Raw genomic sequence first — 72,089 nt, 5'->3', positions numbered from 1 at the left:
ACAAAACAATATTTATTAAAGTAGTTTTCGATTTAATTTATTTTTTTACATTTAAGCCCTTTGGCTGAAACTCGGTTTTGCAATTAATAAAAAACTTCATTTTTATCGCTTTAAACTTTATGTAAACTGAGAACTATAATTATTTATTTTAAAACCAAAAGCTTCATGCAAATGGTATAGGTTAAAAAAATTCTTTGCTAAAGAATTTTAACTAAGTTTTCTTGTGTGCTAATAGTTTTATTATTAAGTTTTTAGGCCTACTGAGTTAGTTTATATTTTTGTTAGAAGTGTTTAAAAGTAGCAGTAATCTGAAGAATCATACTAAAAAGTTATTTCTAAAGATATATATGGGTTTACCTTAATTTTTACAAGTTATCTTGTTTGTCAAATATAATAAGTATTCGATAGTTTTAATAGTTAAGAAGTTTTTTTTTAGTGTACAGATTTAAAATCTATGATTAAAGTTATTTTTTTTAAGTTGTAATCAAAAAATGTTTCTTAAAAATATCTTTTTTTTATATATTTAAAGAAATCCCCTTTTTTTGACTGTTTACTCTTAACTAATTATTGATTCATTAAAAGTTTTTTTTATTATTTTAAACAAAAATTGTTGTGTTCGTAATTATTCTTTCTATTTTTTAGGTTTTACAATGGTTTGCAGAAAGAGTGGATATGATTATTTTGCTCTTTGATGCGCACAAGCTAGACATTTCTGATGAATTTCAAGAAGCAATTATGGCTTGCAAACGATATGAGTCAAAAATTAGAGTAGTTTTAAATAAAGCTGACCAAATCAACAATGAACAACTAATGAAAGTTTATGGTGCGCTTATGTGGTCCATGGGAAAGGCATGCATTTTTTAATTTATTTGATGTAACTATATCATGTTGAAACTTTTACTTGTATATACAGGGTGACCACTAAACCTAGAATACCTTGAGTTTGACAATTTAGGCTAAAAAACCCTGGAATTTGAGAAATTAAAAAAAAATAACTGGTGTTTTGAACAAAAATCACTGAAAACCCTGGAATTTTAAACACTTTTTACATGTTAAGTTGTGAAATTTCTGTATGACACAAAAAGTCTATTATATTTTAACTATGTTTGATGTTTTGTTTATGTTTATTTTTTGTTGAATATAAATGTTTTTATTTTCATTTTTTCCATTGTGTGTCCTGGCTCAGGTTTTGATGCCTGAGTCCAACATTGCACAATAAACAGTATAATAGTAATACTAATAAACGTAAGTTTTGGTCATCATCAAACGTTTTTTATTAAAAAACACATTTAAAGTAGCTTTACAGTATTTTTTCAATGTTGTTATACTAATTAACACAGTTTTTTACCTTAAACTTAATTTTTAACTAAAAATAGACCCAAAAACAAGTACTTTTGAAAATCTGGAGGAAATTTCTCAAAAATATTCAGCCACTCTGATAACAGTTATAATGTATTGTTTAAGTAGTTTAAATCTATCAAAAAGGCTTTTTTAACTTAAGATTAGTTTACTACTAAAAATGGTCAAAAAATATGTACTTTCAAAAACCTGAAAGAAGTTTTGAAGACTTGGAGAAAATTTGCCAAAAATGAGTGGCCACCCTGTATATACCAAAATAGGAATTGAAATGAGTTTATTTGTAAATAATTAAAGTTCCTGTATAAAAGGGAATAATTTTGTATAATAATATGATTTAAACTATTTCCAAAAATGTTGTTTTGTAAGAGTTTTTAGAATAAAACTTATATGTTAAGTTTTATGACTTTAACTTTATAGGTAGTATGAAAAGCCTTATATTTTTTAATTAAGAAAATATCAGCGAAAGTCTACAGAGCTTAAGCATGGACTTTCGTAGGCCGTGAGACAAGCTCAAGTTAACCTCAAGGTTTGATCATACCAGTTTAATCATCAGGCTACAGCCTCAGTCTACTTACGGTCTGATAATCGAATTGGTATGATCAAACTTTCATTTCTTTATTTACAAAGAAATTATCTATAAAAAGTAAAAAATTAGTTTGACTATCAACACTTTTAGAACTCAAACTAAAAATAGTTAATGTTTGGTTAAAAAATAGTTATGGTTTATTTTATTATAATTAAGTTTAAATTAATAATTTAAGTTTATTAAAGATATTTTTATCTACTAAAACTTTTCTTTTAACTCATAGTAGAAAGCATTATATTTAACTTCACAATTTAAAGAACTAAAAATAACCTGTAATCTACCAGATATTATCAACACCTGAAGTCATAAGGGTGTACATCGGTTCATTTTGGGAGCAACCTTTGAGACATGACGAAATGAGATCTTTCTTTGAACGAGAGCGAAACGCTTTATTTCAAGATATTTCGTCTCTGCCCAAGCAATCTGCCATTAGAAAACTAAATGACATGATCAAGCGTGCAAAGTTGGCAAAGGTTAATTTAAGAAGTTTTTTTTCTGATATGTAAAGTTAAACTGTACTTCGATATTAGTAAGGTAGTGTAGAACGATAGAATATAGTTTTTTGGTTGGTATTTGATTATTTTTAAATATGCACATTTATATACACGTACGTTATTTACGTGTGGCTTTCAGCTGGTTAAAATCTAGAAACTATGATGGAAAATATAAACACAGAAGATATATATTCGCTTATTTTATAAAAAGTATTCGTAATAAAAAGTTTAACTTGACAAATTAAACAAAAGTATTCCAAAAAATACTAATGGAAATGACTATAAAAATGACTCAATAAAAAATCTAAATGTTGTTTTTAAAGGTACACGCGTGTATTATATCGTATCTACGTAAACAACTACCTCTGCTTGCAAGGGGTAGAGCTAAAGAAAGTATGATAGAAAGATTAGGAGAGATTTTTAAAAGAGTAGCTGCAAAGCATAAAATATCTATCAGTAAGTTTACAACATTTAAAATGGTTCCAACGCCCTAATTTAGAATATAATTAAGTTTTATTGCATTGAAATAGTTAGATAGAGTGTATTTTAAAGTTTTTGTAAATTAGAAAGTTGTTTTATCAGTAGAATTTTTACTTTTAATTTTATAGTGTTAATATTAAAATAAAAATTAAAACTTAGTTTTTATGTTGACATTGGAAGCATCAAAACTTGAAAATGTTTTATTTTTAAGTACAGTGCTTATTCACTTATCCGGACAGTTTAAGTCGATAAAAAAATTCTCACTAATTTGTTAGGTATTATATATTTTATTTTTAATTATACTTTATAATTAATCAAATTTTTTTGTTTTTCTTTATGTTTGTTTTACTTTTTGTTTGTTTAAAAAAGCTTTTTTTTTCATTTAGAGAGAAAGGTAAACAATTTTTTGATTAATTTTTTTGGATTTTAAAGATAAATCTTATTTCTTCTCTTAAACAAAAATTCATCTTTTTTTTTAAATTAAAAGTTATAGCAGTTGGAATTACAAATGAGGAATTTTAGTTTCTTTACCCTCAAAAAACGTATAAAGTTGCAGAGAGTTAATAAGTCTGATATTTTTCTGCCTTAGAAAAAAAAATTAAATAAATTTACTTAAAGTTAGCTTTTATTATTCATCATTTTATTATCTACTACTCATAATTACTTTTTTTTTTACTATGATGCTTTTATTATTTATTATGCATCGCATAATATAAAGCAGTTATATATTATTTATTTTTAAAATTCTTTTTTGTACTTATCCGGACATGTTTACAGAAAAATATTGCCCAACATCTCCGGATAAGTGAACAAGCACTGTATTATTAAGTAATATCCGTACTACTAGTAAATAAAATTTTACAATAGGCTTGTTCAATTATGAGTCCTACACAAAGAATTTAAAGTTTTATAAATTATTTTTACCAGTACTTAAAGTTTCTGAAAGCTTTATAACTACTTATAAAGTTTTAAAGTTTAAAGTAATTAATAATTCGGTCAACTAAAAGTTTATCTGTTTTTTAGGTGATTTTCCGAACTTAAATGACATGAAGCAAAACCTTAGAGAGGCGGACTTCAGCAAATTTAAAAAACTCAACGGAGATCTTTTAATCAAAGTAACTAAACAATTTATTAAATTAATTCTGAAAAATAAACAATAAGTTTAAGAAAATATTTAATTTCGTACGCATTACTTATAAATTTTAAGAAAGTATTAACTGTTTATGTTTTAATAAACATTGAACTTCACCGCAAGATCAACAACAACAGCATCCGAGACAATCCTACGACCGGTTTCGTCCTTATTAGGACTCATCAGGCAGGAATAGTCGCGAGAAACCGCTATTGTGATCTTAAACAAGCGGGCTTAAGTACGAAGTACTGAAGCGATCACTGTTGTTGATCTTGCGGTGAAGTTCATTGTTTATCATCGATTGCATAAAACATCTCAACTTCGTTGATGATGGCCGAAATAAATACTGGCTATTTATGTTTTGAAATGATTTATGGAGTACACATTTTTACATAGTTTAGTAGTAAAGTGTTTGAAGTAGTTTTTTGATAAATCCTATGTTTTTTAAAGACTATCAACTAGCTAAATCCATTAAATAGTCATAAGATTTTTGTTTCGTTTGGAAACTAGTTTTTTTCTTATAGATATAAATTGTTTTAAATAGAAAAATGCATAGTTTATTTCGAAATTAGTTAGATTAAATTTTGTTTCGACTCTGTAGTATGTCGTTCAGATTTTTTTTTATTACTATACTACTGTAAAATGTTATTCAATAATTGTTTTATCAACTTATAGAAAAAAAATATTCGTTTTATATCTTTAGAATATTATTTTTTTATAACTATAGTTTTTCACATCAAAAGGTTAACTCACTATTATTAATTACTTTGTGTACAGATCATTAAATGTTATGGTTTAAAAGATAACGTACTCTACTGTGTGGTTTAAAATTTTTATTTCCACGTTTAGTTTTAATATTCAAATAAATATATTATAAACTAAGGCCATTGAGATGAAAAGTTTTTTTATATTTGAAACAAAGTTACCAGTTACTTTTTACTGATCTTTAAAATTTAATCTAAGTTTTGAGATATAAGCGATCAAAGTTTGAGAATCCAACATATGGAAGCAATAGTACTTAAAGATGTAAATGTTTTTCATTAAAAATGTATTTCATAATACAGTCTTTAAGCATCGTTTAACCTAGGTGGTTTAAGAATTGACCACGTCAACTATTTTATCGTTTCTTTGTTGACTGATATTTCATATATCTATGTTCTTGTTAATTTTTCTATTCAGTTTGAAACAATTTTAGCGATTATTTTTCGTCATTGTATCAGGCTAGTTTCCGCAAAATTTTAATATTAAAGAATATTTAATTTTAATAAACCTAAGTTACACAATCATTAAAGTAACTTCATGTATTGCTGTTTAAACTCTAGTAATTGGTAGGTGTCAAATTTGCACGACCGGACTAAATTGCACGAGGGGACTAAGTTGTACGTTGACTTTTTTTTTTACTATCACTATAAACCCTTACCCTCGGTCAGTTACTTTTTTGTTTTTTTACTAATTTATCTTTTAGTTTTTTTTTCACTTTCGTGCAAAATTGACCCTTAGTGCATAATTGTCTTCGTATAATTTCGTTCCTTCGTGCAATGTTGTTCCTCCGCGCAAATTTTTCTTCGTGCTATTTTGATCCGTTCCCCCAGTAATATATACATGAGTTAGGACAAATAATTCGTAATTTACCGTTTTAACTTGCATACATTTTTTACTTTTTAGTATTTTAGTCTCACAAAAGCATCGGTTTGAAACTGTAAAGTATTTTAGTTCATGTCAACTGTTTTTATTTTGTTTAACTCAAAGGTGGACGATATGATTGACGAGGACATTGGTCAGTTGCTGGGCGCGATAAAGAGAGATGACGCTAAAGCTGTTGAAACTGCCGGCAGTGCGAGCGGCGTTATGATGAAAGGTTTTGTTTTATTCACTCACCTTTGTATTTTGTTGAATTTTTCTAATTTATTTTTGTTTAAGGTGGAGTTTTCAACAACGTCAGTTATAACAGAAGTGAGAATTTTTTTGATGTATGTAAATTAAGAACTTTAATATGGTTACCATAATTTGTTTTGTTTTTGTACAAAACTATTAAAATTAATCAATAACTTGCACTTTAACATGTTAGAAATCTTTAAAATTGATAGTGAATGTACTGTTTTTAGCAAAGCTAGAAGTAATTTTTGCTGAATATGTAGACAAGTTTTGTGTGGGTTCGACAGTCTTTTATATTATCGGAAGGATTTAGTAAATATTATGATATAAACAGGGTTGCCACTCGGTCAGGAAAAGTCAGGAAATCAGGAAAAGTCAGGAAAAATTTGAAAAAATTACAAAAGTCAGGAAAAAATGGGGGTTTTGAAAAAAAGTCAGGAAAAGTCAGGAAATTTGATAAAATTAAAAACAAAAGTCATATTTTGTCAGCTTAACTTTTCAAAATTCCTTGTTTTCCAAAGCCTTTAAGTGGTAAAAATTAATTAAAAGTCCTTTAAAGTCAGAAAAAATTCCAAATTTTCCTAGAAATTTACAAAAATATTTAATTTTATTTCCAATGCCTTCAAGCAGGTATAAATTAGTAAAATATCCTTTATTAAACTGCAAAAAATTTCTATTAACATATTGAACAAGTACCCTACTTGGACAAGCAGATTTTGTAAGCTTTTTAGTTTTAATGATCTGTAGCAAGGACACTTCCATAGTGAAACTGTGATATATACACAAAAGTTTATCTAGCATAATTTTATCAACAAAATCGGCGAAAGTCTGCAGAACAAGTCCGGACTTTCGTTTGCCGTGAGACAAGCTCAAATTTAACAAAAGGGTTGATCATGCCAATTCGATCATCAGACCACAAGTTTCGGTAGACTGAGACCGGTTTCGTCCTTCAGGTCCAAAGGACGAAACCGGTCTCAGTCTACCGAAACTTGTGGTCTGATGATCGAATTGGCATGATCAACCCTTTTGTTAGCATAATTTTAGAATCAAAGAGTTTTATGATTAAGTAAACAATTGAGTTCTTTATAACTAAGCAGTTAGTTTAGTATTTTATGTAATAAGTTAGTGTGTATACTTTACCTCTTTATAATTTTTCCAAATTTGTTTAAATTTATAAAATAAGTTATAAGAGAGGTATATGCAAAGATTAGGTTTACTTATTATTTGTATTTTTTGTAGAGTAACTCAAGTTTTTAAAGTAAATAAGAGTATATCTATTTGTTAAAAATTTTATACTAATTTAGTATTAGATGAAGAGGTTGAAGTGCTAATAAAAAAACTAAGAACATAAATTTTAGTACATACATTTAAAAAAAACAGTATTTGATTAAGTTCTTTATTGTTTTTCTGTTTTAACTGTAAAAGTTCGTTATTGTTTAAAGGTTTGAGTTGTAAAAAGTTCCTTATTGATATAAGGTTTTAATTGTAAAAGTTCCTTATATGTCGTTTCGTTTATTTAGGTACATTTATACTAGGAAATTGTAAAAAATTGTGTTCTTTATTGTTTCAAGGTTTCAACTGTAAAAATTTGTTATTGTTTTAAGATTTTAATTGTGCAAGTTCGTTATTAATTCAAGGTTTTAATTGTAAAAGCTCCTTTTATGTCGTTTGTTTATCTAGATTATTTATGCTAGGGTTTGCTAAAAAATTGTTTCTTTTTTCAGACAAGCTGTGTTTATAAGGTAATAATTTAAGTATTTTGCTGATAGAGCTGTTTATTACAAACATCAATCATACACAGATGGTTCAAGTGATGTACTGGAAGTTTGATGATAGAATTCAGCAAAAAACTGTTGTTTTTAACCTGTATAAAAATTAGATTGGAAGCTTTATATTGTTTAAAGTGTTAGATTATGTATTTTAGAATAAGTTTAATTTAAGAGTTTGATTTAGAAAAGTCAGGAAAATGTTGGTAAAAAGTCAGGAAAAGTCAGGAAATTTTTCTCAGCTTGATGAGTGGCAACCATGTATAAATATTTAGTAAATAGCCACCGTGTTTTGTAAATTTATTTTGAACAGTTAAGCTATAATTACAAGTAATAAAGGAATCAGTATCATAGCTTGTTCACAGGTAAAACCAACAGAAAATCTGTAAGTTTCATCAAACTTTATTTTAATTTAAGTAATTTTAAGAAAAATGATTGCTTAAAAAGTAAGTCACGGGCCTATTTTCTTTTTGACGAAATTTGCCATCCCTTTATTTCTTTAAGTTATGATATCTAATTATAAATCTGCTGCACTAATAAATTCTTCTAGTAAGTAGATAAAATTTTAAATTATAGTTAAGCTCAGAACGTTTGTAGATAATAGAAAAGTTTGTTGTTGATAGCTTATAGTATAAGATAAGCTGTTGTCTATATTTAATCATTTAATTAGTATACATAGAAAAAGAAAAAATAGTTCTAATGAAAGTACTTTTTGTACAACTTTCAGTTACTATATTATGTTATATATATACATAACTTCTTAGAAAGAAAACATGTTAGGTAATCTTACATTTTGCTGACTAAAATATTTGTTGGTTAAAATAAAAATAAAATATTATTAAAAATCTAAATTTAAGTACAATCTGTGTATGTTTATGCTTCGTTTAAAAAGATAAAACAACATGTAAAACAAATATTCAAGGTTTTCTAAAAACTAGACTTAGTTAGTTTGTTTTAAATTTGTTCCAACAAGCAAGTTAGTTAGAACTTATAAATGAATATGTTATATAACAAACGTATTAAAACTTTGTACCTTCAAAAACTAAAATTACTGTACTTCCATTTAGTTTTATAGTTTAGCTTTGACTTTTGCAGTTTTTATTTATCTTTTTTTTCATGAAAAAATAAAACTATCGATATACTTTATTTGAGCTGTGCTTTTTACTTGGAAGTTGCTCTGTATACTTTTTGATATGAACTCTTTAAATGTTAGCTTTCTAAATTTATATCAAATGAAAAATATGGAAAAACTTCCTTAATTTGGAATAATGCAAATTTTATAGCAGTATCACTGAACAGTTTAATTAGTTAAGACAAAATACAAATATAAACAACAACAACAAAATATTGCGGTTTAGTGCAAAATTTTTATGTAAATTTCTAATGCTAAGGAATAGTGTATTTAAACATGACAAAAAAGCCTTAAATAACACGCTTAAAACAAATCACATTTTTATCTCATCAAACTTGCTTTTTTAAAGTGTTTTGATGCTTTATATGTAGAAAGTATTTTGTTCATAAACTTAAAAAGGCTCGTTTTATAAAAACTCTTATATGACTTCTTGTTTTTTGAAATGAAACCAAATGACAATAAGGTTGTCTAATTCGTTAAACTTTATAAAGTTTTTGAGCAAATTTGTTATACAAAAACTATCTAGTATTTTCTAACAGTTTATTACTAACAATATTATGTACTTAATACTTCAAAGATGACAATTAAAGTTCTCAACTTAAACAAAAGGAGAATGATCAACTATAAATTTTAATAACAATACAATGTTTCACTCGCTTGAAACTAGTCAAACGAGATCTTCAGTTGTTTAAAATATTATTCTATTTGAATAATATTTTAAACAACTGAAGATCTCGTTTGACTAGTTTCAAGCGAGTGAAACATTGCATTGTTAACAACATTTACATCTAACGGTATCATACAAAAATTATGCAAATCGTATAATAATTTTAATGAAAATATTCATTCTATAATTTGTTGTTACGTCATATTATAAATTTGGAATTTTTTATAGTTCGTTCTCTCGCTATAAACAAAAAAATACTTTTAACTCTGTTTGATTTTCAAAATATTTTTGTTATTTGTACCCGTCCGTAAAACTGCAATATCATGGGCAAGAAGAAAGTTTGCCTCGCATCTGCTGGTCAGTGGCAGAAGCCGTACGATATCCTAATTAAGGAGGGAATCCGAAAGTGCCAGAAATGTCGTGAAAACAAAAGCAATCACGACGGAGCATCACGCAAAGACATTTTCAACTACATCAGGAGTAAGTACCATAACATGAAGTACTTTAGCACTCAGCAAGGACTTGCGCGAGCCCTAAGACGCATGACGAGATCGGGACATGTGGCGCAGAAGAAATCCGGATATTTCCACTTAACTAAGAAGGGCCAGAAGTTGCAATGGGAGTACGGTAAGAAATTTGACCGCACCATTTGTGGACAAAAAGCGCTCTACCACGAAATGCAGTCGCGAAGAAAGAAAAACCGCTTGCGCGGAATCTGTCACAAGTCAAAGTTGAAGGCGAAAAGGAAAAGAGTTTTCAGACAACCCTGCCGTCTCCGAAAAGTACCAAACCGTCACATTACTTTTGGTATCATACCCAACGATAGAGTCGCGCCTTTCAGAATGTGTTCCAAGGCAATGATGGACAAAACCAACCCGAATCTCAAAGTCATAAAGAGAACAAGAAGAAGACTACACGATAGGCATATCAAGAAAAATTTGCACGTTGTAAGAAAAATTAAAAACAAAAGTAAGTTCAGCAAAAAGAGGGTATGCAGAAAGATAAAAAGAAAGCATCACCATATAAATAAATGAATTATATTTGTTATTCGTAAAACGAATTATTTTTAAACCATGATTGGTCGAAATAAATTAATTTCAATTTGATTGGTTTTTGTCTTAACTTTTATAATTGCTTTTAATATAAGTAAACGTAATTACGAAGAAAGTACATTCTTGGTTAAATACTCTAGTGGTAATTCAAATTTTATGCTTAAGAAATATATTATTATTTAGACATAGAAATGTGCTTAAATTTTTTATTTAACAAAACTAAAAATTATCTGCTCTTTAAATGACATATATTTTTCTACATTTAAGGCTTATGTAAATCATAATTCTTCAAATAGGAGTTTGTTATTCAGATAAATAAAAAGTTAGAGAACACAGTTGTTTTTTTCAATATTTTTATATAAAAATTAAATTAAAACAGTTTGCACAGCTGTTACACATTAAGAATTTTTTTTGTGCTGAAATACTTATTTAAACTTAAAACACTAAAAAACTTTTTCGAAATTTTACTGTTATACAATGTCGTTCGTAATTATATCGTAGTGATATAATAATAGGGCTCTTCAGCTATAAATTATGTCTTGAAGATACATATAAAACAAATAAATGAAACATATATTAATTTAGAGCAAAACAATTGACTAAAAATTACTATTTTATGCAGTAAAAAAATGAAAATAAAAAAACTTCCTTTTTATATTTTTTAACACAGACTTAGTTATCATATTGTTATATATCCTAAATTAATATATATTTTTATCTAACAACAAACGTATAAGTTATATAATATTTTAAACATTACATATTGTTGTTTGATTAAGGCTAAAAATTTTTAAAAACTTGAATTTTGTAACTATTTTAATGCAACGATATGTTTTTGATAAAACTGTTAATTAAAACCAAATCAATTTTTTAAGTTAATTAATATCTAACGAACACGAGCTTTGAAAAGTCAAATAAATTTACTACAGTTTTTATAATCATTAACATTTTCTCTTTTTTTTTACTTAGGGCCTGGCAACTTTTTTAGGCACGCCAGAAATTGTTTAGGCTAGAAAAAATTATTCAGCTTGTTAAAAAATCTATACTAGCCGATTTTTTACAATATTTAAATATAAAAAGTTCTAATAAAACAATGATTTATTTAATAAACACTAAAAGCTAACTTTAAAAAAGTAAAGCACATTTAAAAATATTTGTTTAAAGAAAAACTCTTTGTTTAGCACAAGTTTTTTTTTCAAGCTAAAAAATACGTCGCGGGTGAAAATTTCTGTATACGTTGACCACCTTAGATTTTTATAATTTTAGTAGGTCTATCATTGAATTATAAAAGAGGCGTTCTTAGTGTATCATATCTATTTCTAGCATATTATACTGCTCTATACCAATTTAGCTACTTAAATAAACTTATCTAAAACTTTTATTAAGTGATTTAAAGTACTCTGAGATTTATAAACTAAAAACACAGATTTGAAAATTAAATTGAAAAGGAAGTCAGTAATTAATAAATTCAAGTAAGTTAAGAAGATAAATTTTAAAAAAACTTTACGCATCTTAATGCATAGTGCGTTGCAATCAAACTTGACTGTGATTCAGAGTAAATTGCACGATAAAAGTTATTATGATAGACCTACTAAAATTATAAAAATCTAAGGTGGTCAACGTATACAGAAATTTTCACCCGCGACGTATTTTTTAGCTTGAAAAAAAAAAAACTTGTGCTATACAAAGAAAAGTTAATTAGTGCGTTGAAATCAAACTTGACTGTGATTCAGAGTAAATTGCACGATGAAATTTATTATGTACATTAAAAAAAAAAAAAAAGAATTACTTGTTATGATACTTATGAAGATCATTTTCAAGACGTTTTTTTCTTGTTAATTAGGTTATTAGTTTGCATCTAAAAATTTCTTTTATTCTAAGAAATTTTTTAGATGCTATGATTAACCTTTTGTAATTAAAAGTATGTTAGGTTGCTTTATGGAGTTTAAAATTTCTTATTTTCAGGGTTGCCAAAAAACTTGGAAACCTGGAAAAACCTGAATTTGACAATTTAGGCTAATAAACCTGGAATTTGAGAAATTTTGAAAAAAATCCTGGAATTTTAAACAATCTTTACCTGTTAAGTACAAAAGTTTTGATTTGACACAAAAAATCTACCATATAGATAAAAAAATTGTCATAATCTAATATTGTTTTTATTAAAAAACACATGAAGTAGCTTTACAGCATCTTTTCAATATTTTTATACTATTTAACACATTTTTTTACCTTAAACTTAACTTTGAATTAAAAATAGACCCAAAAATATGTATGTACTTTTAAAAACCTGAAGGAAATTTTGAAAACCTGGAGAAAATTTTCCATAAACATTTAGCCACCCTGTATTTTTGAAAGAGTTATTGATACTTTGAGTTATGTTTTTCAATTTTTTTAGTTTAATTATATTTTAAAAATTGTAAATAATACTTAAATATAAACAACACTACAAATTTCACTTCTATGTACTAAATAAGTTTTTGTTTATACAGCAGACAATTATGTTCTGACAAATTAGTTTAGTTTACGATAATTTTATATTTTAAACTTTACATTAGTTAGTAAACATTAGTTTTCCTTGTTTGTTTATTTTACAGGGTTGACACACACTTAGGATATTGTGAAAGTCTAGAAAATCTCAAGATTTTTTGACTTTTTTATAACTCAGGATGACTCAGAACAGTTTTGATTTTTTTTTTATCTCTGGATAGCTTAAGAACTTTGAAAAATCAGGACAATTTTTTTAATAGATCAAGAATGAGATTTAGTTGATTCAGTTTCAATATTTTGTTATTTTATGTAACCAATTTTATTCAAGAATATGATTTTTATTGATTTAGAAATGCTTATTAAAAAAATGTTTAGCTTTGCGGCTAGTTCTTCACTATTCTTTGAAATAACATTGTAGTTTTTGATTTAAGCCTAATATTAAAATTTATCATGATTTAAGTTTATATTAAACTGTTTAATTAAAATTGAAGTTAATAAATATGCATTTAAGTGAGTACTTTATGTGGATTAAAGTTTGTCAAAAAAAGAATCAAATTATTTTCTATTATATATAAATTTTACTAACATGGTTACATAAGATCGTCCACAAGTTTTGTTTTTTAATCTCAATTGATTTAAACTTTTAACTTTGAATTTTCGAAAACAGTATTTAACACCAATTTTAAAAAATTTAAATATTCTTTTTATAAAAAAAAAATTTAGGTGTTTTTTTAATATATGATAGTACATTTCAAACACAAAGTTTTGATATAGGCTTTAACTTTAAACGCATTTAAAGCTTGTTTACTTTTAGTTTAGCTTTTTTTCGGTTTTAGACTTTTGAAATTATAATACAATAAATAAGTATAAAAAATAATCATGCAAAATAAAGCTTTGCGATAAAAAGTCGCACCATGCAAAAGAAAACACTTTGTGCGAAGTTAACACTAAATGCTAAAGTGTCGCTCCGTGCAAAAATTTTTCTCTGTGCAAAAGTGACGCCTTTCCCGGTCAAGAGATTTTTATAAGAAACTTGTCAATTTACTAGAAAGAGCTGCTGGTCGTTATAATTTTGAAAATATAATGATAAATAAATGTTTCAAGTCATACTTATTATAAGTTGGTAATTAGATTAGCACTTTACTTGTTAAAACGTAATTATTCTTTTGTACATTTTTACTATACAAAAATTTTTAACGCATATTTAAAAAAAAAAAATATTTGGTTTCATTGTCAGAATATTTCTGCATGACAGACTGAGTTCATCCAGCGGGTCCTAGTTTTCTGACCCCTGGTTTTCTTAAGAAATAACAAACACATTTTTGTAGTGTTTATTGCAAAAATATTTAGCTGCGACGGCTTCTTCAAACCCGTTCTTTGAAAGATACGGTGAAGGGATTATGCTGGGAGCAGATTACGGAGCTTCCGCGGAAAACTCGTTCGATTGGATTGTCAACGAGAAGAAGTCAGAGTATGATGCCGTGTTCAAAACTCTCAATCCGAGTGAAAGCGGTAAAGTGTATGGCACCAAAGCTAAAAAAGTTTGTTTAGTTGTGAATCAAAAAGTTCTTTAAAATTTAAACAACTGAAAAATCAATATTTTAATCAAAATGTTCTGTAAAGAATAATAATAACCTCATTGAGTCTTTTAAACTATTTAATTTTTATCGTACTAAAATAAGAAAATGTTGGAAGTTGGATAACTAAACAATATTTATGTATACTTTTCATAATGCTTGTAGAAAAAACTTTGTAAATTTTCACAGACTTTGAAAAATAAAAACAGTGTAGTGTTTTTTGACAAATAATTGATAATAATATCAAAGGTGTTCGTCAAGTCGAAGCTGCCAAACACGGAGCTTGCCAAAATATGGAGGTTGGCCGATCACGACCACGATGGGAGGTTGTGCGATGAGGAGTTTGCGCTCATGATGCATCTCATAGATATCCGCTCACAGGGCCACGAACTTCCGGACAAACTTCCTAAACACCTCGTCCCACCGTCGCAAAGAGGTTTTTGATTTTTTCAAGCATTGAAATAAAGTCGTCATACAGACCAGTTGTTACCAAATAAATTTTCACTTGATTGGTTTAGAAAGATTACAAAAAAAAATTACTTCTAGTTCTAAAGGAAATAACCTTGATTGAGTGTATTGAGATAAAAATAATATATTTTTTAAACTCCTTTATGATTTTTTAACTTAGATGTCCTAAGCTTTTGATATTAAACTAATGCCATTATTTCAAAATGAATTCAATGGTTTTTTTTAATAAGTAATTGCTTTAATAGACTTGTTTAATATTTAAATAGAATTTTTTTTATTTTATTTATTATTTGTTTAATAGAAATATTTTTACTAAATTAAGGCCATATGTAGTCAAGGTTTTTTTTAAGTATTGTTGGCTATTAAAAGGGTTGATCATGCCAATTCGATCATCAGACCACAAGTTTCGGTAGACTGAGACCGGTAAATTTGAGCTTGTCTCACGGCAAACGAAAGTCCGGACTTGTTCTGCAGACTTTCGCCGATTTTGTTGATTGTTGGCTATTAAATGAAAGCTTGAAGTATGAACCAATGTCAGTTTTTTGTTGAAGATAAAAACTTCAATTAACTTTTGAGATGTAGTCTATTTTTAAGTTTTTGACACAAACCTTTCAACTGCAATTTTTTTATACTCAATTTTCTCTGAAATTTAAAACTCGCTAAAAGCTTATCTACTTTTTTTTTTGAGCTAGAGACTTCAAATTTTCAGGAAACACTTCTAGAAAAGTTATAAAAAATAATTAGTTAGAACTTTTTCATTAACTAAGAATAAAATTTTAGATAAAAAAACAGTTATATTTTCGAAATAAAATAATTTTATTCGCGGGAATTATTTTAATGTTGGTGACGGACTAACTGTAAAAGTAAGTAATGATTAAAAACTTAACAAAAAAATTGTGAATTTTTTTTTTGCGCCTTCGATACTGAACCTATAAAGTTGTTGTAGTGTTAACTAGCATATATTTATATCCTACTAATTTTAAAACTGTCAAGTTTACAATCAAAGAATTTGAAAATACATTGATTTTTCTAAAATTTCTGCGATTTTTTTTTCTGTATTTACCCTGATATCTATCCTTTAGTACAGTGCTTCTGAAATAGGGTTCCGCGGAACCCTAGGGTTCCGCGGAACCCTAGGGTTCCGCGACGTCTCTCAGGGGTTCCGCGAAGCCTTTCGAAATTTAAAAAAGAAATTTGAAAAAAAAAACATAAATCATAAAACTTCAAAAAAAATGGAGCACATAAAATGGAAAACATATATAATTATAGCATTTATTGATCTGCTTAGTGTGTATCAAGCGGTAGGACTTTAAATGGGTATTCATTATTAATAGGTGTCCTGGTTACGCAAACTTTTGAATTTCTATTTTTAGTGAAGTCATGAAAATACTGGTATTATCACTAAAGCAAACAATGTAGGAGCAATGAACTTACGCATGCAAGGGAAGCAAAATTTCATTTTTGTCATGACAGACAAGATTGAGTTGTTTAAAAATAGAATTAACTTTAATAGAAAAGAAAAAGGTTAGCAATGGTAATTTTGCGATGTTTCACCGGTTTGATGAGGCCCATGAAAAATGCATAGAGTTCATCTTCTCTGACGAAATATACAACCACTTTGATCTTTGGTCTATAAAGTTTCAACATTATTTTCCTGAAGATGTTCGCATCGGAAATTTATGGATTTTGAATCCTTTTATGTTTGATATTACTTCAGAAGAAGTGAATCTTCCTACAGATACAAAAGACGAATTGCTGCAACTATCTGAAGATAGCAATTTAAAATTGAGTTTCAAAGGGAAGGAGCTTTTAGATTTTTGGATATGTGCAATTTCAGAGTACCCCGTTTTAGCAAAGCGCGCAGTAAAATTTATTTTACCATTCACCACCACTTATCTTTGCGAGTCCGGCTTTTCGCATGTAACAAACATTAAAACGAAGCAAAAGAACTGTATGCTGACTCCAACCTTATCTACCTGTCTCCGTCTCAGTCTATCCAAAATCCAGTCGCGCATTGACATGCTTGTTGCTAAGAGACAAGTTCAAGTTTCGCACTAAATGTTTTTTATTTAATTTTCGTTAGGCATTTTACCTGTTTATTACAGTAATCTGTGAATTCGATTAGGTTCATGTTTATTTCGTTATTGTTTGTAGCTCTCATTTTGTTTTTATTATGCAAGGAATGATTTTTATGACGTTGCGATTAATCATGTTTGCTTTCGTTTATTTATTATAGAATCATAAAATACCTATTGCCTCTGGCGCACTTTGAGTTTGACTCGACTTAATACTATTACAATTGGTATAATTTCTGACAATGATATAGTTTTGCTAAAAAATTAGTTTTTCACTGAAATTCTTTTGGTTTTGAGTAAATATTATATTAAACATTTATGTAAAATTAAATTAGGGGTTCCGCGGAAAAGTTGAAATTAGGAAAAGGGTTCCGCCACTAGAAAAAGGTTCAGAAGCACTGCTTTAGTATTCTTACTTTTTTTGTTTCGCTTTTCTTAACCTTTTTTTTTTAATTTTGTGCTAACTCTTTATTATTTCAGGTTTGCTCTACTTAGTAGCTCTATGTTAGAAAGTACTTCTAATCTTATGTATAACTTTTATTTATAAAAAAAATCAAGGTATCTTCAATTTATTTGAATTTGTTTTCTTAAAAAGACTTATTAATCATGCAAGCTGTAATTTATTATCTAATTATCCTACTTAATCGCACTAACCGCTTTTTTTTTGTAGATATTATATTATTATCTTTAGGTAAGAAAAGTAGTAGTGGAAAGATTGTAGAAGTTATTTATTGAGTACATAGTATTAAGTTAAGATAATATGGATACCTTTTTCTTATTACTTAAGCTTTTATTTGTATAGGTGCACGACTATATAAATTTGGACAATTCAAGTTCCGACAAAATTGAAAGGGTCACAACTAAAAAAGTAATGTATATTTGTCAAATATAAAAAAATTATATGTAGGTCCTATTAATATCTTAAAGACGTTTTTTTAATTTTGCAAAACACTGAATATTTTTTGAGATATGGCTTAGATAAAGTAAAAAACATAGTTATTTTTAGTAATTTTAAGATAACTTAAAAAATATTTAAGATTTTGCAAAGAACAGAAAGTGGCTTGTAGATTGTAATAAGATCTACATATGTATTTTTTATTTTTTTAAATTTTATAATACTTTTTGAGATATAGTGTTTTAAATGATTTTTTAAGAATTTGAATTGTCCGAATTTGAATTGTCATGTAACCCTTGGACGAAACCGGTCGTAGGATTGTCTCGGATGCTGTTGTTGTTGATCTTGCGGTAAAGTTCATTGTTTATTATCGATTGCATAAAACATCTCAACTTCGTTGATGATGGCCGAAATAAATACTGGCTATATTCTTTTTACAAATTAATAAGTTTTAAATTATTTTAAGATTGTTATTTAACTTGAACTACTTATAACAGTATTTCAAGTCAATCAACTGATTAAATCAAAAACAAGCTCTGTGTCTATAAGGACAAGCTCACAAAATATTGTCAACAAAAATCAATCAGAAAGTTATATGGAAGTTTCGCAAGAATGAAAAATGCATCAAACAGATGAATAAGCTTTTGTTTTACTTATGCTAAGTTTTATTTGTATTGAACTTGAATGCAAAACCGCTTTATATAAAAAAGGTCATTGACGACAAGTTTTGTAGCTTCACGACACCTTGATTAAGTAAAGTTTTGAATTTTAAAATAGATATTTTAAAATATCAAAAAAGTGCGGAATACCGAATTTTTATAAATTTTTCTACCTTTATTTAGGTGGTCAATCATCTTAAATTTTTTTTTAACTGTACATGTTCTTTCCTTGAAAACTTATTATAATTTTAACTATCATAAAAAGTCATATATTTAAGAAGTTCTAAGTCTTAATGTTAAAAAAAAGCTCTAAAATTTTTTAGTAATTTTATGGAACTATAACACCCTTAAAAAATAACACAATATGGTTTTTTTAAACAGTTTTATTAAGTTTTAATTTTTCGTTGTTTTCAAACTTGTTGAAATTTTAAATATTTATTGACATATGATTGATTGCAAAACACATGAACTTTGCATTATTTTTTAAAACTATTAGTAGGCACTTATGTGATTTTTGAAAATATATATGTCTTTTAATTGATTAATTTAAAAACAAATAAATTTGTCACCAAAGTTTTTTTTGTACTTAAAAACACCTTATGGAAATAAAATGTCAGAAGTTATAAAAGCATCAGCTCCAAGTTTTAAAATGAGATCAATTTCTAAATGAGTTCAATATTACCACACCTAAAAAAAAATCTAAACATTAGTTGTTTTTCGAAAATGTATATATAAACTATATCAGCCTGAAGAATAACAAAATTGTAGTTCAAAGAGATGTAAACGAATCAGTTTTCAAATTATTCTTTCTTTGATCTCTGTGCTTTTATATTCTAAAACGGTATATGTTTTGAATATAATTAAAACGAACTTTAACTTTCTTTTAAAGGCTACTCTTTGCATACTGTTTTCTAAAGTACAAACCCCATTATATACGTTTATCTACAACTGTTACTTAAATCAAAACAGCCTATTTAGTAGTTCTATTATAAATGTAAAGACATACTATTATTTAGTAAAAATTTTAGTTACAATAAAATGTTTCAGTTTTTTAAAAACTTTTGGCAGTATTAAATTGCTAACATACTTAAGTATAAAACTTAAGTGCTTTTTATTTGTTGGTTAAAAAGAAAAGTTTTATTTGTTATTTTTTTTTAAAATAATTAATTTTTATTTAAGTTACCAAAAAGTTCAATAAGTTGTTTTTATCTGTTATAATGTAAACATGCGATGGTTTTGGATTTCTTTCTGAATTAAGATAACAAATTTATAAAATATGACTAATAGAAAAAATCATGATATAAATAAATATTTCTTTTTTTAATGTCTGCAGATGGTTAGAACAGAATTAACACTTTATAAAACACTATAGCTAATCCAATTTAGAGGTATAATTAGTTTACATTAATAATTTACAACTGTTTTAGTGAAGTTTAAGCCAATTCAAAATATAATTTGTTTGAAAATGAATTAACTACTTACATATAACTTATACATTTTTAGATTTGAATTAAAGTAGTATTTTATTTTTTACATGGATCAACACACACCTGACTAAGTTTAATATATATTTTTAGGTGAAAACGGCTTATACTATTCAATTTTATCAAAAATACCATTTGTTTTTGAACTTTCTTGCTTACTATTTGTTTGTAAAACTTAGTTTAAACACAAAACTATTTAAGTATTTTTTTATTTAAAGCGATGAAAAAAAAACAGTTTAGATTGAAACAATGAGAGTTAAGTTCTGTTAAAAAAGTGTTTTTTATGATTAGTAAAAAGTATGAAAAGAAAAACGAAATCAACTGAAAAAGTCTATTCCAAGTCCCGGTCAAACATGTACAATCCAACCTTATCTCCAACTCTTTTAAGCTTTGTGATCTTGCAATTGAGCATATGAAGAGCTTCTACTTGCTCATCCAAAAAGTTTGAAGTTAAGTAGTCCTGGAGCTGTAAAAATAAATGTGTTCTAAATTTAAATTAAGTATCATTTTGCCAGTCTTTTTCAATATTTAGTTAGACAGTAGTAAAACTCTAAATAGTATTTTTTCTGTTTACATTACAGATGTTCAAAAAATTTTGCTAGAACCATTTTAAACTACAATTTTTGGTGTATGCAAACTTTGAGTTGTTCAAATATCTCATATCCATTTTCCACAGCTGTAATTTATTTTTTATTTTAGTAGGTACTGACTAAGTATGTTAGTTTACGTAGTGAAATGACTTAGCTAGTTGTATAGTCTAACATACACTACATTTAAACCATTCGAAATTAATTAACTGTTTGTAGTCCATATAAAATCTATTAATATCGGTCACTAGAAACTACAAATTCGAAGTACTCCGTAAGTAATAACCTTTTAATCTTTTTTTTCAAATAAAAAGTATAATTTTGTTTTAGTTATGTTATTCTGGTGTACGACGACTGAAATGTTCTTTCGAACACCAAGTCCTTAGACCAAACTTTTTTATGCTTTTTTACCTTTCAGTTATAATTAGTGTAAGAAATGGTTGTTAAAAAGAATATTTTCTGCGTTAAATTTGAATTAGACCAGTTTTTTTTTTAACATTATTTATGATACAAATAAACATAAAAAATAAATCTTTAAATATTTTACTTTATGTAAGATTTATCTCTTATAAAAACTAACATGAGGGTCGTTTTCTCCGCAGTCGTGTAATTCAATAAGCAATTTTTGTACTTTTTCTTCCCATTCCAAAGCTTTTTTGAAAGCACATTCAGCTGATATGCCATCGTTTGGCACGTTATAAGCCTGTAAGTGTTTTTGTATTGAATATATTTTATTTAATTTTGTGTATACTTCAAAACAGTCCTACAAAAAAAAATATTCTTCCAGAATATACTTTTTTTAATATTTATTTAAGAGTGTATAAACAAATTTCAAAATTATATCTGATTTTAACAATTTTGTTTAAACACGACGACTAAAAATTTTAAAAGAGTTTAGTTGATAGGTTATATGGATGTTAAATTTTAAAAAGCTATTTGTTTTGCTTGGAAGTTGTGGGAGCACAATATCTTTTTACGATGTGTCTGTTTTAAAAAATCAGTACTAACCTTGATATTTGTAAACACGCAAGTTCCTCCTCTTTTATTTTGATACTCGATGAAATTTTTAGCATGTTGCATCTCCTCGTCTGAACTTTTTTCAAAAAACTTTGCAATGTTCGGTAAAGCAACATCGCTTCTGCTGAAATATTGACTCTGTAGAAATATATATTAGCTATTTAGAGCATATGAAAAACTGACTTTTTGTAAAAAATTATTTAGTTAAGAAAATTATAATCAAAAGACTTATTTTTTGTAAAAGTTTAATGCTTAGAAAAATTTCTACAAACAAAATTAATTGAAGCATATTTATAAATAGGTATACTTATAAAAATAAACTTTAATTGCTTACTAAGAAAATAGTTTGAACTTCTATTAAACTTAAATAAATAAAAAGAATACAGTATAAAAAATTGTTTTAAATTTTAATAAAATAAGTTACCAAATTATTTATTTTTACCCTGTTTTTTTTAACAGCCTTATGTACACTTAATTAAAGTTCATTAAAAACTGATAAAAATGCTAAACTTAGTTTCAAATTTAAAAAATATTTCAAGGCCAACTAACCAATGCAAGGTAAGAATACCCTGCCTCGAGTTCCGCATTTATTTGTGAGTTAAGTTTGTCTTCACAGGACTTGCTTAGTGCCATTGTACTTTTTAATTTTTACTTACTGTAAGAACTAAAACTTAATTAACTGTTAATAATAAATAATTTAGACTTTACAAATTAAAACAATAAGATAATATAGTTACTTTTCAAGTCTAATTTAATGCAAAAAATTAGACGCTCAAACTAACTAAATGTTTGTTAATCGTAACAAACACTCCTAAACGTTTGACTGAAAATTCGACAGTTGTACGAAATGCTGAAATACGCTGTTGGTTCTCGCCTACTACCTCTTATATACTCTTGAAATAATGCTGAGTCATTCTCCTCTTCACTATCGACTGAAAAATGCAACGTGGCATTAGTGAGCAAAATTTCACATTGCTCAGTCATAAGTTTTTATCTTTTCCTCCTTGCTCTTTTATCGTCATGAGGCGACCTGAAGCTATAAAATTGCAGTTTATTGGTTGAATTAAAACCACGCAACCGAAAGTAGCGGTTTTTGCTCCAAAAGGAAGCAATAAAAACTGTTATCATAATATTTAAAAAACATCATATGATGTTTGAACTTTGCGACTTTTAGTTTCAAAAAAAAATATTTTTAAAGATTACATAACGACTTATTGTTGTTTATATTAAGATATAAATATAAAAAACGGGTGTAAAAGTATATTGGGTTTATAATTTTTTACGTTTTTACTCGATACTTTTTTGAAATCATAATTTCAGAACTTAGAAAGAAGACTACTTAAATAAGTTGAATATGTCTCTTATGACATCGTTATGATATTCTACATAAAAAAAATATGTTCAATAACTTTATACATATAAATCGTAAACTATTTGGATTTGAATTAAAATTTATTCATATATGTATTTGTAATTATACTTCTGTTTAACAACAGTGTTTGTAGCATGTTTTAGTGTTTAACAGCTATATTATTCATTTTGAAAAAAAATCTAAAGTAAAAAAAAAAAGATGTTTTGTATTTATCAAAAAATGTTTGCAAATATTAATTTACTTTTATTGTATAAAATTTTAGTTATTCTTTTTAATTGTATAGAACTCATAACTAAATTTTAAACTTTTGTTTACAGCTTCATAAGTACAAAATATGTTTTCAAAAATTTTTATTTGATAACTTAAATAGTTTTTTTTTTTTTTAATGATCTGAAAAAATAAAGGAGTTCATTGTGTAGAAAGGTTTAAACTTATTCAAATATTACAGTGTTTTGATAAATACTTATTTTTAAAATCATACATTATAAGTCAGCAGTTTTTTTGTCCAGTAATAAAAATCCTTTCACTATAGCGCCAAAAAGAGTGATAATGAGAAGTTTTGCTCACTGTCGACAATAACGCAGCAAACCGAAATCTATTGATTAAGGATAACTTTTTTATGTAAAATTTAAACAAAAGCTTACACTGAGCTTAGAATTTTTTGTTTATGTAAATATTATATTGTAATTTGTTTTAAATCAAACAATTCAAAGTATTCGACTTAATTAGCTTTAAGGAGATTTTTATTTATTTTTACAGTTTATTATCAATAAAAACATATTTCACTCCTATATCCCAATATAGGAGTGAAACATTGCTTTGTTGATAAAAAAACAGGAAAATTATACTAAAAATATTGTTTTAATTTAAAAATTAAAAACTTTGATTTCAAACTTGTTTTTTAGTTTTTAAAGATTGATTTGGATGTATTCTATATTTTTAGCACTAATGTTAGAATTACTTTGTGAAAAATCGTGGTTAGATAGTTTAATGTATCAACTAAAATTTAATAAAGCAAGATCAATTTTAACATTTATACTACAAAAGACAACTTTTATTCTTTAAACTTATCGTTTTCTAAGAACAGTATTAAAAAAGTTTAAGGTATTTTTAACTAAATCCGATCAATAGAAAAATAAATTTATTTTTAAACTTTTTACTTCGATCTTTATTCAGTTGTGATTCTTTAAATTGTTACTGCAGAATTTTTTTTAAACATTTTAACAGCAAGCACTATGTTGCGAACTACTTTGAAAAAAAAAAACATAAAAATAAAACTTAAAAAACAGTAGCTTTCAAAACTTAAAATCATAATTAACATCTAAACAAAAACTATATATTTAGTTATATATGTATTTCTTTAATTAGATGACATGTTGCAATATTTAAATCTGGTTTAAAGTGTTCGACTCAATGTTTTATAAATATAGTAGAGCAAAACATTATTAGAACAAAACAAAGCATAAATATCAAATCTGAAACACATGTAAAATCAGTGTCTGTATAATTCTAATAAAATATGTGAGATTAATATGTTTCAAATTAAAGACTTAATAAAAGAAATACGATAATACTTTAAGATGGAAGGTTTTGGAGTTTCCGTTTTTTTCTTAAGTAATTTAATAAAAGAAAGTAATGATTTTAATTTCTCATAATATCTTTATAAAGGAGTTAAAACGATATGTAGGTAATAAATTGTAGTTTTAAAAATAGTTAATTTTTATTAAGTGTTTTGATTATTTTTACCTAAACTTTATAGTTAATAAATTAGAATTATTTATTTCCAATAAAAATACTAATAATTGTAGAATAAGTGTTAGGATTAATTTTTTAGTTTTATTTTTGTAATGTTATATGTACAAGTAATTTTGCACAAACAAATTTTAAATCAAGTACATATACATATACCTATATTTTTGTAAAGCTATCATGTTTTACGACTTGAACAAAATAATAGAAGCATTAAGTAATAACTTAGAGTTTAATAATTTACTGCATTGCGTTCGTTTTTTTTTTTATTTATCTTAATTATTAAAAGCAGCACATACAAAATTTATTTAAAATCGTTTTATGCTTATAAACTAAAGGAACATAAACAAAAATAAATTTGTTATCTTTGAAACAACTCAGTTTTTTCTAATCAACGGCATCAAACTACTATCTCAATTCAAACATTAAATAGTATATAAGTTTAAGTAGTATAACTTAATTTAACTTTTAAATAATCAATTACTTATTAAGTTTTTACATAACCTAGAAATTGGTTTCTTCTAGCGCTTTAAAGAAGTTCTATGCTAGTGAAGGATATGTTTAAATAGTAAGTTTTTTACAAACTTACAATTTGAATTAAACTATAAACACTATTATTATTATATAGTGTTTATTTATAATAACATATTTTGAGTAGTTAAACTTATTCTAAAAAATTATATAATATAACTTGACATTTTGTTCAAACTTTTTGACAAAGTCAAAATATATTAAAGTATTGGACAAGGTATTAAACTGTACACGTGGAGTCTAACTCAATAATCGGAAAGGTTTCTTGTACGTCAGGTTCTTAGAACAAACTCTTGAGCGCTTTTTCTTATTATTCAATAAACTATTTCAATAATTAATATGCGTACTTTTTAAAACCTAAAGTTAGAGTCGACTTTTTAGTTGATATAAAGTTAACTTTTTACCTTCATCATTTAAGCATTTATACTTTTTACGTCATCATTAACCAAAAAGAAACCAAAATCTATTGATTTATTTATTACCAGACTCGTTTAAAAACTTTTAGTTTTTTTTAATCCTAGCCTGAGGTTTCAAAAAAAAATGTTTATCAAAAAATAAAGTTTTTTCTCGACAAAAAAATAAAAAATAACTTAGAAACATTTTATAAGATATATTAGTTTAAATTTTTTGAGATTTTAGATACAAAATAAAACTTTTGTAGTAATTTCACTCGTTTTTAAGTACAACGTAAACTTCTGTTTAGCAAAAAGTACAAAACACAATATTATTTCGAAATAATTTCTTTTGTCATATAATTTTGATAGATTTATGCTGTGTTTTATAAAAAAAAATCTAATTTATATGTAAAGCTATGAGCTTAGTTCTACTACATGTATTTATTTACTCGATGAAAATAATACAATATACACTTTTACAGTACAACAGTGTCAATTAGTAGTCAACTTTAGGTTATTATTGTATTACAATCAGCTAATTTTATTTTATATAATAAAACTACTCATAAAAATAAAGTTGAACCATTTTTGGTTTTCTTAAGAAATATGAAGTCCCTCAGTTGTGTTGATGGAGTCTTACAGTTTCATGCGCCTTTAATATACTACAACTCCCTAGTATCGAGTCCAACATTTTTGTTTTTTTGTAGCTTTACTATTAAATTCGCGTGTGTTTTAATTATCTCATATAAGATACTCTTAATATGAGAAAGTAAATAAGTTGTTATCAACCAGTTATAGCATATTTCAATGAGAATAAATTTTGTTTGGTAAAAAGTTTGTACATTATTTTAGTCAAAATTTTTGAAACATTTATTTATTTATTTTTTTTATTTGTTTTTAATGGGAACGGGTCTAAATTGCACGAGGTAATAAAATTGCACGGAGACAAATAGCATCATGGGTCAACTTTGCAAGAGTTACAATTTTGCACGAGAGTAAAAAAAAACGAAAAAAAAACTTAAAGATAAGCTAATAAAAAAAATAAAAGTTACTGACCGAGGGTAAGGGTTAGAGGTAACAGTGATAGTAAAAATAAAAATAAGAAAATAACTAATAAAAATTATAATCAAAAAATATTAATTTTAATAAAATCAATTAATTAAAAAAAAAAAGTTATCGACCGAGGGTAAGGGTTAGTTGTAACAGTGATAGTAGAAAGAAAAATGTAAAAAAAAATTTCAACCCGAGCAAAAATGTCTCCGTTTATAATTGTCTGCTCGTGCAAAACTATCTACGTGCAACTTTATTTTCGTGGAATTTTATCCCCTTGTGCAAAAGTGTCTACGTACAAAAGTATCTTCGTGCAATTATGTGACCTCGTACAAATTTGTCCCCTCGTGTAATTTTGTACGCTCGAGCAAATTTGATATATAACCGTTTTTAATACACTATAAATAGAGTAATCATAACCTGCTCTTGAACATAAATCACCTAAAGTGTTTTTTTTTTTCAATCTGAAATCTATTAAAACTGCGAAGTTTATAAGTGGTAAATGTTTTTTTGGGAACCGGTCAGTTCCAACCCGCGCTCAATTCCTACAGGTTAATTACCACCCGATCGCTTCCCACCCGAATCAATTCTCATCCAATCAGTTTTGCACGTCTATTTTACACAGCATAACTTTTGCACGGATTATTTTTGCACAGGTGTCACTCTTCCACGAATTATCACTTTTTTATGATCACAAAGCGTTTTGTTTGCATGACATCAACTTTTTACTGGTATTTTACCATATTTTAAACTTAGCTTGAATTCATGTTTTTAAGATTACTACTTGCTAAAATATTTCAAAAAAAGGAATATATACAAGTTTAGATAGTTTAAGCCTATCATTTCAAATGTTTTTTTATATGTTTAAGTATAATAATTTAAAAATTGTATCGACATTCTTATAAAACAAAACTAAAACTAAAAGGCACATTAGAACAAGAATCAGTACATACATTTTACAACAAATAACTTATAAGTTTTACGGTAGATTGAGCTTGTAAGACATAAAGTTATTATAATAAAAATCTTGATAAAAACTATGTTTTAAAATAGTAATCTATTTGGTCAATTCCGTAAACTGCACTTACACACGATACGGGGCAAACAGTTATAAACTAAAATACTTTAAACTATTATTTTAACTAAACTTTACTTTTATGTTAAATACTAACATACACTGATAGTTTTAGACTAAGTCAAAAAAAGTTGTAAAGAGGATTAACATCAAGTTTAAGCAATTTTTTAAGCTGTAATAATAACTTAAACATTATATGTTTTGGTTTTAAGAAAAAAAATAAAGAGATCTCAACTACTATAAAGAGATAATGAATTTACTCTTTCAAGAATTTATTTTACAAACTAAGTTTCGGTCAAAGACCTCGTCAATGCTAAAATAAATCTAAATAGATGTCTAAAAGTCATGGAAGATAGCATTCAAACAATTAAATAAAAGTACTATTAGCTTGGTATACTTAGTACTATTAGCTACATTTTTACTTAAGCAATGTTTACTTTGAAAATTAACTATAAGAAAAAAGAAAGCTACATACAGCTTTTATCATTATTCTTGTTGTTGTATTGATTTTAAAACTTAATTAAAATTTAAAATTTACCATAAAAATTCAACCTTCATATCAAAATTTAACATGTTTAGTTTTTAAGTAAAAATTTTGAGTAAACATCTGTTTTTATTTTATTTTTTTTAATTCTATCTTCCATGACTTTTACATATCTTTTTCAGATTTATTTAAGTACTGACGAGGTCTTTGACCGAGACTTGGTTTGTAAAATAAATTATTGAAAGATGAATTCATAAATTAAACATTAAAAAAAAGAGTACTAAAAGTACTATACTGTTAAACTAGCTAAAAATAAGTAAAACTATCAAACTGTTGTTTTACTTCAAAAAAAAAGTTTTCAATTTAAAATCATTGTCTAAAATACTAGTTTGTGTGTCTATGTATTTTTGAGTTTAAACCAAGTTAAAGCCATCCTTAAATCGATTTTATTAGAAAAATTAGACAAGTAAAGATTTTTTGATTTATTTTTTATTTTTTAAACACTTTTCTTAAAAATAAATTTTTATCACCAATAAAAAAAAATTTAAGTTAATTTTGATTTTGATATATTTTGTACTTAATAAATTAAAGTTTTTTTATAATATAAATTGAAATATAGTTTAAGATTTATTTGATTTTTTTAAGGTTCATGAAATTTAAATTCAACTTAGTTTAATTCATTATAATATAGTTTTATATTGATAAAGTTTTAAACTGTGCAAAAATTTCATCTGTGCAAAATTTGCGCCTTGTTCAAATTTTTACGGTTTATGAAATTTAAATTCAACTTAGTTTAATTCATTATATATATAGTTTTATATTGATAAAGTTTTAAACTGTGCAAAAATTTCATCTGTGCAAAATTTGCGCCTTGTTCAAAAGAGATGTCATGCAAAAGTGGATACTCGTTCAAAAGTGACGCTTCAAGCAAAAATGAAACCCGCATAAAATTACACCGTGCAAAAAAAAAAAGATCCTTGCAAAAGTAACAAACAACTTCGGGGGGAATTAATCGAGTGGGAATGGATTCAGATAGGAATTAATCAAGTGGGAACTGATCGGATAGGATTTAATTCAGTTGGGAATCGATTGGGCGGGATTTGGGTTAGGTGAGACTTGAGTTGGGTGGAAATTGATCAAGTGGGAGTTGATTCGGGTAAGAATTGGTTCAGGTGGGAATTGATCACGTGAGAATTAATCGGGTGAAAATGTTAGTATACTATTTTTTTATATACAATAGAACTTCAATTATGTCCAATGATGTACTCCGAACTACTGGGGTCTATAGCTTTATGTGAAACCGCCTCTGTAACAAGTTCGACAGTTTCGACAGGAGCCAGGCTGGCAATAGCTTCGGGCCATCTTTATCTTTAGGTGATACCTCGGTCTACGACCAAGTGCGAGAGGGTTTAAGAGCTAATACCCTATACATTGAAAATATAAGATTAGTTTAAATATCGACTAACAAGTATCTATATGCTTTATTATACAATATAATAAAAGATACAATAAGGTTGGTTACGAAAGGTTTACTACTTTAAAAAGGCTTCTTGTAGTTCACGATTCTAGTTGTGCTGTAACAAATGGTTGCTCGTACAGTTTACTGGTTCAGAACGTAGGGACTTATACTTCCTCTTTGACACCGGATGTAGAGCGCGCGAGATAAAATTTTACGATCTTGAAATGAATAAATAAATGAAAGGTAATAGTAATAAGTTTATGCCACCGAATGAGTTCACTGTATGTTCAAATTGACCCATACTGGAAGTTATTGCTGGTGGACAGCTTGAATGCTACAGCATGCGTGGGCTTGTAAGTATGGCACGCTAAAAACTCAGATCGAGTACTGCCCTACGATGCTTGTAAAATACAAGCTGTGTGGCACTATAACACCTCACATCGAGTTGTACGCCCTGTCGATGTTGCTAAGGTAGGTATACAAAATGTATATAGAACAATATATAAAAACTACGAAGTTATGAAGTAAAGTACCAAGTAAATGTTTTAGACAAACAAACAAATACTTCAATAAGAAGGTTTTGGAGGAGATCATCTAGCTTTTCCAAGATGGCGGCTTACGCTCAAAGCGACAAGTGACGTATAGCTGCTTTCATTTTGACATGAAGTCGGTAAGACTTTCTCTTTAATTCGCTTGGCTGCTTATATGTTTTTATACATCTAGATTGCATAAAAATTCCGCCTAATCAAGTTATGATTTATGATCATTACATGCTGATTGAAGCATGTTACCCGGCGTGATTGGTAATTAATTGTACTGGCATTAAGCAAAGTGCGTCAACTAGCGGTTGTTTGATATTTTTTCGAAACAATGTTTTTAAAAACCAAAGTGTTTTTATCATTTAAGAGTTATTAATAAAAGAAAACTATTTTAAAAAATCAATTATGTAGAAACTTGACATTTGGACTATCGAAACGAAAATAGTAAAATTTTTACGTCGATTAACCAATACCAACACTACGTATTTACGTCACAACTTAAATTTGTTATTGAATACAGTTGTTTATAAATAAAAATATAAATCACTTAGAATTTAAAAACTAATGTAAATAAAATATTATTTTTGTAAAACATTCTCGAAAACAAGCTAAATTTTATTATAAAAATTTCAGCATATACTCACTTTTACTTTTACTTAATCATCTACTAGAATAATGAATGTAGACGAGAACTATTATCGATACTTAAAACAAAAAATAACAATTTAACAATATATTTCAAATACTTAATTTAAAATGTAGAATTTTTTAAAAGTATCATGTCCGTGTGTTTTGTTTTTAAATATACAAGCTACAGCTTTATTTTTTTAGCTGTTTAATATTCAACTAAATTGTAAATTATTCTTTTCCAAAAAACAAGAAACAAAACAACTATATAAGTTAATACTTTAACTTAAGCATATAAACTGTTGTAATACAGTTTTTTTTAAACTTTAAAAACAGTTTTAGAGTCAAAATACCTATTTCAAGAGACGTATAATAACTTACGAAACTCTTGCTAAACTAATTATTGTTAGCATATAAAGATTTTTAACAGACTAAAAAAGATGTATTTTGTTATATTTAGATACTATTTAAATGTATTTTTAATTTTTATCTATTCTAAGAAATAAGGATCGTAATTAAAGTCAAAAGGATAAAAAGTTAGGGGTAACTGGTTATTAGCGAAGAATCAAGAAGTAGAAAGAAAAGTTTGACGATTATTTATTATAATTTATAGTTTAAAATTTAGCCGTAGAAGTATGGTTTAAGTTAACATAGCAAAACTACTACTTGCTACTAAAGATAACCTTACAAAATATCCAATAGTAAAAGTTTTACAAAATGTACAAAATAAAACTAAAGCTAGTATTAATACTTTTCGTTTCAAAGCTACTTATTTTTTTGTTAAAAATTACTTGCTTGTTCAAAACTCGAGAATTTGTTTTTTTATAATATGTTTTTTATAAAGCACGATTTTTTTTCTTATAGATATTTTTGTGTAATTTTTTGTTCTTAATGCAATAATTTTTTATTTTACTTCATCTTAATTGTTTTCTTTTTTTTAGGTTTAAAGAATATATACTCCTTAATCCAATAAAAACAAGAGATGGTTTGCATTTTTTATTAAAAAAATTGTATATAAACTCTTTCTGGTATACAAGTTGTCTTTTCAACCCTTACAACTAAAATAAGTTAGTTTTAGTTTTTTTATTGATTAGTACGTAAAAACAAAGTATATTTCATTCATGCTTTGTTTGACAAATATAAATTTTTATACTATATTGATTATAAAAAACTAGACACAAATATATTATATACATTTTTTAATTTTCAACGTTTTATAAACAAAATATCATTGCGTTAAGAACCCTTTTTCTAGACGACCATAATTTTTTTATTAGACAGCTTGGCGGCCTGCAAAACGAAAATCTACTGCCCATGATGTACTTTCAGATGTTTTTTTTAAGAGTTAAAATAGTAAAAGCTCACAATTAGAATTTTAACTTTGTAATCAGTAATTGATGTTACTTTATTTTTGCATACTTGATCACACTATTGGTTTAAAGCTGTATTTTTACTGATTACAATTTTTATTTTAATTAACTGCAGCCCCTTTTACATTTTTTTATGTAATTCGGTTAGCACAAATTTTTTTTTTTAATTCATTCATGTTCTACAATCTAAATTGTTATTTATATAATAACAGGAAATTATTTTGAAATAACTTAAAATATTTTTTGGTGTGTTTTTTAATTATACTTATATCTATTAGCTTTAACGTAAACCATGTTTAATACATACTAGAGTTAAGTTGAAATTTTTTGTTAAGTATAGATAAAAAGTTACCACAATGATTTTTTTTTTTTTTTTTGATTGGATAATAAAATTTCAAACTGTTTAGGTAAACTAAAGGCAGAGATCGGCAGTCTTTTATAAATTGCATGCAAAATTTTTTCACAAAAAGCAGCTGTTTAAAATAACTGTAGTAATGATATAAAAATCTTACTTTGTACTAAAAATCTGATAAAATAAGCTAAAACAGCGCACTAGTAATATTTTATCATTAAAGTAAAAAATTATTTCTAAATTTTTACGCTAGAATGTTTTCTGTTTTAAAAAAGTTTATTTACAGTTTAAAAGTATCTCGTCGGCCGCATATTTTGTTTTGGGAAAACCTAGTATTTCAGATTGCGATCGCTGGTATATTGCTAAAATATATATTACACTAAAAGACCTATTCATGCTAAAATTGTTTTCAATTAACTGGTTTAATTTATTGATTTTTTTTTTTCAAAAACGTTTTACAAAAGTCAGTTTTAAGAATAATAAAAATAAATAAAATCTATGTAATCTATGTAATCTGTAACTAATATTTAAACTGAAATTCGATTTAATTAAAGTTCTAAATTAAAACGACAACTAAAACAAAAGAAATCTATGAAATCTTTTGTAGTGTAAATTTTTGGTGATTTGGTTTAATTACTTAAAAAAGATTTTACAAGTACATTAGAATTTATTCAGCCAGTAAAACTTTAATCTTTTAAATTATTACTTAAATAAAAAGTTAAAAAGTAATAACTTCTAACTTATGTCGTACTTTCTAAACTTAAGAACACTTGATGACGTATATTAAACAAAAGAAAGTAAGTTTTTTTCTTTAAATACTGATTTTGAGTTTAAAACCACATTTTTTAAGTATTAAATCGTTATGTTAATCAGTTTTAGTAGGAAATAAATAAAATTTATATTTTTTAATCTTTGTCTTGTATTTATTTGCTAAACACTTTACGCACCTTTAGCTGCTTAGATTTGTTCTTTTTTTAATGTTTGCTTTTTTTAAAAGAGCAGGTGATAGCTCTAAGTAAGTTATTTCAATTAAGTTTTAGAATAAGGTATAACTTTTTTTTTTACTATGTTTAGAAATAACCATTAGTTATAGTTATGCTATGATACAAATTTTATTAAGCTCAAGTTCAAGTATCTTACAAGTTTTGTAATAAATATTTTTGGGTTAAGTTTTTTTTTCGATTTGTATAACTCATTTTCTTATGCTGCTTGTTTAAGTATATACTTTATTAAATATTCTCTTTGATTAATATGTTAGTATGTGAAATTTAATCAAAAATTAATTCAATTCAAAGATTATGGATTGTTATTTTAAAAACTGTTTAAAACTTGTTTTATTAAAAAGTATTTAAATTAAAATTTTAGTATTATGTTTCTAAAATATCTTACTACACTTTTTTTGTTTGATTTATTTTTATATAAATAAAGTTTAAAAATACTTATGTTTTTAGTTATCAAAGCTTTTTTTCAACAAAACTAAGTAATGAACCAAAACAAAAATGTTCATCATAATCGATCTTTTCTGAAAAATAATCACGAAATAAAAAGACATCGAGCAAACGTTGAGCAAATAGAAACAGAACTAAACAGAAAAATGCATTTAATAAGAAACAATATTTCTGATACTAAAATCTGGCTAGATGATGTTATGAAAAATTCTGGACACCACATTTACAAACCTGAAAAAAAAATTCAAAGTCATGAAAGTTGTAACAAAGTTAGTCTGAGTCTATACTGAATTTAAGTCTGTCTAAGCTAGACTAAAATTAAAAAATTTCCTGTTTTTTTATGGTTTCAATTAAAAAGTGTTTTATTAAGTTTAATTTAACTGATTTAATTACTACCTAATCTTTAGTTTTTCTATTTTTATAAATAAACGTATTTAATTTTTTTTATTGTTATATATAAATTAAGTTTGAAACGGTTCTTTATTTTAAATTCCAGTACAAAGTCATTATAAAACTTGTAAAAACACCTTTTTTTAATGTTTTATTCTAAAATACTTGATTTAAATTGACAAAAAAAAAAAAAAAAAGATCCTAATAAAATGATATAGCAATTTTTTTTTTGTCAAAAATCATTAATAAACTAAAATTTGTGAGATTCTAGCACATATACGATATATAAATTTTATGTAAAACTGTCTGATTACTTTTATAAACAAAAAACAAAACTTTTTTTTTTGCACCAATAATATCTTAGCTTTAGTACATCAAGTTTGAATTACTGTCAAACTTTTTTTTAATAGCTATTTATAAACAAATTTTATGTTTAATAAGGAAGCTGTACTTATCAAACAATACAACTTAAAATATTTCATAAAAATATGTTTTGAATTTTGATTTGTATTTTTTTTGTCTTAATCGACTAAAAAGTTGAAAATAATGAGTCCATTGTTTTCCTTCATAATTTTAATTTGCTAGCAGCTAGCTTGAATTAAAATAAAAAACTAGTTAAAAACATCTGGTTTTACTCATTAAACTTTTGTATTTAGTTATTTTGATGTTGTTATAACTTACACTAGTTGCGATTTTTATAGGATCAGCAATTGAATGGAACAGAAAAAGTTAAAAATATCAAAACCAATTGGTACCTAATTTTTTATTACATTTTTAATTATAAACTAGTTTTTCGAAAGATAAACTTTTTTAATTTCTGTAACATTAAGTTCTTTGGCACGTTTTTGTATACAATTTAATTAGACATAGAAAGACATCGGTAATAATTAAATGTTTTATATTACTTTCTCAAGTCAACGTTGTTTACTAAGCTTTAAAACTTAAATTTTAAAAACCCAGATTTCTTGGTTTTGCATAAAAATCAAAAGTTGGAACAAAGTTAAATACCAAAGTTATGTTTGAAACACTTGTACTTAATGAAATTTATTTTGTTAAGAAAACACATAAAGCCAAAGTTTTAAAATAATTTTGTTTTTTTTTTTTACTACAGCGTCAATGATAAACAATCGTACAGTGATGATGATCAGCTAATTTCAACTAAAGAGTCAGAAATCCAAAAAGAAATGGACGAAATTCGCAAATTATTTTCTAAAAGTTGTACAAAAAAGTATTAATTTATGAAGACAACTCTTATAAAGAATATTTAATATACTATTATCTGCTTCTTTTTTAAGTTTTTTTTAATAAAAAAAAAGTATAGTATCTAAGCTTTTTCAAATTTAAATGTATTAAATTTTATATTTTGTTTGTAATAAAAAAGGTTGTAGTTTTATAAGTGCTTATTGATCAGCTGTCCTACTTTTAAACTATAAAAAATACAATAGGATCGAATTCATCATCCTTAACTACATACCAAAGAAAAAAACGGTTGCAGCAAATGACCTCACAAAATTATTTAAATCCACAGGAAGTAAAAATGCATCAGATTAAAGAAAAAAGAAAAGAATTGAAAAAAAGAATGACTTTATATTTAGACAAGCTGAAAACTTTAAAGGAACAAAACTGAAACATGACTCAAGATACCGTTTTTTAGATAAAAATCACTAAATGAACCTTAGCCTCACTATAAAAAAAAGAAAAAATAAGTGTCTTTGTTGTTGTTAAAGTTAAATTAATTTTTAAAGTAGTTTTGTACATTTTAAATAACAACTATATTTAACAACTTATTATTTTATTAATGCCAAGTACGGTATTAAACTATTAGATTAACACTTTAAATACCAAAACTACTTTTTTATTCTGAAATAAGATCTTTTAAACTTTCTGCTATAAAATGTTATAACTAATAAAACTAATGTGCGTAAACTTTTACAACTCTTTTAAGTGTATCTAAATACTTGTGGTAAAGGTTTTTTTACAGATTATTTTTTATAGATTTTCTACTCGTTATTTTTTTCAATTTTTAAACTTTAAAATAGTTATTTAGATAAAAAGGTTATAGATTATAAGAGTTCAGTAGGCTCTTAATGGAAAAAATTAAATACAAGTCGAAATCATTTTATACTTTAAGCATCCAAATAATAGTTAGTACCAGTTAAAATAAAAATAAAAAGGGCTAACCTGATTACAAATACTTTTTTATTATCTGTTATAAGCACTATCATTCTTAAATGTGAAGTATTGTAGAAAAAAATGTTAATACAGTTGGTTTACTTAATTTACTTGGCTACAGTTCCAACAAACTTTACGTATGTAAAAACTTTAAAGTCTTTTTCAACTATTTTTAATTTAGATCCACTGTATGGTTTTAAAAGTAAGTTTTGTCAAAATAACTACGTCTTTTAAAAGCGCATAGACAACTTTAATGATAATCAAATCTTTTTTGTGGTTATTTAAATAGCAAAATATTTATTTAAAACAAGTTAGTGAATTAACCAGGATCAGCAAATTTACTCACCAAACATCCACCCTTTGTAAACATTTGATAATTTAATATACAAATTAAGTTAGAATCACGTGTAAACTTAACATAATTCTTTCGATCTTTATTTTAAGATTCTGCTCTAATTTTTTACAAAAGGGTGGCTTGTCATAATAGAAGTATTGCATTTGTTACAGCATTTTAGTAACTTTCTTAGGATTCCACTTTAATTATTCTTTTATAGTAATTAAGACTTACAACAATTACTTTTAGATTTTTATTTATATTGTACTAAACTGAGCCGCAATATTATTAACAGTCTATCAATCAGAACTTATTCTCATTCATCGATGTAAAATAGTTTTGATTAACTGTTGCATCAATCTAATACTCAATTACTTTTGTAATGAAGTTTTTATTTGTGGGTAGATCGTGTAATTTTACGCTTATAATTTTTTATTTTACTTTGTGAGTTCAATGTGAGATTTAAGTTAATAATCGTTTTGACTATTATCAAGTAGCTTAGTAGTAATATTTTTCGCTATCATTTGTTAATCCAATATGGTTTTTTCTCCGTCAGAACTAGCATTAAAAACATACGACCATCAACAACAATTCGTGCTAAATTATGTGTCTTGTCAAACTATTTTTTAAAAGCATTAAGTGAAAATAACGTGTCATGAACTTTAACTACAAATAAATCATAAACATGTCTAAAAAAATTTAACGTAATATAAAAAGTATTTAGTATAAAAAATACTAAGGGTTAGTGAGAAATAAATTTTTTAATAAACTAAAAAATACAAAAATAAAAAGAATAAAACTTCATAAATTTTGTAAACTTTTACGATGTGTACATTTAAGTGCTGTGCTGAAATATTAAAACGTAACTATTAGTTAATCTAAGACAAAATTTATTAATTAGCTACTTTTTCTTTGTGGAAACTGATCATTTCCCATCTGAGGTAAACTTCCATCTGATAACTTTTCATCTAATATCAGGTAGTATTAAAAAAGTTTGCATATGTATACATTAAGGATTTTTTGTAGGGTTTTTTGGCAGTTTTACAATTGAACTTAACATAGTATGTATAGCCTTTAAATCTCCGAGGTATTATTACAATTACTATGTTTAAAAAACTTATAAACTGAGTACTGAGCAAAAATTTAGTGTTTGTGCTAAACTTTTTTCATAGTTTGTTAAATATTTTGAAATGTATAATAAAGTAAAACTGACAAAAAAACAAAACAAGTATGATGTTAAACCAATTTGCATTTGATAACTGAGGCTCCTACGTGAGTCTTTTGTACCCTTAGTTCTGGGTCGGTTGCCAAAGGTTTTTTGAAATTTTTTCTAGGTTTTCTAAATTTCATCCAAATTATTTAAAGTAATTATTTTTTGTGTATTGTTAGTATAAAATTATATTTAAGACAAAAACCTGTTATAAATTTTATAAAATTAAAATAAAGATACTGTTAATCTACTTCAAAAATATTTTATAATAAGTAAAGCTATATACAAAATAAAACAAATTTATTGTATATGAAAAATTTTTCGTAACTAATCATAGTTTTACTGTTTTACATACAAAGTTGCTTAAAATTCAGGTTTTTTAGTGAATTTTGTCAAAAAGTTCAGGTTTTTTCAAAACGCATCAAATTCAAGGTTTTTTGCCTAGACTGTCAAATTCCATGTTTTTTGGAAACTTTAAATAAAGTTTAAGATTTTTTAAATGTCTTAAATAGTATTAAAATATTAAAAAGGTTTTGTATGCTACTTAAAATGTGTTTTATAATAAATAAACTTCCAAAGGTATAAAAAGGTTTTTTTTCTGAAGGTAAAAAAAATTACTGACAATTTACAGTCATTATATCAAATGGCAACCATATATACTTAGTATTATACATATTAACACTTGTTATTGATTTTTTCGCTTATAGGTAATCTTCCCTAACTAATTAAAAACAATTTCACTTAGCAGTTTCAAGTTAGTACAATCTTTTTCAAGCACTTAAAGTTATTTTAGTTCACGTTTAAAACCTAACGATCTGATAAAACTTAATTAATTTCACGTTGTAAGGTATGGGTATAGGACGTTGGTTTACTTAATTTGTTGGGACTACTAGTTATCTTATTATTATTATCTTACAAATACTAGGTGCTACTTAAGTCAACCTTATACAAATCAAACAGCTAGTTTGAGTAATGAATCTATTCTTAAAATTAACCACAATAAACTAATAAAACACACTATTTCAAAATTGAAAATTGCTTTTATAAATCATTCAGACACCAAGAAAAAAGAATTCAAACTGAATAACAAATTAAAATAGAAGTTATTTTGAAAACTTTAACTAATGTGAGAACCATAGAATATTTAAATCTAACTCAAAAAGACTTGAAACAGTTAAAGCATTGTTTAAATAAAATTTCTTAATACGTATATAATAAACATACAACAATAAAACATGCAATTTCTAAAGTATGTCTAATAATAACTTTATGAAAAATCTCAATACAACTCTATCATGTTTGCAACTAAAAGATTCTATTATTCAATGTTATACTTAAATGCACAAATGCTTATGTAGTTATTTTGTTTACTAAAACTACGTATTCAAAATAATGAAATGCAATTAAACGCAGCAGGTTCATTATAGGATTAACAATAGTTAAACATAGGCGGCTTCAAAGTGGTGGCCGAATTTATAGGACTGCTTCATACAAAACAGTTTTTTACCGTTTCACTTTAGTGATTTTTTGGCAAAACTGTTAGAGTTCGCGTTTTGATAAGGTTTTCAAAAAATGATATAAAAAGCTTTTTTTAAATTGTAAAAAATCATTCAAGTGTATCAGTCAAAACCTGCATGTTTTGTGAAGCAATCCTACAAATGTGGTCAAAACTTTAAATCCGTCCATTGAAAAGCCAATTTCTGTAAGTTTTTTTTGTTTAAAAAAAAACTTAACAAAAATAGCTTTTACTCATATATAGTAATTAGCTAAATATCTGCGTGTAAAAATATTTACTTAAAAAGGAATCATCTCTTACGCTAACTCCTAAAATACATAAAATTCATACCTTGATTCGTATTGAAAATTTGGCAATTTTGGACTCAAACTTTTTTCTAACCACGCCCAGTTTACCTTAAACAGATGAACTACCTCTAAGCTTAAAACTTAAGGTAAATATTATTTTCAATAGCCCGCAATAAAACTACTTAAATATTTAAAAAAAACGGTATAAAGTTTTAAATTAATTTTAAAATGAGGAAGTAAAGTCATTAATAATGATAGTAGGTATTTGACTTCAACTATTAAAAGCATAATTGTATGCATAAAAATTTTTATCTCTTATTTATATACTATGTTTTATTTAAAGTTGTCAAAAACATTACATTAAGATTCTACATTAAACATATTTAATTTAAATTCAACAATGCCTTTGTCTCAATACTCTTTTTATAGCATACTATCAAAATCCACCTGATTTTTTTTTCTTTATTTATTAACTTATTTTATTTATCTTTTGTATTTTTTATTTATCTTTTATTTATTTTTCACTATCACTGTTACCCCTAACCCTTAATCGGTAAGCAGTTCTGGAATTTTACTGGATGGATTTTGATCGTGTCCCCTTTTTATACATTAGATCAGGGTTTCCCAAAGTGTGACATATGGTCCCCTTGGGAGTCATTACAAAAATTTAGGAGGCCATAAGCAGCAAAGGGGGCCATGAGTAGTAAGGGGCCACATGGGGACATAGTTTAAGACTTACACTAGATATTCTGGAGTTCATAGTAATGAGCAGAAAAAGGTCTTAGGTATATTTAAGGGAAGTTTGTTGAGAAATTTTATCAGAGTGGGCCATAGACTTATTTTATTTCTTTAAAGGGGGCCTTATGAAAAAAAAAAGTTTGGGTAACCCTGCACTAGATAAAACTGAAATAATTTATACCAATAACAAAAATTCATATTTGATTATCACAGGGTTCGTGCGCGATTTTTTTTTCATTTAGCCTGACTGGGACCAATTTAGCCTGACATTTTTTCAAAGTAAAGAAAATCTTCTTTATAAGTCATTTTAGATAATTAGGGGTCTTAATTAGTACTATTGTAGTCTCCGACTTCAACTAGCTTTATCTCAAAAACATTTTGAGCTTTAAAAATCTGCAAAAAGCAACTCATAGCTTAGTTACAATTCAATAAAATAAGACTAAATTGTGAAAAAGGTGATTGACCCCCCTTATGCCCTTAACATAACAAATTCAGTGATAAGTGTTATATCTAATACTAGTGTAAAAATTTAATATATATTACTAAACACAATTGTTCAATTTAATTAAGCACTAAGTAAAAACATTATAACCAGAAGATTTTTAACAAAACGACGTGCATTATCGTGTTTTATTAAAATTTAAAATGAAACGCTTACACGAGTATTGAAATTCAAACAAACAGCTAAGTTGTTGAACTAAACTCTAATGTTTAAACTGTTTTTTTTTTATGAATTTTTATAATTATGACGTATATAATCGAGTCAAAACAAAATAATGAAGATTCTTTAAAAATTTTCAGAGATTCAACAAAAGGTTTTAAGCATTTATTTTTACAAATACTGACTGATTTTGTCTTAATTAACTAAATCATTATTTGGAAATCAATTCACATCTTAATTTGATCTTAAAAAGATTTCTCAATTCTTTTTAATCAAAAATTTTGAAGCATTTGAACTGAGAAAAACTAAGATTCTCATACTTTTAAATAAAAAACTGATTTAGCCTGACGTTTTTAAACTTTTTTGAAAAAACTGATTTAGCCTGACTTAGCCTGATTTAGCCTGACGCGCACGAACCCTGTTATCAATAAGTAAACTATTGAGTTATATTAAATGACAAACACATACTAAAATATATTTGTTTTCATGGTATTTATTTGAAAAGCCAAGCTAAAAAACATAAGTATCCTAAAAGCAAAAACAAATTTACTAAAATGCGTTTGAGAAATGTCTAATTGTTTTTTAGTAAATAATTTTTCAAATTATTTTAAATAAAAACAAACTATAAATTTTTAACTATTCTAGTAGAAGTCACAACAAAAATAAAAATATTAAAACTATACATTCAGTAAAAGTGAAAATTTAAACCATTATTTAAAGATGAATAAGTGAAACAATTTAGTATTCATTCAAAAAAACGAGAAACTTAAGTTACACAACTAAATCTAAACAATTACCTACATGCAGTAAACTATCATTTGTTAAAAGCAGGTATGCATTAAGGTAAACTATTTTCGAGACTCTGTTTTGAGGTAAAAACTATAAAGATGTTAGAATAAAATCCTAATAAAAATAAAAGAAAACGGAGTTGTTGCAACAACAATATTTTTTAAGAACAATGCTAAACTTCAAATGTTTACACTTTATTTAAGTTTATCATAATTTAATCTTAAAACATACTTCAGAAAAAAAATTCTATTTATTGCTAGACTGGACTAATTGCTTTAACAGTTTTTGTTCTTGCTCATTCAAATGCTGTGTCAAAAAATGGGTAGTGCTATCATTCAAAATTTTAGTGACAGCTTCGCAAAGAAACTGTTTCAGATCTACGTTCATGATGTTTGGATCAATAACTTCTTCCTCTTCATTATCATCGTCATCATAACCGTCAAACGACAAATCGCCAAGAAAATGATCTTCTTCAGAATAATCATCATCGCTTTCATCAGTTACATAATCTTCTTCTAAATTTTCATCTTCTAATAGGTTCTGTATTTCTTGCAACAAAAACTTATAAAGTTTTATATAAAGTGGCACTGTTGTGTATTGCATAGGTACTTTTTTTGTTGCTGAACGAGTGCGAATACTTTTCAAATGTATTTCATCTCCTTTTGTTGTTATATTATTTAAAATTTGGTTGTTTGTTGAAATGCCAAACTCTAAAATTTTAAACATTGTTATCAAAGAAGCTTTTTTGTCATATTTGGAAAGAAAGCCTGGATGAATCTCACATAAGGTGCAAACCACATATTCAAGAGCATTTTTATAACCATGTGAATCATCTAAGCTAATATTTGAAAGATACTCTACTGCTCCTTGAGTATTACTATAGAACAAGTGTACAAATACTCCAGCTAAAGACTCCATTTCGGTGGGAATTTTAGTAGCAGACATATTTGAAAGAGTTAATTTCAAAAGAGCATCAGTTTCAGTTGAAGCAAGTACATTAGAGTAATTTAGTACAAATGCAGACAACAATTTACCTATTAAAGCTTTGATACCTTCACCAGCTTCAGAAGAATCATTTAAAACTTTGACCAAAATACTAAAAATTATTTGAATGCCATTTTGACCTTGATCATTTTTGTACTCTGAAACACAAGTAGAAGATGAACGCAACAATGCTCTAATACACTCGCATGCACCTACATAGACTGATGCATCATCTTCACCAACATTTACAGCTTTCAAAACATACGGAAAACAAGTGTTAACTAAATCTAAATTAAATGGCTGTTGAGCATGTCTAGCTATACAAGATAAAATTGAAATAGAAAACTCATAGAATCCTGAATCATCAGGCTTATCTAAAGACAAAAAGCTAGTTATGTATGGCAACCATAACTGCTTGATTCCATCAACACACAGTCCTAATGGTCCAATTAAGTTAAAAATTTCTTCACAGTAAATTTTTAGTATCATATCACACTGAGTAGTGTCAATAATTTTCAACATACAATTCATCAACGGCATTTGGTAAGGTTGGGTCATTTCTGGTTTTATTTTAATCATTACTACTATTAATTCAAACATTCGCTCTTTTGTCACCTCTTCTTCTATGGTATTTACAAAACTTAAACAAGCCTCAAACACAGGCTCAATATAAGCATCAAGAGCTTGATTAGGTTTGTAACCCTCAAATATCATATAAAACGCTCTGATAGAAAAAATTTGCATTATCTCATGTTTTGGTGCGTTAAGACTTGGTAGTAATAAGGATACTAACTGAGTGACATCTTTATCAGGCAACAAAGAAGAAAAACTACTGCATACTAAAATTGCACGACAAGCTAGAAGTGCAATATCACAACTAAGGTCAGGAATAACTAAATTAAACAAAAACATTAAAATTTCGTTTTTGCCAACAACTCTGTCAATGCATTTCAGCATAGTGTCTTGTTTACAAGATATAACATAGTAGCAAGCTTCTTGTAGCCTCCACCACTTTGAGTTTCCAGCTTTTTTTAATTCAGCTGCAATGCTAATTTGTTCTTGAATTACTGGAAATATAACCGACTTAAAAGATTTGCTTAAAGGACCAGCTTCACAAGAATTTTCAAGGATGTGGAGGCATTGAGTCCTTACAGTAGTTGTTGAATCATCATCTTCAATTAATTTATCTGGATTTTCTGTAAACATTTCAACTTCATCGTCAGTTAGTTGAAGGTAAAAAAGTAAGATAGATACCATCTCTTTCATTGACTCTTTCACAAGCTTGTTGTACTTGCCACATTCAAACATATCTTCAACAAACATTAGAATTGATTTTACAAACAGATAAATAGAACAACTTCCATGAGAATTGTCATCTTTAATAAAGCCATTTAAATAAGGTTCTTTGGCTTCTTTTAGTATTTCCCAAATAGTACTTACAATTTTAACTATTCTTTCAGTATTTTTTGTTTTGTTTAAGTTACACTTATACATTAAAGTTTCAGTCAAAAATGACATTAACTTTATTTTAAGATCCCAAGTTTCCTGATAGTTTTTAAGCTTTTTTAATACTACTTGAGTTGTAAAATTAAATAAAAAATCATCTGGTATTATAGTGGATTCATCCACAAAACTTTTGAAACAAGCTATTAAACAGTCAACAGAAAGACATTTTGAATAGGTGTTATAATTGCTGTTTTGAATAATTTCAACTAACTTAGCTAAGTACATTTGAAAATCAGCTGCAAAACTTTTGATACCAGCATCCTGCCAAACTTCATGTAATACAATCAAAACTCCATCTAACTGATTTTTTTCTTTAATCATGTTTGGAAAAGTAGCTACCAAATCTTTTATATTTTCTTCCCATTTTAAAATTGTTGCTAAGACATAAGCATGAGAACTGTTTAACTTTTGACTTTCACCTCCTAAAGAAACTAGTATCATTTCATAAAGACTTTTTTTTACATCGCTTTGAAGTACAAAGTTATTACTATTTTCACTAGCTGAACACCAATGTTGGTCAACAAGGCGTCTCAACAATACAGCAGCAAACTGTCTAAGTTCAATTGAAAAGTTCAGATTATTATGATTTGTTGAAATAGAAGCAATAACTAAAGCATGATGAGGATTCTGATATTTCAACTGTTCATAACTAGTCTCAGAACTTTTTCTTACATTGTTGTCAGATGACATAAGATTTTGTAACAAAATTTCATAACTTTTGGCTGTTTGAATCAAACTTATATTGTTATCCATACTTAGCTTAAAAATATATATCTGCAAAAAAGCTAATTTAGCTTTCATAACCCATAGTTTAAAAGTAAAATCTTGTAAAATACATATTAAAAATCATTATACAATACTTTCAACGATTTTGTTACACTATTTTATACAAACAAAGAAGGTTACCATTTTTTTGATCAGGAAAGTTTTTCTGTCCACATAAAAATGTAAAAACTATCTGTATGTTTTACTGACTTTCATTTTTGACAATCATGCTTATACGTAAGTATTCACTAGGTTATGAATAATAACTACTTTTCTCTTCAAAATAGTTAGGAAAACTTTCCAAGGTAAAACAATGTTTAGAGTTAAAATAAAGAAAGTATTTTCACTAGGACTTGTAAAAATTTAGCTTGTAAAAATTTAGCTTATAAAAATAATTTAATTTTTTAAATACTGCGTTATAAAATTTTTAAAATTCCAACATTCAAAGTCTTATAAACTATAAAAGGAACGTTGCCTGAAAGTTTGAGGTCTCTAGCTCAAAAAATGAAGGAGAAGATAGATTTTTAGTGATTTATTATATTTCCAAGAAAAATTACCCAAAAAATTTGCAGTCCATGAGTTTGTATCGGAAACTTTTTATAAAAATTACAATATCTTAAAAGTTAAATAAGATTTTTTAATTCTATAAAAACTGGCCAGGCTTGTAGTTTGTACTTTATGCTTTTATATAAGATCCAAGTTAATTTTATAAAAAAAAAATGTTGGACCCCTCTATGCCCTTGAAAGAATCTTAAGTTTTTTTTATAAAATATCATTTAGCTATAGTTAACTAGGCACAAAAATGCTATATGCTACGCAACTATGCTTATCACCATAAAAAAGGTTTTTGTACATTACATTGTACATCATTAAAGTATTTTTGATATCTAATACTAACTAAAGAATGATAGATTTGTAATAAAAGTGATTGATGTAGATTAGGGGTGGGCAACGTTTTTCAATCAATAGGCCGGATCCAGAAATATTTAGTCTTTTGGGGGCCGGAGTATTTTGAATTAGTTATTAACTGGATCTAGTCAAATAATGACGTTTTAGATGCAAATCCGACTGGATACTAATTTTAAGTCGAGATCCGGATCCCGTCGTATTCTAATTAAAATATAAGTTTTGGATCCGGCTGGAATCTAGTTATATTAATACAGTGGATCACTTTTTTGAGTCCTTAAAATTCACAAATCTTTCTTAAATCTGACAACTCAAGATATATTTTGATGTCAGATGTTAAAACAATGTCTATAAATATAATTGACATTATAATTGACAAAGGTGCGTATGTAAAACATTGTACTTGAAAAACACTTTGCTTGGGGTAATTCGACATAACTATATTCCAACTAAGTTAGAACAACACAAAGTATTAGGACAAAATGGTATATTTATTAGAACACATTAACTTACATGGTCATTTTTAGCATGTTATTGTAGTCAAATTTTTACAGTTTTGATTTGTAAAAATATGTTGCAAAGTTTTATAAAAACTTTGTAATATTGACCCTAAGCGGGTCTGTCACTTTGCTTGCGGGCCAGTCATTTTCATTGGCGGGCCGGATCCCATTAAAGTTTAAAAAACAGTTGGAGGCCGGTCATTTTTACTCTGCGGGCCGGATCTGGCCCGCGGGCCGTACGTTGCCCACCCCTAATGTAGATTGATAAAATTATAGGTTTCTTTATTTGCAACTATAAGTAAATATTTAAGGGCATAAGGGGAATAAACACCCTTTTTTTATTTGTGATCTTATTTTATATAGTTTTTACTAAGCTACAAAATGCTTTTTTACAGATTTAAAAAATTCAAAATAATTTTTGAGATATAGCCGGTCAAAGTCGGAGGCAACAATAGGTTTCTTATGGGAGGCTCAAACTAAAACAGCAAATAACTAGAAATCACTAAAAATCTATCTTCTCCTACGTTTTTTGAGATAACTACCTCAAATTTTCAGGAAATGTTTCTTGATATATTTAGAAAATTCTGTCTGAAAGAATTTTTTTAAATTAAAAAATAAAAACATATATAAAAAATAAACTAAAAAAGTTTTTTTTTAGTATTTTTGTTACATATTTTTTTATTAATTCTGTTCTGACAGAATTTTCTAAATATGTCAAGGAACAATTCCTGAAAATTTGAGGTAGTTATCTCAAAAAACGTAGGTGAAGATAGATTTTTAGTGATTTCTAGTTATTTGCCGTTTTAGTTTGAGCCTCCCATAAGAAACCTATTGTTGCCTCCAACTTTGACCGGCTATATCTCAAAAATTATTTTAAATTTTTAAAATCTTTAAAAACCATCTTGTAGCTTAGTAAAAACTATATAAAATAAGATCAAAAACCAAAAAAGGGTGTTTATCCCCCTATGCCCTTAAATTAGGAACTAGAAGGTCTTATTAAAATCAATTTTCTTTAAAACTAACAAACTAAAACATCTTCAAAAAAAACTTGAGTTATTTGAGCTAGTTCTGCAACATATTTTTAATCTAGAAGTAAAATACAGATAACAGGAGTATTATGTCATGGTAAATAAAAAATTACAATGCAACAACGTTTCATTTTAATATAATAATGATGTATTGTAATGTAATAATACTTTTGTTTTACAATATTTTATTGATCAAAAACTAAAATGAAGCTCAAATTATTTGATTACATTATCTATAACCAGAGTTGACATAATTCATAGTTTTTTTTATAAAATATCATTTAGTTACAGTTAACTAGGCACAAAAATGTTATATGCTATTGCAACTATGTTTATCACCATAAAAAAGCTTTTTGTACATTACACTGTACATCAATTAAAATGTTTTTGATATCTCCTACTATACTAAAGATTGGCAAGTTTATAATACAATTGATTGATGTAGATTGATAAGACTATAGGCTTCTTCATTTGCAACTGACTGACAGGTTAGACAATAACAAAATTGGTCTCATTATCTGCAAGCAGCTTTTTGATCCAATGATTTAAGTAGAAGATTAAACTGTAGTACAAATTAATTTTATAACTAAACTTTTAGTTAATCTCATAGTAAATTTTAGTCAAGGATTTTGTTTTGTAATTTTTTTTCAGTAATTTTTTAAGAAACAATGTCATAATATTTTCTCAAAAAAAAATTACATGAAAATCTTCAGTATTGAGGCCATAAGGCGGTTGAACATTTTTTAACAAAAACTAACATTGGCTCTTATATGAAAGCTTCAAGTATCAAAACAACATTCCAGCTTTTACAGTATGTAAAATTTAATTTAAATTTTGAGATATTATAATTCTTTAAAAATAATCCATGACAAACATGTGGACTTCAAATTTTTCATTTTCTATTATCTCAAAAATTTGAAAACTAACTAAAAATCTATCTTCTTCATTTTTTCAACCAGATATACTTCTGGAAGACTTTGAACGTTGGGTTTTCAATTTTTTTTTTAATGTTAGATTACATTAAAATAGATTTTTTTTAATTAAACTTTATTTTTCAAAATTAAAAATATCCATGCATTCAAAAAATTAAATATAAGTAACAGACTTACTGATAAAATTGAAATTGATTATAAACTTTGGATCAATGGTTTTAATTAATTGTTGTAATCCAATTTTAAAGAAACAATTATCTAAACCGAGTATCACCCACACACTAAGAATTTTTGACTAGTTTCATATATTTTTCTTTTAACAATGTATAATAATTATGTAACCATCAATTTTACTGTAGTTTATCGTTTCAATATATAACTGTTTATATATACCTTATCATTTAATTTTTCTTGTAAATTTAGTTGTTTAATACTAATTTTTAGTACTTTTGCACAGTTTTTTTATTTTGAAAATGACTGATGAAAAGTCAAAACAACATCAACAGTATGATTATAAAATGAAGAAAATAGATTTTTAGTTAACTTAATTCTTTTTTTTGCGTTTTTGGTTTGCTCTTTCTATAAGAAAACTATTGCAGTCACCAAATTTGACTGCTTTAATCTCAAAAGTTACTTTGAATTTTATAAGTGGTTAAAAATGTCTCATAGCTGAGATTAAACTCTCAGAATAAGATGAACTGATAAAAACAAATTTACTTTATGAAAAGATTCAAGTTTATTTTATAACAATGCTAAAATCGTTTTAGTCCTTGCTATCTAAACATGTAATTTATACTGTCTATTCACAAACAGAACACAAACATTTGAAAAAGTAGTAAGGTCCAAAAACTAACAACATTTACTGTTAATCAGGCTTAATTATTTAAAAATGATACAGTAATAACAAAATAACTTAAAACCATGAGGTGGTAAATTGCTTTTTTTTAATCTTTATCTTAATTTATAAAATTGTGACTCAAGAATAAATTTCTTTTTAAAGCTTTTTAATACTCAAACTAATTATAGAGATATAGCTGGTTATAGTGAGAATGTACATAGATTCATTTTGGGATGAGATACAAATAAAAACTACTACAAATTTATCTTATTATAATATCATGTTATAAACAAGTACCTCAAATTTTCAGGAAATGTTCCTTGCAGTACTTACAAAAATTTGTCTCAAAGAATTTCCAATGTTTACCTTTTTTTTTGATAAACATTTTGTTTTTTATTATATTATATTTAATTTTGTAATATTTTTAAACTGTTATGATAGTTTTTTTTTCAATTACTTGAAACATTTTCTAAAACATGAGTATAAATAATAAACAATGAACTTCACCGCACGATCAACAACAACAGCATAATTAAGTACAAAGTACTGAAGCAACCGCTTGGTTAGATCACAACAGCAGTTTCTCACAACTATTCCTGCCTGACGAGTCCTAATTAGGACGAAACTGGTTGTAGGATTGCCTATGCCATTAATAAATTTCTTCTGGTTTTTTTATTTTCCCCAGGTTTTAAAAGTACAAGCTTTCTTGCCCTTATTAAAATCTAAACTCAGGATAGAAAAGTTCTTTCAATAGAACAAAACTACTTGAAGAATGTATGTAATGCTAATTTAAATATAAATTTTAAAATAAAAACTTGTAATTAAAAAAAAAACATATGATAGCTATTTATAATCAAAATTTAATTATTTTTTATACAAAAATTGTTCAAAATTCTAGATATTTTGATGATTTTTGTTCTGATTCCAGGATTTTCTAGATTTCTATTTTTAGTATAAACTTTCAAATTCAGATTCCTAGGTAAAACACTATAAAATTATTAAAATTCAAGAAGTGGCTCAAATTAACTAAGAAATAAGAAATGTTCAGCTCTGAACTATCAACTTATTCTCATTCAATTATAATAAAAAAAAATACCACAGTTTCTCAAAAATACCTAGTTTTCTTATTAAGTTTATAGTTCTTTTTAATTTATTTACAAAATAATATTTGGTTATATAAAAGCTGGTTCCTAGATAACTGTATAGCTCCATGTTTTTATTATGATACTTAACTTTTTTCAACATTTATAAGTTTATAGTTCACAAAAACTTATCATGTCATTCCAACTATTAACTTAATACAGTTCAAATCACTGCTTTACCAACTGAGCTATTAAGGTTTTATCATCAAAAAAAATAATATATAAGCATTTTATTTTTTTCTTTTTAATTAAACTTGAACTGTTATTACATTTGAATAATAATATAAAATAATTTTATATTCAAGTTTAAATGAAAATTTAAATTATGAAAGTTGTGATGGTACAATGGCAAAATTCAATGATTTCAGCCTTGGTAGAATTACAGCATCTTAAAGAATTGAATAATTTTTTTCATTATGCCAAGTTAAAAGAGAAGTTAAATTAAATTATATTCATGTCAAGGTCAAAAAAATCTTATTAATTGAAACGACATCATCATTGTTTTTCAGCGGACTCAAACAACTTAAAAGTTTTTAAAAATTTGATTGTATTTCACAATGAAAATATGTAGCTGAAAAGTTCTGGGAAACTAATTAACATAACTAATTTTTTTGTTTAAATACATTATGGGTAAAATGATCAGGGAATCCATTTCATCTGGAACCTTAGAAAAACCTAAAATTAATAAAAAAACAGATTGAGCAAAAAAATTTACAAACTTAAAAAAAAAAGGTTTTCTACAAAATAATCGACGCACATAATTCAACAATATTTACAGGAACTTTTAGTTAATTTTACATTGATATTCTACTTATATTTGCAACAAGGTCCAAATTTCAAGGAGATACTTTTAAAAAAGTCAAGACATCGATAAGGTACGCCTATAAGAAGTACGCAACCGCATAAAGCACGCTCTAAATTTTTATTTACTACCAGGTACAAAACAGTTCACCCAATTTATCTTTGATAACTAATGTGTTTTTAGAAACTTTATTAGATATTTATAACTATAAATATTTACAGATCACGGAAAGAAATCAAAGTTTACAAAGCAAAAGAAAATGTTGTAATTTCTGGTGACATTCCAACTTCGATTGACATTTCAAAAGTTTATTGTGACATAAATAAAAATAATACGATCACTTGTTTTTATTTTAAACTAAACTTTAGATATATAATATTATTTATTTTTATAACTTAAAAAGTATTAACAATAACTACTCTTTATAAATAAATATAACTAAAAAAATAAACTCATGCTCTTTTAAAAATTAGTCTGTTCTCCTTTTCAAATTCAATCTAATGGTTTTTATGTCTAAAAGTAGATGCAAGCACAGTACTTGGTTTTAGTAAAAACAAATAATATATAGTTAAGTTGATTTTTTATTTCTACAAACACACTGACGCACAGTATTTACGCATTATAAAAAAGTAAAACTATGAGTAACTTGTATTTTTACTGCTACAAATACCCTGACGCACAGTATTTATCCCTTATAAAACTATGGTTAAGTTGTTTTTTTATTCTACAAACACACTGACGCACAGTATTTATGACAAATAAAACTGTAAAACTTTATTTAAGTTGTTTTTTTATTCTTCAAACACACTGACGCACAGTACTCATCCCTTATAAAGGAGTGAAACTATGATTAACTTGTATTTTTATTGCTATAAATACACTGACGCACAGTATTCATCCCTTATAAAACTATGGTTAAGTTGTTTTTTTTATTCTACAAACACACTGACGCACAGTATTTATGACAAATAAAACTGTAAAACTTTATTTAAGTTGTTTTTTTATTCTACAAACACACTGACGCACAGTATTTACGCCTTATAAAAGAGTAAAACTATGATTAACTTGTATTTTTATTGCTATAAATACACTGACGCACAGTATTCATCCCTTATAAAAGAGTAAAACTATGATTAAGTTGTATTTTTATTGCTATAAATACACTGACGCACAGTATTCAACCCTTATAAAAGAGTGAAACTATGGTTAAGTTGTTTTTTTTTATTCTACAAACACACTGACGCACAGTATTTACGCCTTATAAAAGAGTAAAACTATGATTAACTTGTATTTTTATTGCTATAAATACACTGACGCACAGTATTCATCCCTTATAAAAGAGTAAAACTATGATTAAGTTGTATTTTTATTGCTATAAATACACTGACGCACAGTATTCAACCCTTATAAAAGAGTGAAACTATGGTTAAGTTGTTTTTTTTTATTCTACAAACACACTGACGCACAGTATTTACGCCTTATAAAAGAGTAAAACTATGATTAACTTGTATTTTTATTGCTATAAATACACTGACGCACAGTATTCATCCCTTATAAAAGAGTAAAACTATGATTAACTTGTATTTTTATTGCTATAAATACACTGACGCACAGTATTCAACCCTTATAAAAGAGTGAAACTATGGTTAAGTTGTTTTTTTTTATTCTACAAACACACTGACGCACAGTATTTATGACAAATAAAACTGTAAAACTTTATTTAAGTTGTTTTTTTATTCTACAAACACACTGACGCACAGTATTTACGCCTTATAAAAGAGTAAAACTATGATTAACTTGTATTTTTATTGCTATAAATACACTGACGCACAGTATTCATCCCTTATAAAAGAGTAAAACTATGATTAAGTTGTATTTTTATTGCTATAAATACACTGACGCACAGTATTCAACCCTTATAAAAGAGTGAAACTATGGTTAAGTTGTTTTTTTTTATTCTACAAACACACTGACGCACAGTATTTACGCCTTATAAAAGAGTAAAACTATGATTAACTTGTATTTTTATTGCTATAAATACACTGACGCACAGTATTCATCCCTTATAAAAGAGTAAAACTATGATTAAGTTGTATTTTTATTGCTATAAATACACTGACGCACAGTATTCAACCCTTATAAAAGAGTGAAACTATGGTTAAGTTGTTTTTTTTTATTCTACAAACACACTGACGCACAGTATTTACGCCTTATAAAAGAGTAAAACTATGATTAACTTGTATTTTTATTGCTATAAATACACTGACGCACAGTATTCATCCCTTATAAAAGAGTAAAACTATGATTAACTTGTATTTTTATTGCTATAAATACACTGACGCACAGTATTCAACCCTTATAAAAGAGTGAAACTATGGTTAAGTTGTTTTTTTTTATTCTACAAACACACTGACGCACAGTATTTACGCCTTATAAAAGAGTAAAACTATGATTAACTTGTATTTTTATTGCTATAAATACACTGACGCACAGTATTCATCCCTTATAAAAGAGTAAAACTATGATTAACTTGTATTTTTATTGCTATAAATACACTGACGCACAGTATTCAACCCTTATAAAAGAGTGAAACTATGGTTAAGTTGTTTTTTTTTATTCTACAAACACACTGACGCACAGTATTTACGCCTTATAAAAGAGTAAAACTATGATTAACTTGTATTTTTATTGCTATAAATACACTGACGCACAGTATTTATCCCTTATAAAGGAGTGAAACTATGGTTAAGTTGTTTTTTTATTCTACAAACACACTGACGCACAGTATTTATCCCTTCTAAAACAGTAAAACTATGACTAACTTGTATTTTTATTGCTACAAATACCTTGACGCACAGTATTTATGACAAATAAAACTGTAAAACTTTATTTAAGTTGTTTTTTTATTCTTTAAACACACTGACGCACAGTACTCATCCCTTATAAAGGAGTGAAACTATGATTAAGTTGTTTTTTTATTCTACAAACACACTGACGCACAGTATTTATCCCTTCTAAAACAGTAAAACTATGATTAAGTTGTTTTCTTTTTTCTACAAATACACTGACGCACAGTATATATGACAAATAAAACTGTAAAACTTTTTTGAAGTTGTTTTTTTATTCTACAAACACACTGACGCACAGTATTTATGCCTTATAAAGGAGTGAAACTATGATTAAGTTGTTTTATGTTGTTTTTAATAGACGATTACATGTTTTTATACTATTTAAAAAAGTGAACCTTTAGTACATATAGAGACAAAAAATACATTATTCTGTTATTAAACAGTAAATTTTTAATTATTCTGTATTATAATGCATGTACAGATACGGATGTATATAGTTGCATATACACTATTCGTTCTTTATTTGATATGGAAACTTTTATCGCTTTGTTTTTATGTTTACCTTAATTAAAAATTCTTGTCGGAAACATTAATACAACACAAATAACATTATTATAAACAAACATTTTCTTTTTCTAAACTGTGTAATTTTATTTTATTAACAATCTTCAATAAAAAATGGATAACTGTATTTGTACCCCTGGCCAAAATTTGTATAGAAGACATCTTGTTGACGGAGTAAGTTAAAAAATTCATTAGATTTTTTGATTTAGCGTAATTGAGTCTTGCTTCTATTCTCAAAAAAAGTTGTAAAATGTTATGAAATAAAAAGAAGTTATAAAATATTACTGATAAAAAAATAAAATGTCTGGTGTGAGGCTCGATGACAAAAAGATCTTTCTCCATACCAATCCATTGACCATAGTTGTTATTCATCACATTTTCTTTCTTTCTAATCTCAGTTTAATTACAGTGAAATTAAATAAACTTTGATCTTGGCTGGCTACATAACCTCGAAAATTTTGCAAAGCTAAACAATTTTTATAGTATATTAATTAAGTTTAGATTAAATAATTTTACAATGTTAAAAACGTGAAGTAATGCTATTTATATAAGATTTTCGTTTTTTTTTGAACAGAATTTTTGTATATATGTAACCTTTTTTTTAAACCAAAACAGTGCGATTAAAATTAATGGTCCTAGGATCTAATAATATTTATATATAAACACTTTTATACAAGCTTTATATATATTTTTACTAAACTTTTTTATCAAAAGTTAAATTGTCTTCTTAAAGAGAGACAAGAAGACTTGTACATCAAAAAAAAACCTTGTAGAAAATCAAATGGCATGGAAAAATTTTCATTAATAAATTGTCAGTCTTTTTTTAAAAAGATCTATCAATATAATAGATTAAAATTTCATATATTGTTATATCAATATAATCTTTTGATGAAAGTTTGAATTTTTATTGTCAGATATTAACTTTCAATGCTATAAGTGCAGTAATTATGACGAAGATATTAAGGGAATAGGAGGATGTCTAGTTTTTTTCAAATTGATCTTATTTTATAGAGTTTTATTTGAGCTTTACACATTTTTAACCACTTGAAATATTTAAAGTAATTTTTGAGATACAAGCGATGAAAGTTGGTGACCTCAATAGGTTACTAATAGAAGGTGCAAACAAAAACGCGAAAAAAGACCATTTCACAAAAAACATACCTCCTCCTTTATTTAATTAAGCAATCTTCTTCAAAATTTTACTGAAAGTGTATTATTAAATTTCTAAAAGATTGAATGCAGGAATTTTTTTAATTTTGAAAAATAAATTTTTATTAACAAAAAAGCACTTTTTTTTATTTTATAGAATTTTTTTATCTTTTATTGTTTTAACAATTCCAAAATTTGAAGTCTTCTAAACTATAAAAGAAACATTTCCTGAAAATTTGATGTTTCTAGCTCAAAAAATGAGGGAACAGATAGATTTCAGTAATTTTTTAAATTTCTGAGAAAATTGACCCCAAAAGTTTGTGGTCTATATGTTTGTATCGGAAACTTTTTATAAAAGTTATAATGTCTCAAAAATAATAAATTAAAATTTTATAGTTCTATAAAAACTGCTTTGTAATTTGTACTTTAAGCTTTCATATAAGATCCAACGTTATTTTTTTTTTTAAATGTTGGACCCCGCCCCCTATGCCCTTAATTAAAACTGTACTACAACTGTCTTTCGAAAAAATGTTAATTCCCCTTTTTCTTTAGCTTCAATATTTTTTATGTTGAATTAAAAAAATATATGTATTTATATGATGTGTATTTTTTAATGTAACAAGTTTAAAGTAAATTATGTTGTGGAAATTATGTTAATATGTTTGATAAATTACAGTTTTTTCAATCAGTCTTTCTTTAATTTTGCAATACCTAAGTTCAATTATAAATTAATACTTTAGTTATTTTTTTCAGCTAAGTATGTTAAAAATTGCCACTAGTTTTTAAAAAGTTTCTTACAGGGCTTCTAATTTACTTCAGCTTTTTTTAAGTCAAAGTTTTCTTGACAACCTTTATTATAAAGTTAAATATAAGGAAACAAATAGATGGTTTATAAAATTTTAAACTTGTTGAGAATATATTTATAACTTAAAAACTAAAATTTTTATATTTTTATAGTTATTGGAAGATCGAGATTTTTACAGAAAGTTCCTGCAAAATCATGGGATAATTCCAAAATCAGTTTTATGTCCTAAGTGTGGTCAAGTTTGCAGGTTAGAATAATCTAATATATGATAAAACTATAAAACTTAAAATACATTTCATTGAAAATTGTATTATTCATCTACTCAATCTCTTAAGATATGAAAAGAAAAGTGGAGTATTTCGCTGCGATAAAGGTTCTCGCCTAAACCGCTGTAACTTTAAGATTTCTGAAAGAAGAGGCACCTTCGTTGAAAGTAAGCTATAATAATTGTAACAATTTTAAAGAAGCTCAACTTAAATTTTGAAAATGATATTTTTCTTTGTTTTATTTCAAGTCTTGGTTAGAAAGAAAAATAAAAATATATTTTTCTAAACTACTATATATTTGAAACTAATCTATTTTTAAAGGACTGAGAATGACCTACAGACAAATTGTAGATTTTTGTTATGAATTTACTAAACGTGAGTCAAAAGCATGCAACGTAGCCAAAGAAATCGGAATATCTGAAAACTCAGCGAACACCTGGTTCAAATTCCTATGCCAGGTTAGTTGTATAGAAATTCTAGCTTACAATTAAAGGAGTCTATGAAGCTTTAATTTGTTAGTTTCCTTTTTTTAACGATAATACTTACTTGAAATGTTTTTGAATGTAGTATAGAAAATTTTCATATACTAAAACTGATGTACAAATACATCAATAGGTTTGTCAGGATGCAGTTGAACAAGATATTATTGGCGGACCTGGAGTGGTAGTGGAGATAGATGAATCCCACTTCTGTACTGTAAAACAAGGACAGGGGAGAAACAGGAAAAAATCATCCAACTGGATCTTCGGAGGCATAGAGCGGGAAAGCAAAAAGTTTTTTGCTGTCGCTCTAGGCCTCGAAGGAAACAGAAGAATGACTACTCTTGAGCCCCTCATAATTCAGCACATAAGACCGGGGAGCATTATAATGTCCGACGAATGGTCGTCTTACAACGACATAGAAAGATTGGTAGACAGCAATGGTCAACTGATGAACTATGAACATCACACAGTTAACCATAAAATAGGGTTTGTTAACTTCGACAACCCGTGGGTACACACCCAAACCATTGAACGGCACTGGGGTGACATGAAGGAAGTAATCAAGAGGAGAGGGGTTAGTAAGAAGGTTGAGCAGCATCTATACAGATATAGATTCTTAAAAAAATATCCAGTTAACACGCTTCACCATTTAATGGTTGAAGCTGGAAAATCATTCCCTTATTCAAGGTATATGAACACCCCATAGTACTTTTATAACATTTTCGTTATTTAGTTAGTCTGTAAAACTTGTATTGTTTTGGTGTATTTTGTAAACTAATGTGAAGTATTTAATAGTTTTGAAATTATAGCTAAAATAAGTTGTATCTAGAATTGAAATCTTTTATTTAAAAGTTCAAATGTTCATAATTTCGTTAATTCAAGTTGTAAATGTAAGTAAAGTAATTTAAGTTTTTCATTGCTAACCTCCATTAATGTTGTTACAAATTTTTCGTTTTTTTTAGTCAAGTGTTTTTAAAAACTTCTTTAGTCTGTAAAATTTTGATGGTTTTAAATCTCTTGGTTAACTGTTTTATAAGTCATAAATACTGTGCGTCAGTGTGTTTGTAGAATAAAAAAACAACTTAACCATAGTTTCACTCCTTTATAAGGGATGAATACTGTGCGTCAGTGTATTTATAGCAATAAAAATACAAGTTAATCATAGTTTTACTCTTTTATAAGGCGTAAATACTGTGCGTCAGTGTGTTTGTAGAATAAAAAAAAACAACTTAACCATAGTTTCACTCTTTTATAAGGGATGAATACTGTGCGTCAGTGTATTTATAGCAATAAAAATACAAGTTAATCATAGTTTTACTCTTTTATAAGGCGTAAATACTGTGCGTCAGTGTGTTTGTAGAATAAAAAAAAACAACTTAACCATAGTTTCACTCCTTTATAAGGGATGAATACTGTGCGTCAGTGTATTTATAGCAATAAAAATACAAGTTAATCATAGTTTTACTCTTTTATAAGGCGTAAATACTGTGCGTCAGTGTGTTTGTAGAATAAAAAAAAACAACTTAACCATAGTTTCACTCTTTTATAAGGGATGAATACTGTGCGTCAGTGTATTTATAGCAATAAAAATACAAGTTAATCATAGTTTTACTCTTTTATAAGGCGTAAATACTGTGCGTCAGTGTGTTTGTAGAATAAAAAAAAACAACTTAACCATAGTTTCACTCCTTTATAAGGGATGAATACTGTGCGTCAGTGTATTTATAGCAATAAAAATACAAGTTAATCATAGTTTTACTCTTTTATAAGGCGTAAATACTGTGCGTCAGTGTGTTTGTAGAATAAAAAAAAACAACTTAACCATAGTTTCACTCTTTTATAAGGGATGAATACTGTGCGTCAGTGTATTTATAGCAATAAAAATACAAGTTAATCATAGTTTTACTCTTTTATAAGGGATGAATACTGTGCGTCAGTGTGTTTGTAGAATAAAAAAAAACAACTTAACCATAGTTTCACTCCTTTATAAGGGATGAATACTGTGCGTCAGTGTATTTATAGCAATAAAAATACAAGTTAATCATAGTTTTACTCTTTTATAAGGCGTAAATACTGTGCGTCAGTGTGTTTGTAGAATAAAAAAAAACAACTTAACCATAGTTTCACTCTTTTATAAGGGATGAATACTGTGCGTCAGTGTATTTATAGCAATAAAAATACAAGTTAATCATAGTTTTACTCTTTTATAAGGCGTAAATACTGTGCGTCAGTGTGTTTGTAGAATAAAAAAAAACAACTTAACCATAGTTTCACTCCTTTATAAGGGATGAATACTGTGCGTCAGTGTATTTATAGCAATAAAAATACAAGTTAATCATAGTTTTACTCTTTTATAAGGCGTAAATACTGTGCGTCAGTGTGTTTGTAGAATAAAAAAAAACAACTTAACCATAGTTTCACTCTTTTATAAGGGATGAATACTGTGCGTCAGTGTATTTATAGCAATAAAAATACAAGTTAATCATAGTTTTACTCTTTTATAAGGCGTAAATACTGTGCGTCAGTGTGTTTGTAGAATAAAAAAAAACAACTTAACCATAGTTTCACTCCTTTATAAGGGATGAATACTGTGCGTCAGTGTATTTATAGCAATAAAAATACAAGTTAATCATAGTTTTACTCTTTTATAAGGCGTAAATACTGTGCGTCAGTGTGTTTGTAGAATAAAAAAAAACAACTTAACCATAGTTTCACTCTTTTATAAGGGATGAATACTGTGCGTCAGTGTATTTATAGCAATAAAAATACAAGTTAATCATAGTTTTACTCTTTTATAAGGCGTAAATACTGTGCGTCAGTGTGTTTGTAGAATAAAAAAAAACAACTTAACCATAGTTTCACTCCTTTATAAGGGATGAATACTGTGCGTCAGTGTGTTTGTAGCAATAAAAATACAAGTTAATCATAGTTTTACTCTTTTATAAGGGATGAATACTGTGCGTCAGTGTATTTATAGCAATAAAAATACAAGTTAATCATAGTTTTACTCTTTTATAAGGCGTAAATACTGTGCGTCAGTGTGTTTGTAGAATAAAAAAACAACTTAAATAAAGTTTTACAGTTTTATTTGTCATAAATACTGTGCGTCAGTGTGTTTGTAGAATAAAAAAAACAACTTAACCATAGTTTTATAAGGGATGAGTACTGTGCGTCAGTGTGTTTGAAGAATAAAAAAACAACTTAAATAAAGTTTTACAGTTTTATTTGTCATAAATACTGTGCGTCAGTGTGTTTGTAGAATAAAAAAACAACTTAACCATAGTTTTATAAGGGATAAATACTGTGCGTCAGGGTATTTGTAGCAGTAAAAATACAAGTTACTCATAGTTTTACTTTTTTATAATGCGTAAATACTGTGCGTCAGTGTGTTTGTAGAAATAAAAAATCAACTTAACTATATATTATTTGTTTTTACTAAAACCAAGTACTGTGCTTGCATCTACTTTTAGACATAAAAACCATTAGATTGAATTTGAAAAGGAGAACAGACTAATTTTTAAAAGAGCATGAGTTTATTTTTTTAGTTATATTTATTTATAAAGAGTAGTTATTGTTAATACTTTTTAAGTTATAAAAATAAATAATATTATATATCTAAAGTTTAGTTTAAAATAAAAACAAGTGATCGTATTATTTTTATTTATGTCACAATAAACTTTTGAAATGTCAATCGAAGTTGGAATGTCACCAGAAATTACAACATTTTCTTTTGCTTTGTAAACTTTGATTTCTTTCCGTGATCTGTAAATATTTATAGTTATAAATATCTAATAAAGTTTCTAAAAACACATTAGTTATCAAAGATAAATTGGGTGAACTGTTTTGTACCTGGTAGTAAATAAAAATTTAGAGCGTGCTTTATGCGGTTGCGTACTTCTTATAGGCGTACCTTATCGATGTCTTGACTTTTTTAAAAGTATCTCCTTGAAATTTGGACCTTGTTGCAAATATAAGTAGAATATCAATGTAAAATTAACTAAAAGTTCCTGTAAATATTGTTGAATTATGTGCGTCGATTATTTTGTAGAAAACCAAAAAAAATACCTGGAATTTTGAAAAAAATTTGTATATGAAACAATGAATTTGGATTTGATTTAAAATATGTATTGTATACACTATTATTTTTGTATTATTTTTTATAATACACATTTAAAGTAGCACTACAGTATATCTTTAATATTTTATACTTTTTGAAAAATTTTTTACCTTGAATTTAATTTCAAAAGTGTTCGAAAAAAAACTTGTACTTTTAAAAACCTGAAAAAAAATCATTAATTCTGGAAAAAAAATCTAAAAGCCAAGTGACCAACCAGCATAATGGTCTAAAACAGTATTTTTGTAGCCACATGTGCTATTTAAGTTTTAATAGACTAAAGTTGTATAAGGTAAAGACTTGCAATGTTCTGCTTGAGTAATTGCAAACAAAATGGTTTCAAAGAAGATTTTGTAACTTATAAAACCTTAATATATTTAAATGTTTGAGAAAAATGCAAATACTTGCATATAAGTAGCAAATCGTTTGAGAAATTCTGAATAAGCAAAATTTAATCTTTTTAAAGCTTTTAGATTTGTTTTAATTTATAGCCTTATCTCTACCCGACCTTACCCAAACATAAATAAAATAAAAAAGTAAATAAGTTAACAATTAAAACTAAGAACTTTTTTTTTAATTGTAGACTCAGCAAATATGATTTGCTACTTTTATGCTAATGATGTGCACACTTCGTAAGCTATCCCTAAATATATATATATAGCATTTTAGCAAGAAATCCCTCAAACTGAAAGCAATTTCAAAAAAAGCAATTTTTAAATTTTGTGCACAATGTATAATTTTGACACTTTATGTATTTTTTGTTTGGGGAATATTCAAAAAAAATTAAATGGTTAAAAAATATTAAAAGCATTAAAAAAATGGGTGCAAGACTATTCAAATTCGGACAATTCAAATTCCGACAATTCAAATTCTTAAAAACAAACTTAAACAGCCACAAATAAAAAAGTAATGTATATTTTTCAAATATGAAAAATACAAATGTAAGTCATATTAATATCTACAAGCCATTTTTTTCTTTTTGCAAAACATTAGATATTTTTAGATATATGGTTTATATAAAGTAAAAAGCATAGTTATTTTTAGTAATTTTAAAATATCTTGAAATGTATTTTAGATTTTGAAGAAAAGAAAAAAGTGGTTTGTAGATATTAATAAAATCTACATATTAGTTTTTATTTTCCTAAAATTTATATTACTTATTGAGATATAGTCATTTAAATATATTTTAAGAATTTGAATTGTCGGAATTCGAGTTGTCCGAATTTGAATTGTCATGTAACCTAAAAAAATACATTAATAAGTATTCATAAAAAAACATAATTTAAATAAAAATCTTAAGGTAATCAGCCTAAATCAAAAGCTATCAAAAGTTTTAGTGTTGTTGAAGTTTTATGTAAGGCATATCATATAACTAATAAAAATAAGTTTAAGTAAAAAGTGATAAACTTTCGATCAACACATTAATAAGTAAATTATAAGAATAAAATATTTGTTGTTTGCACTTAAGGCGAATAGAGTAAAAACATGCAAAAATTTTTTTTTTTTTCTAAAGGCGCCTAACTGCTGTAAAAACAAACCCCAATTCGATGAAAATTAGTGTTATCAGGAAGATAGTAAACGTTATTTTGTATAAAAAGAAAACTAGTTAAAATTTAAAGATAAAAAAGATGTTAAGTGCTTTTTTTTTTCATTAAGCAAAAAATAGTTTTTTTTTTTATAATGTTTGTTGTTTTACCTTTTATTTTATGAAATAATAATCTGTGGACTCTTACAATTAAAACAACTTTTTATTAATGACTTAATATTTACTAAATAGATGGATTTAAGTTTAAATAAGGTAAAAAAAAGATCTTCATAGTATATCTACAAATTTTCGTAAATATATGTGCTGTGCAGTAATTTTACAAAAAATAAGGTTCTAGTTTACAACCTAAAATGTTTTCTTAAAAGTATAAGTATCTATATACTTTAATATTGTTTATAAATAATGTGTACATGTATATATATAATTGAAAATTTATTGTCTGCATGCAACTATTTTTAAGCACCGTTTTTAACACATTTTGTGTAAAAATTTTGCAAGTGTTATGCTTTTAATTTGAACATTACAATTTAACTCGAAATAAAGCTAATTATTACTTTAAATAGATAAGATAGCTTTTTTTATTCTTAAAGTAAGTATTATGACAAAATGAATTATTGTTTTTTTTAGTCAAATATCTACATTCTACATTTGTCTAAAAAAGCTTATAAATAAAATACTTTAAAAGGCTTTACTTTAAAACTTACGACAGTTTTGTTAAATATGTTCATGGTAGGATTTTTTCCAATATGCAGTACATTACGTTCTTTTTTAACCAGAATAATAAAAACTTCTTTCTATAGGATATAGTAAATTTTTATAAACAAATAATGTTTTTTTTTTTTAAGTTACAGTACTGAACGGAAAAGCTTTAAAGATAAGCAAGACATTAAACTGTACCTGGAGAATGACAAAAAGATAACTGAAAGTTCTTTTTCGTACACTAGATCCTAAGAACAAACTTTTTGAGCGCTTTTTTTATTGTTTTATAAATGGTAAATTTTACTTTTATTTCATCGTTTGATAGTGTTTAAGCAGAGACCAAAATACTAATCTTTTATTAAAAAACTATAAAGCAAACATAAAATACTATATTTTACTGCATGTATACAGCTGTTGTCCTAAATTTTTTCCTGCAAAGTTAAACTAAGATGTGAAACTATTTAGTTAAACACTCAATAAAGTATGTTACAAACAGCTTTGAGTTTGGTTTTAGCTTTTGTTAATTGTTCAAAATTAAATAAAAATTAACCAAAATACAATTAATTACCAAAGTCCTTATAAATAGATTATATAGGTTTTATCGTAGACATTTTTTATTGAATGATCATGATTCACGGCTATTTAGCTAGTATGTGCTGTATCTCTCAAAAAATAATTAAGGGTTTTTTTTACCAAAACAAAACAACCTAGTTCTTCTTACTTATATAAAAAATAATGTTAACTTTTGAATATTTGCAAATTTTGCTGGTAGTTTTTTTACTTTTTTGGTTGTAAGTAGTATTTAGAAATAATGCTTTGAATATGAAGTAAAATTAACAATTAAACAAGGTTATTATAAATAGTTTATAAGAAAATTAAAACATACTACCAATCAAGCATAATAACGATTTAAGTTTACAAGATATAGTTTTTCTAATGGCTATTAAAAAAATTATTAAACTATTTACCGTTTTTTGCTAATTCTTTTAAATCACTGTTTTTTAGTTGTACGATTTATTTAAACAATGTTATATAGACTTTTGCATAGTTCACATTAGCTTGATAAATAACTTACTGTTGTAGAATAAATAAGTTCAAGTTAGTTTTTTAATAATTAAAAACAAGTTGGTAAATAAGCAGTACTAACCTATTAATTAAAAAAAAGTGCTTCTCATTGTGCTAAAAACTACAAAATTTAGAATTAAGAACAAAATGTCTAAACAAAATATTACCTACAATACTAAACTTTACAGGAATAAAAAACTAAGATTAAAAAAAAAATCTAGCATATTTTTTTTTTAATATTTTTTTAGAAAACTAGCTGTTTGTTTATGTATAAAATGAATTCATGTAAACTAAAAATAATAGAATATTAAGTTTTAAGTATTTCTATAACCGAAAGGTTTTTCGTGCATCAAGTCCTAGCACCAAAAATTTTGAGCGTTTTTTTTGTCGTCCAATAAACTATATTTACCGTTTAAATTTTCTATAGTTTTTAAAGTTTAATAATGTGAATTTTTAATAGGTAAACTCGTACTTAAATTTTATTTAGTAACAAAATATTTTCTGAAAAAAAGCTATAACAACAATAAGTTATAAAAATAAAAAAATGAAGTAAAAAATTAAAGGATTGTTTTAAATCGATTGCTTAAATGAATTTTTCTTATAGGTCATTTGAAGGATAATATAATATAGTTAAATTTTTTTTATTAATTTAATGAATTTAACTATAAATAATAAAATAGAATAAAAATTAAAAAACTAGTTTTAATTTTTTATGTGCAAATAGTATGTTTTTTTTTAATTAGTAACAATTACTTTTAGAATAAGATAGAAATAAACTTATTCTCAATAAGCTTCAGTTTTAAGCAATTAGTTACATTTGTGAATTTAAATCAACTTATTAGTTTCTTAAAACTCATTTACTATTATGCAAAGAATTTGTTTCATGATACTGTTATATAATTGTTTTTATCATTAATACAAAAGGCTTTTAAATTAAAAAAAGCTGCTAAATAATTAAAGTTAATTATGTTAAATCTAATACAGATGTTAACTATTAAACAAAAATTAAATCCATCTTATATTCATATATATTCCAGTTGAGATACATATTTGTATTTAAAGTTAGTATTCCAGTCCAGATTTCTATTAGAAACTTGTTTTTAATTTTTACAGAAGAAACTTTGTATTTGGTGTGTGTTTAAAAAAAATTAAGTTGTGTTTTCAATTTACATTAGAAAGGTATTTTTGTTTCTGACATTATTTTTCTGAAATTAGAATCAGGGAATAAAAAAATACCTAAAATTGCAGCAAAACTTGCTCTACAGTTTTTGATAATCTGTAAGAGAGTTTAATAGTAGTATACCAACCTTCCAGGCAAAAAAGTTAAGCATGTCGTACTTTGTATTAACTTGAAAAGTAACTCCTAAAAAATGTTTAGTACTGTTTTAACTAAATGTATATTTTTGATGGCATCAGAACTAGTTCAATGTTTGCTATTAATTTGCAGAGATTTTATAGACTGCTTAGTGACTCATAAATACAAGTAAATTCTTTATTTATATTTAAGTGCAATTTTTTGTAAAAAAAAAAATTGGATTGTAAAATTTTTAAAGTTTCATGCGGCTTGCAAATTAACATCATAATAAACGTATACATACTTAAAGTCTTAACATAAAATAAAAAGAAGTTTTTAATAAAAACTTTTGTATAAATTTTAAAAACACATGTATTTCAGGTTTCATTAGTAAAAATGGTGAAAATGTCAGTTCAACGAATCAAAGCAGAGTTAGCCGCTTTCAAGCGCCAAGAAAAAAAGTCTGAGGACATCCAGTTGGAGTTATGTGAAAACAAGATCAACCAGCTAGTCGGTATGATAAAAGGTCCACCTGATACGCCGTACGCAGGCAGATGGTACGAATTATCCATAGAAATCCCAGACACTTATCCGTATGCGCCACCAAAAGTGAAGTTCGTGACGCGAGTGTGGCACCCAAACATCAGTTCTGTCACGGGAGCCATCTGCATCGACATTCTATCCAGCGCTTGGTCGGCCGCTTTGAGAATTGAGAAGGTGTTGCTGTCCATTCAAGTGCTTTTGTCGTGTCCGGAGCCTGATGACCCCCAGGACGCAGTTGTCGCAAAGCAGTACAAGAATGATGTTAAATTGTTCAATGATACTGCGAGGGAATGGGCAATAAAGTATGCTTCCACAAATCCAGTGAAATCAACTGATTAAGTATGTGAACTTGCAAATCGTTGTGTAATTGTAAATGGTTATTTGTGTGAGCTTACATTTTTTTCTAAATTTTATGTAGTTTAAGAAGTTATCGATTGTTAGAATTACTTGGTTTATAGTGTGTTGTTGTTTAATGCTGTGTAAATTTTGTTATGTTATAAATAAACTAATCAGTTGTTTCATACGTCCATAATATAATAGTTAGTTATGTAATTACTTAAACTGTACATAAACACAAGTTGAAGTTCTGAACAAGTAGCATAAAAATTTTAACAAGAGTATACTGTATATTACAAATTACTGTTTACTAACAGAATGAAACGTTTAAAGGCAAGCTAGAACGATTATAAATGTTTTACTCAAATTCTTAACAGTAATCCCTAATAATTAAGTTGTTTACTAAACTAGTTTTTAACATCTGCTAAACTTAAAAGATAAAATATTGTCTATCACGTTAACACTAATACTTCTCTCCGCGAAGGGAGAGCTGAAGTTTCGCAAATATTCCAAATCAGATATTCGCATTTTTGAACACTTATTTTCTTTAAATACGTTTTTGTAAAAAAATAACGGAACTTACAATTCGTCTTCAATTTACACAAAAAACATCTTAAACTATTTATCTTGCTTTGAACATATGACATTTTTGTTATAGATCAAATAAAACATCAAATTTTTTAATTTACTTTAAAGTTAAACTAATTTCCTTCTTGTTTGTTCTATATAAAACAACTAAGTTTCGTAAAAAAATAATGGAACTTATATTAATTATTCAATTAAGACAAATTCAACGTAAACAATTTATCCTGCTTTGTAGATGTGTAATTTTTGGTTTAGAACAAACAAAAAAAAGTTATGGCTTAAAAACTAATATTTTCCGTCAGTTTTCTTGAAATGAAACTTTTCTATTTGACTTAATAATTTGACGTAAATTAGTTGTTTTATATGAACAAACAACAAAAAAATAGTTCAAGGAGAAAGATTTTAAGTAAAATAAACAATTTTGTAGATGTTTTTATTCAATCTAAACCAAAAATGTTATATCTACTAAGTAGGATCAATCATTTAAGGTGTTTTTTGTTTAAATTGAAGACGAATTGTAAGCTCCAACATTTATTACGAAAATTTATTTAAAGCGAATAAGTGTTCAATAATGCGAGTATCTTCTTTTGAATATCTGCGTAACTTCAGCTTACTTAGAGCAAAGGTGCTATTAATATTCTTTTTAGTTATCGGAAATTTTTTTAAACTCTTTTATAAAAGTTTTATACGGACTATGGTTCAAAAAAGGAATAAACAGTCGTTATGTAAATAAATAAATTTTGTTTAGCAAACTTTAAATCTATTATTACCACGTGGAAAAGCTTCAAGAAAATATTAAGTGATAAATATCACTAAAGTCTACATAAAGTTTAATATATGATTAAAAAGAAAAAATATGAACAGACAAAGCATGTTGACATTTATCTAGAAATGAACGTTGAATAAATCTACATTAACATCAGTAAATAATAATGAACATTTAACAGTAATAAATATCATTACGAAAGCGTAATTTTACAACTAATCTTTTGTTGTTAAAAATAAATTCTATTTACTGAATCCTTAGTACGATTTTTTTATTTACTATATATTTGTCTAAAAGCATTCTTTTATGTCGTTTTCAAGTTAACTTTCAAAATAGTTTAAATTTTTTATGTTTACATATATAGCTTAAAAAATTTAATTATTTTAATTACTCGATTTTGATAATAACACAAAGGATTCTTAAATATGCACAACAGTGTGTATAGAATTTGTTCTAATGTGCAAAAAAAATTATGAATAATCGAAAATTTTTGTAAATAGTTAATTACTTTGTTTTCTTTAACTTTTTATATATTGAATACTAGTATTGAATTTTTTTACAATTTTAAGAAAAGTTTTACTTACTTAAAATTATTAACTAAAAGTTTTTATGACCATGTTATTACTTCTTATTCTATAAAAATTAAATGGCAGATTTTTTTCTGTTATCTGTTGGACACAATTTTAAAAACTTTGAGAATCCGTGCGGATTACTTTTTAAAACTAATTTTTATCCTGCATCGCTTAATTAACAAAAACATATATAAGCTTTAAAATGTTCGAAATATATTTCGATAAGCTTGCTTGTTAGCATGTTATTTTTTAACTTTAATTAAAAAAGATTATAAATTAAAAGAAATATGTAGATAGCAAAAAATAATTCTATTAAGTGTTTAATATAAGTAATTAATAGCCTAACACAGAACTTCTAAAAATATTATTTTGAATACAAAACGTTTAGTAAAGTAAATTCAAGTAAGAATATTTAATAAAAATTTTTACAAATAGTATAATTTGGTAAATTGGTAAAAATGTGTACCTTCTGTTAGGTAGATTCACTAGATTAATTTTTCATAAACATTAGTTTTGTCAAAATATTTTTATTAGTTGTATAATAATTAAATCCATTATTTTTACTTTAAAAACTAGTTTCACATTGAAAGAGTAAAAATTTTGTTATTAGCAATTAATTGGTACATAAAATCAAGTAAACACCTTTCGCTATATTCGGTTTATATAAAAATTGCTCTAAAGACTGGTATTTCATTGTCTCTGTTAAAGAACCTTGAAAATAGTATGATTATAACAGTAATGAGATTTATGGATATCAATTATTTAGCTAAATGTGAAGAACTTGGGATAATTCAAGAATTTTTAAAATTCAAACCTCCAAAACAACTGCAAGTGTACGATAATGTTGATAGATTCTATAGAAAAGTTCTGTTAGAACAATTAAAAATTGCAAGAACTCAGTATAATATAGCTGAAAACAACAGAAATGAAATACTAAAAGTTGTCCGCAACAAAACAAGTATTAGTCAGTATCACCTTCTCTTGAGTTCTATTAAGGAAAAAAGTATTAAAGAAAAAATATTGTACAAAAAGCAGAGACATAAGAAAAAATTAGCTTCATTATGGAACAAACAACGTAAAAGTAAAACTCCAAACTGTATCATAAACAACAGTGGTCATGAATTAACAATTAGTGAATCAAATGCATTAATGTTTGGCCTCTAGCATTCTATTTTACCAAAAACTATAGATGAAATTAATATTAAAGCTTCAATCGAATCCCAATTTAAACAAATTACTAAAAATGAAAATAAAACATTATCTTATGACGTAACTGAGCAAATTAGAACTAACACTATTAAATTTATTTTGGAAAGCAAGAAAGTTTGCTCAACCAGAAAAAATAAAGCTGTGTACAGAACACTGAAAAATTTATCACAAAATGAAAGAATCAAATGTCTTAAAATGGACAAAGAAAATGGAATAGTTTTATTAAATACTACTGAATATATTAAAAAGATGAGTGTTATTCTAAATGATACAAAAAAGTTTAAAAAACTTGATTTTAACTTAAATGGAAATAATCACAGTTATGAAAAAGCACCTTGGTATAAAAAAGAAAAAAATATGTATAGTTACATCAATTACAAATACATTAAACGATTAAACCAATAGTGGATGAAAAAGTTTACTTCAGTCTAATGCCTAAAGGTAGTCAGCCAGGAAAAATGTATGGAATGGCTAAACATCATAAAACTGACTGTCCACTTCGACAAGTCTTATCAGCTATAGACACACCTGAATATGGTTTGTGCAAACGGTTAGAAATACAACTTAAACCTTTACTGAAAAGTAAATGGATAATAAACTCAAAGATAGAGTTTATGGATTCTTTAAAAACCATAAAGCCAAAAAAAGGTGATGTTTGTAGAACCTTTGACATAAAAAGTCTATATACATGTGTTCCACTAGAGGAAACGATAAACATGGTAGCATACGATGTATACTCAAAAGAAAATCTTTTAGTATTCACGAAATCAAAAATAACAAAAAAAGTATTCAAGAACATACTGAAAACTTGCTCACAGAGCATCTTCTGTTTTAATAATCAAGTATTCAAACAAATAGATGGATTATCTATGGGATCGCCATTGGCCCCCCTTTTGGTCAATTGGTTCGTTAGCAAATTAGAAACAGGTCTTCTAAATGAAATTCAACCTAAAATGTACACGAGATATGTGGACGACATTTTTACTATCTTCTCAAATGAAGAAATAGCAAATGAATTCAATCAAAAATTAAATACTCTACATCAAGATCTTGTTTTCACAATGGAAACAAGTACATCAAATAAACTTCCTTTTCTTGACATAAGTGTTAAGCTGGAAGAGAACAGATTTACTACCTCAATTTACAAGAAACCATCAAACACAGATGATCTATTAAATTTTCACTCGTGTACCCTCAATCATGGAAGAAAAACTTGATTAGACAATTGTTCATCAGAAACAAAAGATTAGTGTCAGAAGAACTACAGAACCTAGAAACAAATAGAATAAAGAATCTTCTTTTGAGAAACGGTTATCCGATTAGTTTTATGAACAATGAAATAGAAAAACTTCAAAAATTAGAAGATAAGCCACAAATTCCTAAACAACAGTATTTAACAGTTCCTTATATAAAAAAGATTTCAGAAAAATTCAGCAGAAATATAAAAAAAAATTGGAAACAATTGGAATTAATATCAAAGTAGCTTTCAGAACATCTAAAGT

The 72,089-nt window shown here is 26.2% G+C and overlaps 4 protein-coding genes across 6 annotated transcripts in view; 2 read left to right on the top strand and 2 right to left on the bottom strand.

Moving 5' to 3' along the window:
* The window catches only part of LOC145832328 (EH domain-containing protein 3-like), a 15,942-nt gene extending 891 nt beyond the window's left edge, over window positions 1–15,051 (top strand). Inside the window, exons 2-9 of the mRNA XM_082939646.1 lie at window positions 643–849; window positions 2,230–2,418; window positions 2,763–2,895; window positions 3,943–4,034; window positions 5,801–5,909; window positions 5,972–6,025; window positions 14,381–14,571; window positions 14,857–15,051. Of these exons, the coding sequence (XP_082795772.1) occupies window positions 643–849; window positions 2,230–2,418; window positions 2,763–2,895; window positions 3,943–4,034; window positions 5,801–5,909; window positions 5,972–6,025; window positions 14,381–14,571; window positions 14,857–15,051 (1,170 nt within the window). The remainder of the gene's footprint in view (window positions 1–642; window positions 850–2,229; window positions 2,419–2,762; window positions 2,896–3,942; window positions 4,035–5,800; window positions 5,910–5,971; window positions 6,026–14,380; window positions 14,572–14,856) is intronic.
* A 5,330-nt stretch (window positions 15,052–20,381) lies between these two features.
* On the bottom strand, window positions 20,382–22,498 carry LOC145831463 (ferritin heavy chain A-like). Its single transcript, XM_082938733.1, has 4 exons — window positions 22,342–22,498; window positions 21,784–21,930; window positions 21,356–21,478; window positions 20,382–20,654 (listed from the first exon to the last, which is right to left on the bottom strand). The coding sequence occupies exons 1-4, from the start codon at window positions 22,423–22,425 to the stop codon at window positions 20,520–20,522; spliced, it is 489 nt and encodes a 162-aa protein (XP_082794859.1). The 5' UTR covers window positions 22,426–22,498; the 3' UTR covers window positions 20,382–20,519.
* An 11,753-nt stretch (window positions 22,499–34,251) lies between these two features.
* Window positions 34,252–36,560, top strand: LOC145831793 (uncharacterized). Of its 3 annotated transcripts, none has more exons than XM_082939131.1 (4): window positions 34,252–34,512; window positions 35,335–35,384; window positions 35,745–35,848; window positions 36,162–36,560. In XM_082939131.1, the coding sequence occupies exons 1-4, from the start codon at window positions 34,279–34,281 to the stop codon at window positions 36,182–36,184; spliced, it is 411 nt and encodes a 136-aa protein (XP_082795257.1). In that variant the 5' UTR covers window positions 34,252–34,278; the 3' UTR covers window positions 36,185–36,560. The 3 variants fall into 3 exon arrangements, with proteins under 3 accessions (XP_082795257.1, XP_082795256.1, XP_082795258.1); XM_082939130.1 differs by having other exon boundaries at window positions 36,079–36,560; XM_082939132.1 differs by having other exon boundaries at window positions 35,745–35,861.
* A 5,897-nt stretch (window positions 36,561–42,457) lies between these two features.
* Window positions 42,458–45,406, bottom strand: LOC145831434 (importin-9-like). The gene has a single exon (XM_082938692.1). It carries the CDS (start codon window positions 45,269–45,271, stop codon window positions 42,587–42,589), a length of 2,685 nt encoding a protein of 894 aa, XP_082794818.1. The 5' UTR covers window positions 45,272–45,406; the 3' UTR covers window positions 42,458–42,586.
* Between the last annotated feature and the right edge of the window lie 26,683 nt (window positions 45,407–72,089).

Source organism: Thalia democratica, chromosome 3 (genome assembly GCF_965202585.1).
Source record: "Thalia democratica chromosome 3, ktThaDemo2.hap1.1, whole genome shotgun sequence".
Classification (NCBI taxonomy): Eukaryota; Metazoa; Chordata; class Thaliacea; order Salpida; family Salpidae; genus Thalia; species Thalia democratica.
This window is presented reverse-complemented; position numbering and strand designations above follow the sequence as displayed.

Coding starts and splice junctions, on each gene's coding strand:
- LOC145831434 (XM_082938692.1), bottom strand. CDS start 45,271: ATGATACTAGTTTCTTTAGGAGGTGAAAGTCAAAAGTTAAACAGTTCT.
- LOC145831793 (XM_082939130.1), top strand. CDS start 34,279: ATGAACCAAAACAAAAATGTTCATCATAATCGATCTTTTCTGAAAAAT. Junction 34,513..35,334: donor GTCATGAAAGTTGTAACAAA/GTTAGTCTGAGT, acceptor CGATTTTTATAG/GATCAGCAATTGAATGGAAC. Junction 35,385..35,744: donor AAAAATATCAAAACCAATTG/GTACCTAATTTT, acceptor TTTTTACTACAG/CGTCAATGATAAACAATCGT.
- LOC145831463 (XM_082938733.1), bottom strand. CDS start 22,425: ATGGCACTAAGCAAGTCCTGTGAAGACAAACTTAACTCACAAATAAAT. Junction 21,931..22,341: donor GGTATTCTTACCTTGCATTG/GTTAGTTGGCCT, acceptor ATATTTCTACAG/AGTCAATATTTCAGCAGAAG. Junction 21,479..21,783: donor GCGTGTTTACAAATATCAAG/GTTAGTACTGAT, acceptor AAACACTTACAG/GCTTATAACGTGCCAAACGA.